The 72,089-nt window shown below is 38.9% G+C and overlaps 4 protein-coding genes, 1 long non-coding RNA gene, 1 other non-coding gene and 1 pseudogene across 6 annotated transcripts in view; 4 read left to right on the plus strand and 3 right to left on the minus strand.

Moving 5' to 3' along the window:
- Window positions 1–12,436: 12,436 nt before the first annotated feature.
- Window positions 12,437–18,524, plus strand: LOC149846464 (transcription factor HBP-1b(c38)-like). The gene is made up of 7 exons (XM_089998007.1): window positions 12,437–12,484; window positions 12,579–12,638; window positions 13,856–13,933; window positions 14,081–14,138; window positions 15,653–15,924; window positions 16,051–16,293; window positions 17,985–18,524. The coding sequence occupies exons 1-7, from the start codon at window positions 12,437–12,439 to the stop codon at window positions 18,129–18,131; spliced, it is 906 nt and encodes a 301-aa protein (XP_089854133.1). The 3' UTR covers window positions 18,132–18,524.
- A 2,694-nt stretch (window positions 18,525–21,218) lies between these two features.
- LOC149846465 (uncharacterized) lies at window positions 21,219–22,461 on the minus strand. Its single transcript, XR_016430284.1, has 4 exons — window positions 22,212–22,461; window positions 22,027–22,092; window positions 21,672–21,765; window positions 21,219–21,549 (listed from the first exon to the last, which is right to left on the minus strand). It is a non-coding gene; the product is annotated as an uncharacterized LOC149846465 (long non-coding RNA).
- Window positions 21,882–21,986, plus strand: LOC149846466 (U6 spliceosomal RNA). Its single transcript, XR_016430655.1, has one exon. It is a non-coding gene; the product is annotated as a U6 spliceosomal RNA (small nuclear RNA).
- Window positions 22,462–32,744: 10,283 nt separating the features above from the next.
- On the plus strand, window positions 32,745–33,220 carry LOC149846467 (uncharacterized; annotated as a pseudogene).
- A 5,533-nt stretch (window positions 33,221–38,753) lies between these two features.
- CXE17 (carboxyesterase 17) lies at window positions 38,754–39,956 on the minus strand. Its single transcript, XM_089998009.1, has one exon. The coding sequence runs from the start codon at window positions 39,885–39,887 to the stop codon at window positions 38,853–38,855; it is 1,035 nt and encodes a 344-aa protein (XP_089854135.1). The 5' UTR covers window positions 39,888–39,956; the 3' UTR covers window positions 38,754–38,852.
- Window positions 39,957–53,050: 13,094 nt separating this feature from the next.
- LOC149846469 (uncharacterized) lies at window positions 53,051–59,741 on the minus strand. The gene is made up of 7 exons (XM_089998010.1): window positions 59,150–59,741; window positions 57,302–57,543; window positions 57,025–57,147; window positions 56,759–56,875; window positions 56,465–56,641; window positions 56,214–56,355; window positions 53,051–53,439 (listed from the first exon to the last, which is right to left on the minus strand). Exons 1-7 carry the CDS (start codon window positions 59,613–59,615, stop codon window positions 53,270–53,272), a joined length of 1,437 nt encoding a protein of 478 aa, XP_089854136.1. The 5' UTR covers window positions 59,616–59,741; the 3' UTR covers window positions 53,051–53,269.
- Window positions 59,742–62,541: 2,800 nt separating this feature from the next.
- The window catches only part of LOC149846470 (Cytochrome c oxidase biogenesis protein Cmc1-like protein), an 11,219-nt gene continuing 1,671 nt past the window's right edge, over window positions 62,542–72,089 (plus strand). The window contains exons 1-2 of the mRNA XM_089998011.1: window positions 62,542–62,653; window positions 64,017–64,164. Coding sequence (XP_089854137.1) covers window positions 62,599–62,653; window positions 64,017–64,164 — 203 coding nt within the window. The 5' untranslated portion in view covers window positions 62,542–62,598. The remainder of the gene's footprint in view (window positions 62,654–64,016; window positions 64,165–72,089) is intronic.

The following is a 72,089-nucleotide window of genomic DNA, read 5'->3' on the forward strand; positions in this document are numbered from 1 at the left end:
CAACCCGTCTGCCAACCCGCCAACCTGACTACCTGCCAACCCGATCCGTCAACCCGCCAACCTGACCCGCGAACCTGAAAACCCGTTTACCTGACCCAACCCATTTATTAAATGGGTTGGCGGATCGTGTCGGGTTACCCGTTTATTAAACGGGTCGGGTTCGTGTTTGCCACAGCTGACTCGTTTAATAAACGGGTCGGGTTCGGGTTGAGGTATGCTGACACGCCAACCCGCCAACCCGACCTGCCAACCCGCCAACCCGACCCGATTGCCACCCCTACCCTGCAACCCCTTTCCCTCAGGGTATGTTTGATGGCTTGTTCAGGATTGGACGAAATGAACAAAAAAGATTGAACAAGTTCTGTAACAAATGTTCCAAGTCCAATGTTTGTTTGGACCATACTCAGATGCTATGTTCCAAATGTCCGTTGTTTGATGACGATGTGAAGACAACTTGGACAGTCATGAATAATGTGTTGAATTACTTTGTTTTGGATCGTATGACCCGATCCGTCAACCATTTTACACATTTTAACTCATTTATTATGTTTTTTTGCCCCAATATGGATCCAATTACGAAATTATATCTAAAATCATGATTTTTTGCCATGAATATGGATTTAGAATTGGACTTTTGCCCCAAATATGAATTTTTGCCCCAAATATGGATCTTGAATGACATTTTTTCCATGAATAAGGATTTGAAATTGAATTTTTGTTATGAATATGGATATTTGCCCCGAATATGAATCTCGAATTGGATTTTTGGCCCCAATATGGATTTTTGCCTCGAATATGGATCTAGAATTGGATATTTGCCCTAAATATGTATTTTTGCCTCGAATATGGATCTTAAATTGGATTTTTGGCCCCAATATGGATTTTTGCCTCGAATATGGATCTAGAATTGGATATTTGTCCTGAATATGTATTTTTGCCTCAAATATGAATCTCAAATTGGATTTGTGCCCCAAATATGGATTTCTAATTGGATTTTGCCTCAAGTATGTATATTTTTACCCAAGCCACATTCGAATATTCGTAATAACTTGCTTTACTCAAAAATGTTTTATATCAAAAAATAGAACACTAGAATTTGCATGGATTTTAAGTAATACGTCTGGTTATATGGCAGCAACAAAATCATATACAAAAACTCCATAAGTAAATACTATTAGAATTACAAAGGCAATTTCAATTTGAGAACAAAAATAGAAACCAATAATAAATGCCTGATTTTGTGTAACAGCAGTATGAAACCTTCATCAGGTAGCACCCACGGATCCAATTGCCTATAAAAAGTTTTAGGCCTTCACAAAGATTATACAGAAGTCATATGTTCATCTATGTAGAACACAAATCACCAAATGCAAATGTCAGTGAAATTTGATTCTTTTGGCTAAGGCAATGAACTGTATTGATGTAAATCAGGCCACAAGTTCTCAAAAACCCATTCACTAGTCATTTCCCTCGAACCACCATATTGTACAACACTGTTTGATCTTCTGGTACCATTGAAACCGCAAAATCCATCAGTTTTCACATTGTTGGGGTTTTCAACACATGTCTGTGATTGTTGTTGTTGATTGTCATTTTCATGATGGGATTCAACCCCAGAACCACTGATACTCATATTCATCTCCTTGTGATGCCCTTCACTCAGCAGCATCGCCATCCTCTGCTGTTGCAACTTCCAGTGCAGATACGCATTGACGGTACTCAATGACTCGATAGAAGAAGCCATAGTATTGTGCATGTTCTGTTGAGAGCCCATCCCACTAAACCCACAAAAACCAGCACCAGAAAGAGGGCAACCAATTACCCCATAAGAGGTAGCAAAGAAGCAAGTTCATAGACATTCTGATATATTCTGATATTTTCATGATGTATAGAAGCACTGGCAAGATCTGGAACATCAAAGTGAGCTAGTTGTAGGCTCTACATTAAATGCATGGGCCAGAGGCTGACTTGTTTACAATGGTGGAGAATAGGTAGCTTAAAACTGCTGGTCATAAAGGTACCTATATGGATGATCAATGGGCCTCACTTTTGCTGTCCTTTACTCTTACTATACATATTTGTCCTTTTATATTTAAAACAATGTTTGCAGGACAACTATTCTCCTGTAAGATGTTAGTTAAATGCAACATTTTGGAAGCCTAACAACATTAATTTTGAAGTATAAACTCTACATTAAGGAAATATTGAAATTCAGGTTATTTTAGGTCCTTTTTCATGCAAAGGAGGATTCAATATCTTTCAGCATGAGCTCCAGTCATGCACTGTACAAATTTGCTTTAAAGCAGTTGCCATGAAAAAGAAATGACCATGTTTGTGTTCCTTTACTAAAAGTGTTTGAGATATTTTGTTGTTGTGTCTATTTGAATGTTAGATTCCTTGATTTCACAAGTTGGGAGTCATAAAATTCTCGGATATGCAAGCTAGGCTTTTTAAGGATAAAATGCGAAGAGAGTAATAGGGCAGTAACTTCAGAAATTTGCTTAAAAGGTTTTGTCAAAATGTTGGAAATTTAGTGCATGGACAAATGAATGAAGAAATGAATCATAGCTTTTTTTGAAAAAGAAGTGAATCATAGCTATTCAATAAGATAAATTGGAATTTTGGTAGTACTCGAACAACCTCAAATTACACTATTAAGTTGTATGCACTGGATCTTTGTCAACTACTATGTAATTAAATAACCTACTTCCAGATGATCTATGTAATCTAGTAGCAGCTGACCAAGAAATTCTCTCGCCATATAGTATGAGCACAGTTCTATATAATCAAGTAAACAGCTGACCAGTTAAGTTCATGAAAGCAACTTTTGCAGAACACTGTTTTAATGTTTTTATTTATAAAACCAAAGTTGTAAGTCAGCATTATGTTTGGATGACCGGTCATACTTGTTAGTTTTCTAATTCCTGCAAAATCAGAACCACAACAAAATCAGAACCAAATTGCTGAATTTGCGAAGTACCAATGGTTAAAAAGGTCTAATATTTACTAAGATCTACTTAATACAAGAAAATTTAGTGAACTCTGTGTATTGTCTATGCGTATATGAGCACTTGTGCACATGTTTGTGGGTGTGCACATGTATGTATCCATGGATGCCAAATTAAGACTTCTACTATTCTAACAATATTGCTGTATTGATGCTTTTCTTGGACATATCATTCTTAAAACCTGAGATTTTCATGTGTAAAGGCCCTACGTTATTTAGCATTTGCTTTTGGTTTTTCCATGCTGCGAAAAATTGAACAATGAAAATAGATGGAAGGTGCTGACCGAATTGATCGGGATATGAAATTTCAAGTTTTTGAAAGCTGACAGATCAAAATCAGTTTCTCAATTTGTACGATTCAAAGCCTTTGAACAATTTGCTTCTAACCTAGAAAAAAGCTTCCATCTGCCCATTTAATGGGGACAAACTTGCATTTCCTGACGAACTGGTATGCATAAGGTGCTTTGTCACATCCTCGCACAGTAAGGGAGTGCGGAGTCTGCAACTGTTGTCTGGTTGCAACTTCAAATGGATGGTGGCCGGAGGACTCACTTTTTTGAAGGTTGTAGCAGAATTGAGCCGCATCAAGTAAATGAACCTAATCCCTTTGGTTGGCACTGACAAAGTGCCGCAGGTATTTCTCTAGCATACTGTTTTTTTTTCTCTGTTTGTCCATCGGTTTGGGGGTGAAAACTTGTGCTGAAATGCAAGTTTGTCCCCATTAAGCGAAACACTTCTCGTCAAAACTTGCCAGTGAAACATGCATCAAGATTGCTGATGATGCTCTTAGGAATTCTTCAATACTTAATTACGTTTCGCACGAACAACTTCACAGTATTTGCAGTTGAGCAGGTGGCGGGGGCAGGCACGAAGACAACATACTTCGAGAACCTATCCACAACCACGTAGATCGAACTACAGCCATGTGCTTTCTGCAAGCTCACAATGAAATCCATGGTTATGCACTCCCACGAACGACTTGGCACAGGTAGGGGCTTCAGTAGTCCATCGGGTCTCTGATTGATGGGCTTGTCTTGTTGGCAAATCAAGCAAGTTCGCACATAAGCATCTACATCATCGTGCATCTACAGCCAGTAGAATGCGTGTTCTAACAACGCTAAGGTCCTCTGTTGCCCTGGGTGACCCACCCAGGTAGTATCGTGGCACTCGTGCATCAAGCACCTCCTCAAGGTATCTTACCGCAGAATATATAGACGGCCGCCCGCTGCGCAGAGCAAATCGTTCTCTAGCCAAAATCTCTATGTCTTTCCTTCCTTCACCAATGTGATCAATTATTGAGCCATCACGTCATTTTTTAAAGTTTCTCGCACCTATTCGAGAAGATCACTCATTGGTTGGCTTACGCTGCCATCCCAAGCGAGCAAAGCTGCGAGTTTTGCCTTCCGACTTAAGGCGTCGGCCACAACATTGGTCCTGCCTGGGTTATATTCGAGAGCTATATCGAATTCCACCAAGAAATTCTGCCAGCGTGCTTGCCTTGGACTCAACTTCTTCTGAGTCTTAAAGTAGCTTGTCGCAACGTTGTCAGTGTGCACAATGAACTGCGACCCCAAAAGATAGTGCCTCCATGTGTGAAGACAGTGTACGACTGCCAACATCTCGCGCTCGTGCATAGTGTATCGACGCTCAATGTCGTTCAACTTTCTGTTTTCAAATGCAATAGGATGTCCTTCTTGGAGCAACACCCCACCAATAGAGAAGTTAGACGCATCGGTCTGCACTTCAAACGGTTGCCGACAGTCGGGCAACTTCAGCACTGGCTCCTCTGTCAGGGCATACTTCAACCCATCAAAACCCTTCTAGCAGGCATTAGACCATAGCCATGGTCTGTCTTTCTTCAACAAATCTGTGAGCGCTGTAGTGTTCTGCGAGTATCCCTTGATGAAGCGGTGGTAATAATTTGTAAGCCTCAAGAAGGAGTGTAACTATGAAACCTTAGAGGGTGACTCCCATACTTGAATAGCCTCAATCTTCCTGTGGTCCATTTTGAGAGTGCCTCCTCCCATAATATGCCCAAGAAAATGGACTTCCTTTTGGCCGAATAGGCACTTTTCCCGCTTGACATACAGCGCGTGGTCCTTCAGAGTCTGAAACACAATCTTAAGGTATTGAACATGCTGCTCCATCGAGTCATTGTACACCACTATATCGTCCAGGTACACGATGACAAACTTGTGAAGGTGCGGGTAGAAGATCTTATTCATTAAGATTAAAAAGGTAGCGGGCGCGTTCGTCAAGCCAAAGTGCATAACAAGGAATTTGAATGCCCCATATCGCATTACACAGGTAGTCTTTGGCTCATAGCCTTCTGCAACTCTGACTTGCCAGTAGCCAGATCTCAAATCCAACTTAGAGAAGACCTTTGTCTTTCTAAGTTGATCAAACAAGTCTGCGATTAAAGGAAGCGGGTACTTGTTCTTCACTGTCATTTTGTTCAGTGCCCTATAGTCGACGCACAACTGCTTCAACCCATCATGCTTTGCTTGAAACAACATGGGCGCTCCAAAAGGAGCTTTGGATGGTTGGATGATCCCTGCTTCGAGCATATCATCCAATTGTTTGTGTAATTCCTGCAATTCAGGAATTGTCATGTGATAAGGAGCCATTGCGCATGGTCGTGCACCTGGTACTAGTTCAATCTGATGGTCTACCTCACACCTCGGAGGTAGCTTCTTCGGCATCTCAATGGACATAACATCGCCAAACTCCTTTAATACTGGTGCTAAAGCCTCTGGGACATCCATGGCTTCTTCTGCCTCATCTGTAGTGCGGATTGTGACAAGAAAAATCTTGTCACCGCTTTTCATGCCTCTCTTCAACTAGAGTGCAGATGCCAAGCGCTCACAGAGCTTCTCTGCTATCGTAGTAACTATGCAAGGTTGATTCTCACTCTCAAAGCTGACAACGTTGAGGTGGGGCATCGGCACTACCTTGTTGCTTCTCAAGAATACCTGGTGATGACTTTAAAAGCATCCATAGGTGCGACTGATAACGTGATCCTTCCCGACCAGTTATGGATCCGCACTGGTGCATCACGAGCGATGTCGTAAATGACCTTAGCCTCCTAATTAACTGCTTTCATGCAGCTCTCTTTCCGTTCTCACTATAATCCCAATCGTTCTACTTCTTCACGCGGGATGAAGTTATGCATGGCGCCAGTGTCTACCAATGCCTCGGTAAGCCTTTCGTTGAGCAAAAGTTTCAAGTATATCAACTCTTTCCATATTGTCGATTCCGCAATAGTTATGACCTTTACTACATTCATCATCTATATTGTGCCAACTGTTGGCGCCTTTGCAGATTGATCTTCTTCCTCACCCTGAATAGCATTAGCAGCTCAAGGTGCGTGGTTATCTCTATTCTCTTAACTGTGGTTTCTGTTGGGACATATATTCTGTCAATGATCCCCGTGGCAGATACGACAGTCACGACAACGATAATTGTCGCCCTGAAAGTTATTTCAATTTTGGTAATTGTTTTGGCCATCTTGTCGACCATGATTCTGCTAGTTCTCCCGGCCAACATTTTGTCCTTGGTCATTCTTTCGGTTATCCCTTCGATTGTTGCGATCATTTCTCTGTTGTCTCCCATGAAATGCATGGTCATTCCTATCAAGCTTAGCAAGTTTTTCTGCAACCACCAGCGCCTCAGCTAGCATTGTAGGGTTGTGCCGAATGAGTTCTTGGTTTGCCCATCCTTGCAGCCTGTTGCCAAAATAGAACAACCGATCCTAATCATTCATTCTTTCAACTTCCAACATTATTGAAGAGAATGCCTTGACATAGTTATGCACTGACCATGTCTGTTTCAATGCCAACAACCTTTTGCGAGCCATTTTCTCTTGATTTTTAAGTAGAAAATAGTCTCGCAATCCCTTTTAGAGATCCTCCCTTGAGACTATAGCAACCAATCCCTGTCGAACATCACCCAAGCGACGTCTCTACCAGAGAGTCGCTTCATCCACAAAGTACATTGTTGTGATCCGCAGCATATCGGCGTCCTCCTCTATCCTCACAGCTTCTAAAAATGGATCCATCTCGTAGATAAAATTCTCGAGATTCTTTGAGTCCCCCGTGCCGTTATACTTTATGGGCTCAGGTAGCCTGTAACGTGGTCTATCCACGTATGTCGCAATGCCGCCAGTCGGGGCAATCCTCAACTGCCGCTCCAATTGTTCATTCTTTCATCAGACAACATCCAATTCAGCAGGCATGATATTGAACTGACCCAACAGATCATCAAATCTGGTGAAAAAGTATTTCACCGAGTAGTTAAGTTTAGTGACAAGACTTTTCATCGAGTCTTCTACTCCCTCTATTGTTGTCTTGATCTCTGCATTGAGATCATTAAAAGTGACACAAGTTTTATTAACCACATTCTCCATGTTGGTCACTGTCCCAGTCAGTTCTGCAACATCGCGCGAGATGGTTGACACTTGATCATCGACCATGAAATCTTCTTCAGAAGGAACCATACTACCTGAAGGGGTCATGTCATTCTTCTTTGGTGTCATTGTCACTCTTAATGTCGACAAGGCTCTCATACCAACTTATCACGGGCTTAGAAGTGAAGGCCCCCACGATGTAGCTTCGGGCGACGTAGCTTTGAAAATTTGCAAACATCGAAAGCAGGCCTTTTAAGCACACAAGCAATGTATAACACACGCGAACGAGCGGAAGCAAGAGTACGCGCATGCACAAACACAAAAAGAGCAAAGAGACAAGGATGCAAAAAACTTTTTTATAGATACTTGAAAGTAAAGTACATCAAGAGAAAAATAGAAGGTCTGAATACATGGGGTTCTTAAGTCGTAAGGCCTTGTGGGGCCACTCTAGAGTGCCAAAGAGGTATATACATCAGAGCAAAAAGGTGAAAAACGTGACGGTCCACAACATATAGTGTGTTTATTTATTTATTTATTTATTGATGAAAATCCAAGTTTAGATGCTAGAGCTCGATAGAAATTTATTCCATAACACAACTTCAAGCAGCAGCTACTCCTGTTCCCCACTAAAGAGCCGGCTTGTCTTAAGGCAAAAAGCAGCACACTTGTGATGAGTTGAGATCAAAGAAATTGTTAAGTGTGATAGCCAATCGCATAACGGGGCCCACAACTTTAAAGTACAGGCCCCATATGAAATGCTGTCATGTGATTGGCTGTGACCCATAGTCATGGCACTTAGCCGCGCTCTGGATCCCTGCTCCACTTGTGATATCCTTCAACTGGAATGCTTTTAAGCCAATCCACCTATCAGATGTGTTCTTTCTTTCTAAATAAACGTTAAAAAAATAGAGAGGCTATGATTTTAGAGATGTTTGTGCAAGTTTGGGTAATAGCACATCAAATGTGCCTTCTTGATTTGGCTGCGTCATTTAAATCCCATACCTTAATTTATTTGATGTTTTGCCTAAAATCGTGAGTAGTAGTATCAAATCCCAATGTTGGTGAGGGTAGATCCTACAAATGTTGTCAAAATCGGCCTGAATTGACCCGGTTCAGATGGAAACCGTCCAAAGTCTGTTCAAAAGAGGCTGCCTCAAGGTTGATTCAAATTTATTTTTTAATATGTTTTATATTTTAATAAATAAACGTCATCTAATGGTAAAAAAGGGCCGGTTCAAGATCAAATCGATTCAATTCGATTTCTTTTAAGAAACCGATTCACCTAGTGAACCCATTTTACCAACATTGGATCGTATCACCTACCAATTAACCATCAACACCTAGTCAAAAGACTCATTTACAAAGTCTAAATGGGCCTAAGCAGTGTATCCACGTCTCCACAAGTCAAGGCAAGGCCTAAGCCATGCCGAGCTTACTCTGAACAACCCGGTTTCGGGCGCCCGATTCATCTGAATCCTTGACCAAATGATTCAAAGCCGATACCGATACTGACAACATTGGTCACCTCCCTCGATCTCCGACAAAACATCAGCAAGGTAAACAAAATCTTGATATTTTGGAAAATCTGGTTTTCTCATAAAAGTATCGAGAAAATGACATCATATAAAAATATAAATACATACAAAATCTATATAAATACGAAGCCAAAAAAAAAAAGAAACGCGTAAAGAATCTTGCAAATATTTTCAAGGTGAGCGATATTTCAAATATAGATCTTGAAAATAACGCTATTTTTACATAATATCGGCGATCTTTGTGACGTAGGAAACCAACTATCGTACGGATGACCAAATACGAAACCCAGATTTTGTGATCATCCCGAGGATTCTCTTGTCCGACCATTAATGATGAGCGAATAAAACGGAATCATTTTTGCCCTCCTTTCGGCTTTTCCACGCTTCCCCGTATTTATCGGGCACCGAGAACCGGGTCCAAACTGATCCAATCATGCTTTAACTTCCAACAGAGACTTACGATTTGACAGCCATCCTCAGACCCTGACGCTTGCAGTGTCACGTTCCGTCGGAGTCGACGCTTCGGTGATACCCGGCACGTGAATCTGGATCTACATGTCCGGATCCGGTTCAAAATTGGTATAACCATACCCGGTCAGGGAAAATGTTGAATTTAGGGTATCAGATAACATTTCCTCGGGAAGCAGGGATGGCAGTGGACCGAGGGATAACGGGGCCTCGCCCCGTTTGGACCTGGGATGCCCCGCCCCATCCCCGTTACAATCTCTACCTTGCCCCGCCCCACCCCGTCCCCAATCCTTCAAGGGATGACTATAGACCGAGAGGTAACGGGGCCCACCCTGCCTCACCCCCGTTTGGAAGGGGGGGGGGGGGGGGGGGAAGGTTAAAATAGATCTCCGTGCGAGGATGAAGGTTTGGATTTTGAGACGGGGCGGGGGTGGAGACCTTGTCCTACGCCCGGGTCCACTGCCATCCCTATCGGGAAGAGAAAAGTTTGCATTATACTGAACTTTCTGTCCTTTTTAGGAAAATATCGAGAAAACTCAGCACATTTATAATTTAAAAATACTAATAATTCGAGGATATAAACTATGATAGATCGCAGTATTTTTAAAATATGGGGGTGAAAATAGCGGGATTTTCTCGTGTTGGAAAGGAAATCTAGTGAACATTTATATCGTGATTTTTTCAAAAATCTCGACGATGTTCATGGACGCATGCTTAATAACGTCAAGCACCTGTGGATCCGGGCTGGAACTTGGATTTGGAAACTTTAGCACTGCAAACGGGTCCGACATCGATATCCACCTCGAGCCTAAACCATAGGGATGGCAGTGGACCGGGGGAAAGCGGGGCCCCGCCCCGCCTCGCCCCGTTTGGACCGGGGATGAAGGGTATGAAACGGGGATGGAGGCGGGGGTGGAGGATAAAATCCATCCCCGCCGCGGAGGCGGGGCGGGGGTGGACGTGCACTTTTCCCCGCCCCGCCCCGTCCCCGCCACGATCCCCGCCTAATCCCCACCTAATCCCCGCCCCAACCCCGCCCCGACCACTTTTCCCCGCAATATCCCCGCCCCGCCCCGCCTCATCCCCGTTTGGACCGGGGATGAAGGGTATGAAACGGGGATGGAGGCGGGGGTGGAGGATAAAATCCATCCCCGCCGCGGAGGCGGGGCGGGGGTGGAGGATAAAATTTTGAGGCGGGGCGGGGGTGGAAACCTTGTCCCCCGCCCCGCCCCGCCCCACTGCCATCCCTACTAAACCACATCCAGTATGCATTTTGGATAAGATATTCGAGAATAGAACCAAATTAACTTTCTAACGGTTATCATTTTTTATTATGACAAGAACCTTCACATAAGTGAGGAAGACCTCAGGCGGGACCCACGACCACCTGGCTTAGGTGGCCCACCTCTGCTAGCACAGGTGTCTGACACCTCGGTGCTTTGTCACAGGGATTCTTCAACTTGCTCTCATGTCGCGTTTCTTTATACATTATTTTTAATTAAAATCGTAAAAAAAATAAAGTGTCTCGTGTGTTTTTTCGTGTCCCTGTGAGTAGCCTTGGAGGGAGTCTCTTTTTTTTCGTCTTTTATTTTTAAAAATCGAGGGACGTGGTAAAAAGGTATTTGCTGGGAGTGGGAAGGGAGCTTCGGGAAGCTAAACACAGAGGCAGGTGTTGTTTCAGATTCCGAGAGAGGTCGCAGGGTCGAATCGTCAGATTCTCTCTCGTTTGCGAATTTCGAAAAGCAGAGAGAGGGGGGCTGGGGTGGTGTGGTGCATTTGATGATGGTGATGATGACGACAATGGTGGTGAGTGTGTAGTCATGCAGAGCTTCGCGACTCATCCGGGCTCCTTCGTAATGTACTCTCTCTCTCTCTCTCTCTGTGTGTGTGTGTGTGTGTGAAGAAGAAGAAGAAAAAACTGGTCGATTTTGCTTGGTTGGTATTTTTGAAGTGACCATTTTGGTCTGGTTGTGATAGGATTAAAGTGAGAAAAAAAAGGAAGAACAGAGAAGATTTCTATGGGTTTTTGGTTTCAGAAAAAGAGTGGGAATTAGGCTCTCTTGGTTACGTTCGGTTGGGATTGAAGGAGAGGGAATCTCTTTCTTGGTGTTTGACTTCGTACTTCCTCTTTAATGCGTAGCGAAAAAGATGCGATTTTTCTTTCTGTTCTTGTTTCCCCACATGGAAATTCCGGGGTTTTTTATTCGGTTGTTTGAATTTCTCTCTGTTGTGGCCGTTTTTGGTGGAGCAGTGATGCGGAAGGCAGCCGAATGCATTCCAGAGATTCCGACGGTGGGGAGATTCAGCAGACAGCCGCGTTCCACCTTGGGGATGCCATGAACCTCACACGCGGTACGCCCATCTTCTTCTTCATTCCTTGTTTTCTAGATTTAGGTAGCTACTCTGTTACATGATCTTCAGGATTTTGGTGTTCGTTCGTTCATTTGTCTGCTTTGTTTACTCTGAAGGCGCTTTCTTTAATGCAAAATCCGGCGGGCATGCGGTTAAGTCCAGCATTTTTCAGGTTGGTGTTTTGAGAAATGTACGTCGATTCCATTCGATTACGATTACGATTTCGTTTTCAAATTCATAATTTTTTTTTCTTTGTTGGCTTTTTCGTTTTGTTGGTTTGGTGATCAGCATCTTAATCAGTCGGATATCAGTTCGGCAGGGAACGGAGTAGCGTCTGGGCGGCACTTTCCTTCCCATAACGGGCCACAAATGAATGCTGCTGCTGCAGCTATGCTAGTGAATGGCCTTTCGGAGAATTGGGGAGTGTCCTGTGCGGCATACGCCAGCCCGCGAACGGATACTTCAACTGATGTTTTGACCGACGATAACAATCAATCGGTGAATTGCTCATTTTCTTCCACTTTTTTATATCCTTATTCGCTATTAGCATGCAAATTTGAATCCATGCTTAAAACGGGCTTAATATGGTATTTATGTTTGGTTCCTATGGTGGTGGGGATATTTTTGCCCTGTTTTTAGTCTGATGGTGGTCTAAATCAAGCCGTTGCAATGTTAGATTCATCAGATAAATCAAAGGAGAGAAAAGGGGATAAGAAGGTTTGGATCAAATAGCTGCATTGTAGATTGATCTTTTGATTTCGATATAAGTAGCCTTTTCTTTGTTAAAACTGTGTTTGAAATTTTCATCCAGACACTCCATAGGCTTGCCCAAAATCGAGAGGCCGCACGGAAAAGCCGCTTGAGGAAGAAAGTAAGATGGTTCTGTCATCCATCCTAATCTGAGCAGTCTTTTGGGAATTCATATGCATTTCCGTTGTAATGATTTCCATGTTTTCCAGTACTTGTTGCAAAGATTGAGTATTCGTTTTAGGTTTCCTGAATGGTGAACAGCAGGAAGTATGAGGAATTTCTGGGTCTGTGTGATTGATTGCACAAGTATGTTTTGGTGTTGTTGGATGTGATGACCTAATGGTCAGTCTGCAGGATCTTATCTGAGGATCTTTTTGTTTAGATGTATCACTTTCTAATGAATTGGTTTTATTTATTTACTTATTTATTTATTTATTTTGCATGAGGATAGTGAGTGGTGGTCTGTTGTGTGTGTGTGGTTGAGTGTCTGATAAGGTTTAAATGAAAAGCTTAAGAGGAGCCTGCATGGTTGTGGTTCAGAGTCTCGCCTGTTATATTTTATGATTCTCTAAAGAGCTCGAATGTAGTATTAAGAAACCAAGTCTAGGTCATACAAAACCTAGCCATATATCTAAAATTAACTGCACAAATCCCTAGTCTAAGTGTTTGTCAATAGGTCAGACTTCATTATTTAAGTTGATGCATTAAAACAATGAATTAGCTTTGTAATAAAAAATTAAACAGCAGTACAAATTTTCTATGATATGTATGTTCCATAGATTAAGAACCCACTCTCTCTGTTTGAAGCATTGAAACTTGTTCATTTTCTTCAAAATGGGAAATGGTTCTCAGTATAGATGATGCGTGTGTGTGTTTATGCATGCCTCACATGTGCATGTGTGAAAAGGATCTTAATCTGTCTTACGGGTCTCTAGGTGCCTTGGAGACGCTGTAACATTCCTATCTGTTTGCAGCAATCTTCCTCTCAGTTACAACAACTCATTTTTAAGCAGTGGTCTATTTTTTCTCCAAAACGGGTTACTGCTGGAAAAATTTATGCATTGCATCATTTAGAATTTTCCATTAGCGAACCACAATTTCATTCTAGTGTTGCAATTACCTCAGAGGTGTGGGCTTAATAGTTTCACAGCCAAGTTGCCGAGTCATCTGGAAATTCAATTCTCTTTTTTGCTATTGAGGAAGAACCACTTTTCCTTTCTATTCTTATTTTATCTAGCATGTAAATATCTACAGCAATGTGAATATATCACTGCTTAATATGAGCAAACAAGTTCTTCTCATCCTGACCCGTTCTATTATTTTCTTGTTGCAAAATAGGCATATGTCCAGCAATTGGAGAACAGCCGGTTGAAGTTGACTCAGCTCGAGCAGGAGCTTCAACGTGCACACCAGCAGGTTTGCTGCCTATTTTTAAATTTTTCTGCTGTTGTTTTTGGTGTTACTTTGAAGTGCTTTTGAATATTACATGGAACTATGATATATGTGCATATATCCATTTCCCAGTGTCAATCCTAGTAAAATTCATGTCCTTCTTCCCTTCAGGGAATTTTCATTTCAGGCGGATGTGCAGGAGATCAAAGTCATACTATGGGTGGAAATGGTATGCTAAGAATTACAAGTCATCTGGTCATATATGTACATAGTATGCTTGATGGCTTCATTTTTTAATACTTCACATGCTTTCCAATTTGTTTCTTTGAAAAGAAACTCTCTTTTGTACCATTCCATCCGTTGTGCTTGTAATTTTCAGTTTTAATTAAATATTAGGAGGGGAAATACAGGGTTGCTTAATTCATATTTCTTTTTTTCATTTGTTTTGCTTAGACATATTCCACATTAGGCTACTGTTATATTAGTCTTCTTGATTTGTTAGTCTGTGGTTTACTAATGTGTTGGAATCATGATGTTTATGCGATCAGTTATGAAAAATATTTATTATTCACATTTAAAACCTTATGTCACATATAAAAAGCATGATCTTTGAAGTTGGAAAGCAACAGGTTTCTTCATAATTAAAATGTTATAGGTGAGTTTCTCCTATAAAACCTTGTTTTGCAAGATAAAATTTGCTTTTAGAATATTGATGGCCGCACTAACATTGGATTCAGTAGGCCATCTTGTGTGCTTGCAATGTTTGAAATTGTCTTATCCAAGCATAAAATGATGATTTCTAGACTCAGGCGTTGTAGGTATCCTAGATGTGATTTGAAGACTCAAACAACCAACTTCTTGTTTCAGCTTGGTAATGTGAGACTGATGTTAAATCTTGTTAGAGCAACCTTGTGGCTGGAACCTTTTTAGATGGCCTGCAAGCCATGAGTCTCTTTTGATGACATGTAATGAAATCATCTACTTGTTCTCCTAAATGATATCCTGAATTGACTAGTAGTCAACTTTCCCTAATCTTTTAGTTTGCCAACTCCAATGCTGACCTTTTTTGTGAGAGGTCTGTGCAGAAGGTTTTTTTTAACTGTGGGTTACTTTTTGAAGAGTTTATGTGTTGATAGCATGATTGCTAGACTGCCAAACTAGTGCAAGAAGCAGCAGAATCTGAGGGTCCTAATGATCACATTACAACAAGATAGGAGTGGAAGTATAAACTTTATGGAATTAATAATGAAATCAAGACGAATACATTCAGGAAGTGCTGAGGGAGACACACGAGATGAGTGTGAGACAGCAATAATTGTAGCATTTACAGATATTGCTAAAATTGTGTGGAAGTGGAAACAAACTTTGTTTTGACTGTGGTGATTTGCATGAGCAAGTCATGCAACATGTAGCATGATTTGTACGAGCAGCTGGTGCAAAGTGTATCTTTGTTATCATTTTCAGAAACTTTTATTTCAGACAAACAGATCGTATTGCTAATACACCATAGAGTTGGCTTCTCAAACAAGGTTTTTGAGCTTGATTTTGGAGCCACATAACATCGTTTACTGCAGGCTGATAAGGAATTGTGCCTGTGCTTGTTATGTTTACTTAGCATCTTAGTGAACTTGCTCCCTTAAAAATGTTGTCATGCAAATAGGACGGGATGGCAGAGGCCAATGCTGTTTGGAAATGTTGGGATATTTTAGTATGATAAGGTGGCTACAATGAATCCTTTTGCAGGTGCACTCGCATTTGACATGGAATATGCTCGATGGCTTGATGAACATCAACAGCAAATCAATGACTTGAGGGCAGCTTTGAACTCTCACATTGGTGATAATGAGTTGCACCTTCTTGTCAATGCAATTATGACACATTATGATGAGATTTTCAGGCTTAAAGGTGTTGGTGCAAAAGCTGATGTTTTCCACATGCTTTCGGGAATGTGGAAGACCCCTGCCGAGAGGTGTTTCATGTGGTTAGGTGGTTTTCGATCTTCAGAGCTTTTGAAGGTGAATATTTATTGGACCTTCTGCTCTTTGTTAGGGTATATGTACATTTATTTTGTTCCTTCTTGGTAGTTCAATTCGAAGTTACCCCGTTCTAATTGATGATTTAATTGCTCAATCGAATTGCAGATCCTTGTTAGACATCTTGAACCTCTGACAGAACAGCAGTTAGTGGGCATATGTAATTTGCAACAATCCTCCCAGCAGGCTGAGGATGCACTCTCTCAAGGGATGGAAGCTTTGCAGCAATCTCTTGTAGAAACTCTGGCAACTCGAGTCCCACCTGGATCCTCAGACAATGTTGCCAACTACATGGGTCATATGGCAACTGCAATGGGGAAGTTAGGTACACTAGAGAGCTTCCTTCTCCAGGTACAAAACCACATTTAAGTATTCATGCATGAATGTTGTCACACTGTAACACCTTGATCTGAAACCTCTAGAGTACAGGTCCGGTTGGTATTACTTTCCACAGGAAAAACATGCAGAGTTCACACAAAAGCATTGCTATTTTTTTTAATAAACTCAAATTCTTTGATAAGTTTAAATCATTTGTAACATAAAAGAAATAAATATTACATCAATGTTCAATGACAAAAAATTAAACGGACAAATGTCTCTGTTGCACGATCAAACTAGTCGGTTACGTCTTGCCTCTGCTAGTGTACTTAAAACCTACAGTTGTAATTATTTAGAGGGTGTGCTTACAACTCACTAAAAAATATTTATAAGTAATAAAAGACTTTGACTTACAATTATAATGAACTTTAAGCCCTTGTTCGAGTTTAGTTTTCAATATACTACACAAGTTTTGTATATTTTAATTTTTTTTAATTCTCTCAATCTAACATTTACTCATAGTTGACTATAACACTATGTCGGTTATACTGGTCATAGTCATATATGGGTGTAACAACCCGTGTAAAACACCCAAATTCTACATTGTTGGTCAAACTATGAACCATACGCTCTCAGTGATCTTCAAATCATCAGACACTACAGTGAAACAAAAAAAAGACCCCACTCATAGCTAGTCGGAAGATCAAACTTAGACTCGGTATGGTTCATGCTACATCCTAACCATAAATGACTTTTCATCTATGGTTGTCTAGAGTCCTAGATAATGTGTAAATTTAAAATTCTATCATATCTTAAGTTCATTACCATGAACCTTACTCTCAAGCTTGGGTTTCACTCGTTCTACCACGAATGCCATCGTGAAATCATCACAATGAATCTCATTCTTAATCTAAAAATCTTCTTAAGGCTCACACCTTATATCATATTAAGCATGTAACGAGGTAGTATCTCTACATCGTTAAATCACCGATGGCTCACTATTCATGATGGCTTAATTTTGGTCGCGAACTAGGTAGCGCTTTCTACATGTTGCCACTTTCGTGATTTAAAGGGTTAAACATGCTAATCTCAATTAAAGTTCAGAGAAAACATAACTAAACTCAAAGAACTCAAGGTTAATCTGTATGTCATTTAAAGGGCAGCATAACATAAATATGTTGTCAAAAAAGACATTTTTTTTTCTAACATGCATGTCATGTCACATCGGGCATACACATATATTTATCTCATTACAACTAACTCATGCATGGTCATTTTATGTGTATCATGCTAACACTCAAGTTATAAATTTTTAAATATGCTGACCTACGAGAGACAATGATAACATGCAATACAAACATTATTTATTTACAACTAAAGTTATTTATAATATCCCTTACCTAATGGTAGAGAACACCTTCTCTCAAGAGTCTAATCTCTCGAGGGGGGTGAATAGCCACCGTGAAGACTCTTATAGGGTCCTCAAGGCGGGTAAGGATAACCCTCACCCTCCCGTTAAATGGTGGAGGTGTGGCTTATCCTCATCCCCCTACAACGAGGGGAAAGCGGTTCCTCATTTTGAGGAACCGTTTTCCCAATCTCGTGTTCCCCTTTTTATAAAAAAAATCTTACCTTCCCCAACCCGACACAGTCAGCTGGGTTTTACACACACAAACACACACCACATACAGATGCTGATTGTTGAATGTTTGATATGGTACCAGGCAGACCATCTGCGGCAACAGACTTTGCAGCAGATGCACCGGATATTAACAACTCGTCAAGCTGCGCGAGCACTGCTTTCCATAAGTGAGTATTTCTCGCATCTGCGTGCACTTAGCTCATTGTGGTTGGCACGTCCTAGAGAGTAAAACGCCAGTCTTGATGTGCCTGTCATACAAAGGCATGAAGGAGCACCAGAAGCTCAACCACATCAGTGAGCAGGCCATCAAGCGGTTAGGGCTGGGTGGGTGGATGGAGCTACAAGAAAATTTGTGGTAGGAAATATCATGGCTGTTGGTCCAAAGGTCTTGTGTCACTGTACAGAGTAGCTCATGTTGTACCGTCAATGCTGGCCTTTTGTACATTAGAAGGAAATAGCCTTTAATCCTAATGTCATATATTTGTCAGCATTACTGTTATGAGCAGAAATCTAACTTAATTCTTTTGATCAACCAAAACATATAGTTATCAGTTATATTATGTTAATCAAATGGGAACTTTTGCCGTATATCAAAGCAAAGGAATTAGAGGAGTTATTTCAATTGTAATCAAGTTTACTATGATTTTCTTCCTATATGTTTTGAAGCACCATGTCAATTAAGGCCAGGCCATTGTATCAGTTGGCAGCTACAGAGGTGTTTTAGTAAATCTACAAATGGGAATGACATTTTTTTATGGTTATATATATTTCACTGAGGCGTTTGTTACAGTCCCACCCAAGGAAAGCTTATTTCCTGTAAAAGTGTAACTTCGGAGGGAGTGCAATTACCCATAAAGGGAGTTATGAACCGGTTTTGAGAGAAAAACCACTTTATTGCATTTACTACATGGGTGTCAACGGGTCGGGTTTACCCAGACCTGACCCGGACCAAACCCTATAAGGTTCGGGTATGGTGACAAATAAGTAGACCCGAAGGTCCGATTAATACATGGACTCGGGTATAGTTTGTGAAATTTTATACCAGACTCGGGCCCGACCCGAGTTTCGATTAAGACCAGCAATTTTTCAATGTAAAAATGATAAAAAAATATTTTTTTACCGGGTCTGGTTCATGTAGTTCTTATTGGGTCCGGGTACGGTTTCTCTTATAGTAGATCCGATTAGACCTGGGTCCGGACCTGATACTATACCCAAAAATCTGGTCCAAGTCTGATTTCACAAACCTGACTCACCACATATTTCTGAGAGTGCATGTCAGGTCAGAGAGTGCTCTGATGCTAATCCGTTGGAGCTGTTCATCCATGCGATGAACAGCAGCCCAAATGACGAACTCTGCTTCTTCTAGATGGATCGCATTTTTTTCAGAGTGGTTGATGCTTTGGATGAATGGCATCCAAGGATTGAAAAATAAACGGCTTAAAATAGTTCCCATGTATGATATTTGAGATGCCATTCATCAATGAGATGAACTGCGATTACCATCAGAGCATCTAATACGCTCTCTATTTCTCATGGACATGTTTGTTTCACTTTTTCTAGCAAAGAGGCTCCATTTTTTACTAAATAAAGGAAGTGCCAGATGTATATGCTTATTTGAATGCTGATGCTGGAACTAAATTAAGGTATACTTCAAAAATTGGTAGCGGCAGAAAAATTGAACTTGTCAAAGTCTACTGAATTTTTTTGAGGATAAATGACTAGTAGCATTCTTGTCTTTTTTCATTGTTCCTGGATATCTAGTTGTACCAAAAGTTGGAAAATGTAAAGACTAGTTGTTTTGGATGTGCATGTTCTGAACTTTTTTCTTCCAATCATATTTTTTGTAACTAGTGAAACCATGGTATGTAGGTGTGATGCCTGCCATATTCATGGGATGATCTCAGTGGGGAATTGGGAACATCCATTGGCGTTAACAAGTGACGACAATGAAAGTAAGCATGTTTAACCAACTTAAGAATTGTCTACCGGTTAGCTTGTTAATCTGATTATTTCCAGGTTGCAGGTTGCAGGTTGGACATCCCTAAGGCTGCAAGATGTGTTTGATGACTCCTTGGAGCTAAACTATAGTATGTGAAACTGTAAAAGCTCCTGTTTTAATGCATCTCAAGTATAACTTCTCGGAGTTGAGTTCAATGCTTAATTGGTCAAGACCGCGGGCAAAGACAGAATAAGAGCTGATGAGCCTCACGGTTGGCCCAGGTCCATTCTTGTGCACAACACAATCAAGGCTCTGTTTGGGAGCTGGGAGTCGTAGGGAGTTATGCATGTGGAAAAGTGAAGGCTATCAAATTCCGAAATTGTCAGCTTCCTTATGTGGAACTCGAGTCCAACTTCCCCATCCCACAAAGTTGTCACCAAGGCTCGATTTGGGAACTGGTGATGAAGGTATTTGCAAGGATCAGGGGAAAGCAAAAACTGAACTTCAAGGAAAATGGATTTCAAAGGAGTTGCTGATTCTCTCTATTGTTTTAAAGTGAAACTAATTTCTTAAAGGATTCAGGCTTTCATATCTCCATCTATGATCCAAATGGGGCGAAGAGAAGAGAGACCTGTTTTCCGGGTCCACTGCCATCCCTAGTTACTAGGGATGCACAAACACATGTACCAAAAAACATGCACCGCTGCACCTAACCCACCCACCACCTGTTCAGTTAATTGCAGGTTTGGTGGGTCCCAACAACAGGCGACGGGTGGTCTGGTTTATTTTTGTACGATATGATTGCACTCGACACACCTGCACCAGGATTCAAACAAGGAGATGTGTACGAGGTGAAATCCCTTATTTTGTGCAATTACATCACACCTGATCTCTGATCTAAGTGAGTCAGGTAATGGTTAAGGATGTCAATGAATCAGTTCCACCAAATTCAATTCCGTTTAGTTGCATTTGGTAAGCCAAAACCATATACTATTACATCAGGACGCGGATATGATTTTTTATTTTTTGCAACTGAATCTGACAAATATCAGAATTTGATGGATATTCCAATCGGTTTACATGTAGGAAAGTGGATCTGGTATGAGCTTTTTACCATTCAATTCTGAATCTGAATGCAAAATCCATCTAGATGTTCTGATTAGCAGAATATGGTATTGGCCACATCGGGCCCGAATCCGAGCCGTCTACATCGCTAGCCTAACTGTGGGTCGTCACCTTGGTGGGACCCGCAGAAACACCTCATTCTCTGTGCGTTTAGGCAGAAACCACAAAATTTCTGCTGTAAATGCGCGTTTCGTCCCACACGCGTGTGCCCTTTTTTTGGATTTTTTTTTCGATTTCTTTGAGGCAGGTTCCAACGAAAATAATTTCATTGATTGAACCAAAGAGGATAACAAATATGTAATGTAAGCAAAGTAGTAATCTTTCCATCCCAAGTAGGTGTGCTCTGAGTATTCTTAACCGCTAAGGCTTCCCTTCCAGCTATATGTGTTAGGCATTGGACCCAAACTTCCCATATTTGTTTCTGCTATTTAGAGGCCTCCTCTCTATGGAATTTATGCCAAGTCGATCTGCTTTCAGTCCAATCTTTATTTCTTTCATTTATTTTTTTTAATCTTGAATCAGTAATTCACTGATTGTTTGCTTTGTTTGGCTGGTTTCTTCCTTCTCTCCTGCTTAGACCGACCTGCATGTAATGAAATTCCAAAAGCCTATAAACATATCTTCGCATTTTAATTCAAGATGGTGCGCATCTATCATCTCATATACTAGTTTAGAGTGAGAAAGAAGTTGAAAAGGTGACAAAACCTGTCGTGGCGGGTTCATTTCTAGATTGAGACAAACGGGGAATAAAAACGCCTGTTCCTTTGCTCCACTTCTTCTCTGACCCCAACAACAAATCCTGGAATCATTTTTTTTGTTATAGAGAGAGAGAGAGAGCCAAAAGAAGATCAACATTACCACAGATCAACAAAAGGTTGAACCCATGAACCGAGCAAGATAGAAAACAAAAATAAAATATAGAATCGTAGACATCTGATAAAATTGGAACGATACAGAGAAAATTAGCATGGCCCCTGCGCAAGGATGACACATACAAATCCAGAAATGGCCCAAATTTTTTTAGGTCTCATAGCTATACGAGAGAGAGAGAGAGACTTACTATGTTGGTTATTGGGTTTTGCAAGCAGGCAGGGGGCAGAGGCTTGTGATGGTACTCATCAAGTTGCTGGAGATTCATGAAATGAAAATTACAATGGAATCAATAAAAGCAGGGAAAAAAAACTGGCATAAGAAGTTACAACAGATGAAATGGTGAAAATATACATATTGGTTTTTCAGATTTACATTGAAAGAACATGGCTGGCTTATGTAGTAGCTGAAAGGGGACTCAAGTACAACTGTTGATGTTCTATCATTCTCATCGATCATGAGCAGTGCAATCTCCCTTTCCAGATCGGCAAAGAAAATGTCATCGTCTGCCTTGGTATGAAACTCCATCTCCATGCAGTCACCCCCAACCAGAGAGAGAGAGAGAGAGATGGTGGCAGTGAGGGAGAGAGAGGAGGGTTGGAGCTTAATTTATGGTGTTCAAGGCAATTACAGATCTTGAGTTTGATATGGTAATATAACTAATGAGAATTTAAAGCCTGGCGTTACTTTCGGCCCACACACGGTTCTTTATTTTTGCCGGAACCACTCATACCGACAAAAACACCGCAAGCACCATGATGATGATGTAATCAATAGCGTTATGAGAGTCCCATATAAGAAATGAATAGCATCTAATCTCTCTTTCCCATCGTCATGCAAATCTTGATGTGACCAAATAATTTCCTCATAAATGCTGTTCATGGAGTTTGTGTATTAGGAAATGAACATATTTATCACGATCATCAATATAACTATATTAGCTTGTCTCTGAATCTGGACATGGATGAAAAATTATGCTAAGGTGGCCCAGATGCATAAGGCTGCATTTGGTCTGATAATCGGCCTTTCACATCTGGTTTCTACCCAGTCTTGCCTTGTTGTAAACAAGATGAAAAATATGATCCATTATTATAGCTATCATTACAAATTTTACAATTAACAAGTTTGGAAATATGAAAGGATAAGGCATGTCATCCACTTGGTTGCTTTCAGAGGGAAGAACCACACAAAGATCTCCCTTATTGGATGTCTACACTGGATTCTGGCTAATGGGGGGACCCATGTGATAGCTGTATGGTAAGGTGGAATCAAGCTGTTAGATAAATGAGTTTCTTGCATATCAATTTTTGTTCAAACATAATATACTATTGAATGTATGATCATTTTCTCCTTTATTTGGCATCTTTGTCAAGCTTGTCCTGCTTCGAATAAAAGCCAAACTCTCTTTTTTGTTTTTTTATTCTGTTCGTAAGGAACTCACGTGCAGACGTCATAGTGTGTTATTTTTAACCTCAAGTGATAGTTTCTATCCTTGAAAATGCAATGATGCAGTAGGGATGCCAGCTTTATTTTTAGGATAAAACCTTTTTAACATATCAAGTATTCAACAGGGAGCGAATATTATTTAATAGGACTCATAAATGTAAAGTTGAAGCAATGGTCAGTAAGCACTTAGCTACCAGATGCCAAAAACTTGGTTGAAAATTAGCTTTCTTAACATGACATTGTAACGAGTTAAAATATGACTTTATGCACTGTTTAGATGGCATAAAACTTGGTTGTACCAACCTTAAGTTTTAATCAAAGCCTAAGTTAGTGGAAAACATGGCCTCGCTCAATCCCCTAACCCCACCCTCTCCCAATTTTTCCATTTCAAAGCCTGGTTTGTCAAGGGTGGAGGTTGAAGGGCGCCCACTCTTCCCACCCCCTACGTCTTTTTCCTCTTTCCTATTCAATGGTAGGACGGTGGTTAAAATTGTACTAGATGCCCGTGTTCCAACATAAACGGTACCATCCTAGCTGTTTTTCGACCAGTGGTAGTTTAGGAGGCGTTTGGCTCGCGCACGGGCCTAAATAAAGACATCATGTCCTGTCCTATCCTGTCCATATGTGGCTTTGTCCAAGGCTGGACAAGGATACCTTTTTTGTTTGTTTTTTTCAAGTGTACAGGGCGCCCTGCCCTGTCCCGCATAGCGTCCCTTTGTGTGTTTGTTCTTATGATAATACCACAAAATAAAATAGTAAGTCAGGTCCAAAGAGGCTCTCTATCCAGGGAATCCTGGGCATTGTTAATCCTTAAGATGAACGGCACCCAGAACCCATCCAAAACTTCAGTTCATTGAATAAATTGCGACCATTCATGTTGCACCTGTCAAGGGGAAGTTACAAAACCCTTCAACTATCTTTACCCTTGAGGCATGCTTCCTATTAGTACTACCACCGCCAGTTGATCTCTGAAGGTAAGCAGCATACAGCTTAATGCAATATGCTAATGCAATGCAAAGCAGCAACGTAACAACTTCAGTTCATTGAATAATGTGTTCGTATCATTAGTCTAGCCTTTTCCAATATAATGGCTAATTAACAACTTACTGGCTCGTCTGTTGGTGACTGAGCTAATCCAAATTGCTGAAATGACACAAATTGATGCGCAAAATGCAGAAGCAAAGTAATTAGTCTGGAACAATTTCTGTTGTACCTGTTTTCTATGATAGTTGCAGAAAAATGATTAAGCACCTACATTTGTACTCCTTGCTATTTGGTGTTTATGAGACAAAAAATCACTCTCAGCTGCAAATGGAACCCAAAAAGAAATGAGATTGCTGAATTTTCATAGTCAGCCTTATTCAGTTGAAGATGAATCTGGTTTTCTATCAGGAGCCTGCCTCTTTCGAGAAACATGATGATCATCAAGCACTAACGTCTTCGTGAGAATGCGGACTCTGTTTGAGATCTAGACGTCGGAGGTCGGCAGAGCAGAGCTAATGAATTTCTTGCATCAAAATCATTTGGAGGAAGAGAATTATATGAAATGATGGGCATGCATGGAATTTGCTGCACCAGTTCATTATTTGAGCTCTCATCTGAATTAGGGCTTTATTTGGGAGCTGGTAGCTAGGATAAGAGTTTTATGCATTTTTGTGAAAACTTGGTAGAACTACCCTCATGGTGGCTGTTTAGAAGCTGGCAGATGGGGGTGGCAGTTTACCCATTTAGGAATGGAAGTGAAACTGGTTCCCCAAGTGCAATCACATTGCTCACTTTAGTGTGCCGCTGCACCTGATCAGCCCTGTCTTTTGTTGGGCCCTAGGCTGTGTCCGGGAGATTAAGAGCAATCAGGTAATGTGTAGCGTCACATTGAAACACTACAAGAAAACAGGTCATTGCCAGTGATATTTATATGATTTATAGTTGCCAATAATATAAATGATAATAAATATCTAATGTCATCATGGGTGTCGGCTTTTTATAGTCGTTTTCATTACTTTTTTCAACGATATTTATATATCATCGTTTTAGTAAAAATAAATTCGATGATTTGATATCATCTATATAAAACGGTCGCCTCTAAAACATCGTCGGTAATAGAAATTAAAGGCAGCAATAATTATCGTTGATTGTACTAATTAAAACCGATGATAAATATCATCACTTGTATTATTTTAAACCAATGATACATACTGCTGGCTTTGATAGTTAAAAGCGACGATAAATATCGTCACCTTTTATTGTTCAACATGGACGATAAATATCATCAATTATATATTAAAAGTCAATGATATTTATCATCGTATATATATCAAAAAATCATATATGTTCAAATAACCGACAATAATTATCATCGGATATAGTAATTAAATTTGATGATAAATATCGTCGAGTATATTTAATATTAACGATGATATTTATCATCAGTTTCTTATTAAAATCAACAATAATTATCATTGTATTATATTGACAAATCATATATGTTCATATAGCTGACGATAAATATCGTCAGCTATATTTAATATCAATGATGATAATTATTGTTAGCATTAATTATAAACTTTTTTAAAAAACTAAATGATATTTATCATCAACATTGACCAGAGTTTTTTTTTGCGAATTTAAATCCTAAAAATTTATATATATGTACAAATATAAAATGATCAATTATCATAGCGACCAACCAAGTACAAAATGATACAAATGTTTCAAGTAATCAACAAAGATAACAATTATTTATTTGACATTATCAAAGACATTTTGATTTAAGTAGCATATCTCATAATGAGATTAGCAAGGGCTCTTGTTAATGGAGTAATTTTTCCATTTAAAGTGATCCAAGAAAGAGAGACACATGCTTTTTTAACCAATCTCTTAATGTTGGATTCTTATCCCACACCTGAATGCATTTGAAATCCATAAGGCAAGCTATGAAGATGATAAGGCTTTAATAAGTGTTTAATATAATATCATAGGTTATTACATGGATGGCATGCATAAGCTATCTCAAAGGAACAAACAGCTGCAAGAAGATGAGCAATCCATGTATAACCTACCCATAGAAAATTTCATCAACAACCTTGGCAGCTTTGAGGATGAAAAACAAAGCATCCATGTCTCCTTTGGATAACCCACTTAGTTGTGTCAAAGGACACAACCATCACAAATGAGTGTCCATAAGTACATGCAATTAAATTTAATTACAAGTATAGTATCCTGTTGAAGCAAACTCTAGAAGCAAGAAATAAGGAGCAGATTTTGAGATGACAAGGTGCTGGTCATTTTCAAGACACAAATTCATTTTCTTTGATTAATCACTATTTAATACTAAAGACAACCAAATAGAAATAATGAAGAAAAAGCATTGCAGCCACAAGCATGGATATGAGTGTTCTTGCTTTTTATTTTTTCTCCTTGAGAATCCTCCTATAATTTAAACCCCCTTCCCTGCAATTTATATTTCAATATCGAATAAAAGAAAATTAGGTGGTAACATGAGTCGGTTGCAAAATAGTACCTTGTGACATACAACATTTTAGAGGCTATTTTATATGACAAAAATAAGATATAGAACATAACAAAGAAGTTAGAGACAACTTTCGATTTTAAAAATTATGACTTCGAATCTTTCCTCTATCCATGAAAAGGCAATTTTAGCTTTCTTAATGTACATTAGCATGACAAATTAGTTATTATGCAACAACCTAAAATTTGTCTACTTTCCTGCACTGAGTGTAGTGCTTAAAAATTTTACAGCAGTAACATCAAGAATGATCAATAAACAATGATAGTGTGCTATCACAAACAACATAAGTTAAAAAGGAAACTAGAAATTTTATTGTGGCTTCTAGCAGCAATTACAAGAGTGCAAGAAGTTTGGTACAACTCTTTCTGTGTGTTTATGCAAATAATAACTCAGTTTATGAAACTCATTATTGCACAGAAAATCCCTAATTTCTTTTTGAAATATCCATACAAGGAAGTAACCATCAGATTATCTATAAGTCACTTCAGAAACAATAATAACCAACAAATATTATTCTTTTACCAAGTAAATTACACACACAGATTGTCAACTCAGAAGAATGTATAGTCATAGGCAATGGTGAAAGCATAAAAAAAGTTCTTTTCAGAAAGGGCAATAAAGCAAAGAAAATGACAATAATGAAAGTTGCAAATGATCTTAGATGTTCAAAAACAAAATAGGAAATTAGCAACACTTTGGAGACCTCAAATACCTAACTCTTCATAGACAAATACTGAAAATTGGTTTTAGCATGGATAGTTCCTACTCGGCTGCATGTACAAAATATCATAAGTGACTTCCAACTTTTCAAAGTTTGACATAGTAATTTTATTTAAAGTTTCAAAATTTGTATCTTTCTACTTCATAACTGAGTTCTCCTTCCACCCCCACCCTTTTCACTTATGCTCTACAGACATAATTAATCCTCAAAAAAAAAAAATATCACAATGCACATAATATCAATCACTAACTCCTACACAACCAAGTCATTCTCTGAATCAGAAACAACACGGGTCCTCCAATAAACTATGATCAAAGGATTTTTTCTCCAATAAAAATGCAAATCATATATAGGATTGAAATGGGTCAATTGCCTTCATTAGTAACCTATTGTCCGTTAAAATTTTGCTTTCCATACTTCGTAAGAAGATGCTTTTATTACTACAGAAATGAGTTAATTTTGTGTCGGCAACAACACAGAATTAGCAAACTAACACGATTTAATAAATTCACTCGGTACAACAGGTGCCAAACATGCATACCTATGCAACAAAATCAATGCTACCTAACTCATAATAGAAGCAAGGTACTCGGTATAAGAGCAATACCCCACAAATATAAAAATATCATTGTTGCTTTAACTAAGTTGTCATCATCTCCCCACAGAGAAATGCACATAAGTAACCTTTAAGCACTCAGGAATGGAGATTTTACCTGAATAGAATGAGCAAATGATACCATTTGATAAGTATAGATTCAAATGTAATAAAACTATTTACATACGACCAAGTTTAGAACTCTCTCTTTTCATAATGCATTATCATATTCTGGCAACAAAAAGAATTGTAATATGAGAAATTAGATACTTTATTAGAGTTAAAATATAAGAAAGTGGATCCTTCATTGAAAGAAACCATTGATGTACAAAATAATAATTACTTGAAGAGGAATGTAGTACCTAGTAAACATGGAATAGATGTGCAGCACATGAAGCACTCACTACATTACTCCGACGAACTTTGTCATCAAAGATTAAAGTGACCATGATGAATAACCAATAGACTAATTCAAAGTAGTAACCCATATAAATAAAGTTTGCATGAATTTTAAGACTATAAATAAATTGGCCAAGATATACATTTACGAGAAATAAAATCAAAAGCACAACCAAAATCATATGATCTATCAACAGAATAATAGGAAAGAACATGCCATGTATCGTCCTGTTACATGGACCATATCCAAAAAATGGTGTTAATTAACAACATAAACAAATTATGTAACAACATCCGAGCTTGAACATGTCGATTTTAGCACCATGTAATTTGTTTGTAGTCAACTTAAAAATTACAGTATGTATGTTGATATCCATATTCAGGACAATTTTGTTTGTGCCTAACTCTTCTCTGGTGGTCACCAAGTCTTCTTTGGTGGTCACAAATTCTTCCTGAGTCGATTAAAGCACATGCCTAAGGGTGTTCTTCAGTGTATTGGTAGAAGAGGATGCTTTGGTAGGTATGACACAAGTCCTCATGCCTTTGACATAGCCAGATCGTGTACCAAGGACCACATTGAATATCACAAAATCTTTTTATATTGGAGTCCTATGATGTCAACTATGTCATCTCATGCTACAACACAAACATATACTTGAATTAGTTATAGTCAAAACACATAGTTATATATACAAGACTATGAAATGATTCAATCACTTACATAATTGTTGGTTGTAATATCACTTAGAAAGTCACCATAATGATTTGTGTGGGTTAATCTATAAATCTCAATCAACCTCATTTTCTCTCTTAAAGCATTACTCTAAATATGAGAGAGCAAAATTCAGTTATGATTTATAGTCATATAAAAATCGACAGATCTCTCTAACATGAACAAATTTCTATCATACACCTATGAAATCAAATGAATATGCATTCTCTCTTTAATGTCACATATATGATTTTGCCCCACTAGTATGACTGACCTACAATCCAGCTCTATTGGATTTGTTTCTTGCACACTTGACCCGACTAAAATCAAGATCAATTGTTGTAATATATATATATATATATATATATATATATATATATATATATATATATATATATATATATATATATATATATATATATATCCTCCAACAAGTAGTTTACCATCTATTTTGAATCGTTGAATAATATGTTGCACATCTCCTCCCAACACGCAATAGAAATATGCTTTGAAATATTGGCTATGGCTATGGCTTCGTCCTTAGTCGCATATCCTTTAAAGATATTATTGTAATCATGACAAATCTCTATATAGGCTCAAGAAAATAGGCATATATTTCATTGTCAAGTACCCTAGGTCCTGCAATAAGCAGGGACAACATCATGAATGGTGATTTCATACACTTTCAAGGGGCAAATTATATAGAATTAACACTACACACCGCATGTTATACGACCTGCTCATAATTTTGAATGAGCTGAAGTCATCACTTGCCAACCTAAGTCATACATTATGAAGATCTGTCACAAAAGAGCTATATTTTTTGTTGAACTCTTTCTAAATTATTGAATCAGGTGAATGCCTTAAGTGAATCTCATCATCTACATGTCCTTCTTTATGCCACTTCAGTGCCTTTGCAGTATCTTTTAACATAAACAACTATGTCAACCTAGGCTTAATCAGAAAGTATCACAAAACCTTTTGCGGTAACCTTTTATATTTATCATCATGATGTTCTTTATAGTACCATCTTGAAGTTCGTCACTTTAGGCATTCATTGACATTAACATTTTTCTTCCAAAAAAAAACACAATCATTCTTGCAAACATGCATTTTCTCATAGTTAAAACTCAGGTCTTTTTTGTACTTATTTACTTCGTAAAATGACTTTGGCAAGTCGACCCACTCAAGAAACGCATTCCTTAATAAGTCAATCAACATATCAAATGACTTGTTGCTTCAATTGTCAAGTGTCTTTAAATGAAGTAGACTAATAATGAAAGAGAGTTTTGAGAACTTTTTACATCCTAGATAAAGTTCACACTGAGACAAGTTACACAATTTGTCAAATAATTTATCTTTGTTATCATTGGTTGTTGCACCTGGTGTAGTAGAAGACTGGTTCAGATTAGAAGACACATGTGTCCTCATATAAACGTCATTCATATCATCATCAATGTTCATAGCGCTACTAATCACATCATCATTTTTTACATGCTTATACTCATCCCTCGGCTTCACTGTGATAGATTTAATTTGTGTACTTTTGATAAAACTCATATTGCATCAAATGAATGTCTACCATATTTACTTTCAAGTATAATCTTTTCTTACACTTCATGCATGGACACTTGATCCTACCATGATTATCCATGTGATTACAGGCTAAGTTACAAAATGTTTGAACTCTATCTATATATTTGAGCCCATGTCTATCTCTACCAAAAATTCAACTCTTATTCATCCTACAACCTTTAGTACACAAGCATCAAACAAATAAATTAAGTTACTAGTTTGAAGCAATATATTAGATAAAATATTCACCACTTATAAAAGAGATTGAAGAATGAGTTAAAAACTACATCACAAATCTTAATTACTATATATAAGTACATGACAAAAAGAATAAGAGAAGGATAAACCATATCACAGATCAATCTAGTGCTTTTGTTTTTATCTCCCAATCAGCAGGTCAAGTGCCTTCATTTTCATTTCCTGCTTTTTGTCTTCATGTTAATAAGTAACAATTTACTATTTTTTGCGGGTTAGGACACTCACTAGGGTTTACCATTTAGGAGATGAGACCCATTAAGTGACCTCAGGTTCCTCGTCATAAAAAGAAGATTATTTTTCTTGTTCTCTTTCTAGACCGCTTCTTCTATTTCTAAGAGATAGATTAGAGGGAGTCAACTCTTTTGGTGAGATAATTTCTTAGTATTTTCTATTTTATTTTTTCTTGTTATTTTTATCTCTATTAATTCAACTTCCATTATTTTTAAATAATCTAATTTTGTAACCTTAATTGGTAGAGTATCCTTTAATTCAACTTCCATTATTTTTACATAATCAAATTTTGTAACCGTAGTTGGAGAGTATCCTTGCAATCTCAGTTCCTGAGGTTGCACTAATGAATACGCATAAATAGATTTCAACTAAAAAAGAAGTTTTACACTATCAACACAACGATCATAGGTATGGTAGGCTGAGCCAGCATGACTAGGTCTTCATGCCGAGTGCGGCTTCTTCGAGTTATAAATTCAAAAAAAGTAAAAAGAATAGATGCGAGAATTATGCATTAGATAAGAAAAGGCAATGACAAAGAGAATACCTAATCCAAAATGGTTTACTATAAGAGACTGAACGTGGTATGTGTTCTCTACTTCTATCGAGACAAGTCTAAATCAGTTTCATTCATCCCCTATATCATTTCTATCTTCATACTCTTTCTTGGGTTTTCAATGATGCCAGTTGTTTTCATAAAACTAGACTTGAAAGTTGTGATCTACATCATTTATTTAGTGAAAATTGAAACTTAAATCTTAAATCATCAAAATCTAACTTGTGTGCAGGATTTTTGATGATTAAAAAATTATCTATTGACAAAATATAAAATTTTGTGATTTAAAAAATCATTCTTTTTTGTCAAAACAATATGATCTAATGGTTGATTCTTATTAAATCAACCATACTGAATCCATCTATAAGGTTAAATTTTATCAAAACAACCTGCATTGGAAGGTTTAAAAGTGGTATGAAGATGGGGGATGATATAGGGGGGATGCTGAATCCAACTAAGGGGATACGTACTATTCAAAATTTATTGAAACACATTTTGAAAATAACATGGTTTTATAGAAATATTATTGTAACCAGATACAATCTTAAACTATGAGCTATATTTTAATATCATATAATGTGATATCTTAATATTAACACAATACAATAACTTTTTTATATTATCATTTTTTATACATCTTCATATTAATATTTTTTTTTGAGAAGACATCTTCATATTAATAAGACTTCACATTGTTCTCAATATTGTCTAGTTTTTTCTCAAAACACCCATCTACCCAGAAAAGATAGATAAGTTGGGTAATCTAATAAGGAGCACAATTTAAAAATCCCTACTTATCCCAAATTTCCGAATAAGTGGGTTTTTTCAAAATTCAGAAATACCCCCTCACAATAAAAGGGCTTAAAGAGAAAGAAAGAGGAAGAAGAAGATGAACACAGACATCACGATGCTTGTCAAACCGAAGTATCTGGTGGTTGATCACCTTCTCATTACTTTCTCCTTCTCACCAACCATTGCCAACTTCAACACCCTCAATTACTTTAACCTTCTCACTATCACCGACGTCTCTATTACCGTCGGATACCTCTCCGGTAATCCTCAAATTCCTTTTTCTCATTTTTTTGTTTCTTCAGTTTGTTGGTATTCTTCTGTTGGTTTTTGGGATTCTTGGGTTTTGATTCTTTTTGGGGTTTCGGGGGATTAGGGATCAAGCCCAATATCAGGTGCCCTTTGATGGTCGCCGGTGGCTTAATCGAGCTAATGGGTGGATTCATGTACACCTACTAGAACTCTGCAAGACAGCTGATGGGTTTCTTTCGCAATGACAAAGAGGTAGCTCAGTACAAGAAGTATTGGAACTTGGATTCCTTGGGTTGTGGGAGGGCTTTTATGGTGCTCTTTTGATGCTTAGTCGTTGAACAATTAGATAGATTTTCTTATTTCTCAATTTTATACTTTCTTTTCTCTCAATCAGATCATGATTGCATTTGTTGGTATATCTTGATTAAAAGAAATTGTGTTTCACTCCTTTATAATAATACTTAAGTTTGGAAATATGCATTTTGGCTATCATGTATATCAGGATTGATTTTTAGATGGATGTCTGGATTTCGATTTTCTGAGAGATTTATTTTTTGATTAGATAGGCACACCCATTAAGGGGTATATACAGAATTTATTTATCAGTTTTGCCTTTTTTTTCTCTATTTGTTTTGTTTTGGTCTTATACGGCCCCACGATGAATTTCTTTGGACTTTGTTGTTCCTTTCTTACTGAATCTTGTTCTAGAATTCAGGGTTTTATATGGTTGAAAAAGTCACCTTGAAAGTGGCATTGGCTTACATTTGGATGTTTGAGTGATAGGTTCCCCATTGTTGAAGTTATGAACTTTATGCCTTCTTCTTTTCTATCTTTAAGTTACATTGAAAATTGAAAAAAAAAATGACAGTCTGCCTTTTCGATAATCTCACTGAAATAAAAAATTAAAGCAACAATTATAATGTAGAAGTTTTTTCTTATATATGAAATTGAAAAGCACACTTTGGATTGAGTTGTTTTTTACATAAAAGATGGGCATTGTCATGAAATATGGTGCATTATGTGAAATTGATTTTTTAAATGTTATTAGAAGTTGTCTAAAGGTATCAAAATCTAAACACTCATTTAGTAATTAAGTTATAGAGGTTGTAGTTGTGGAGAGTTTGATCCACAAAGCACTCTATCTAGCAGCTTCTCCATTCCTTCCTACCCAAAGCTGCAACTTAGTTCCCCCCACCTTATTTATTCCTCCCTTACAACTTCAAATCTTCATTGCCATTTTTCTTTTCATATGGTTTTCCAACTTGTATCATGTCAACCTTTCTCATGGATATTGTGATAGGTTTCTATGCAACATGTTGAAACCAATCTTAGATGACACTTTTTTATTAGTAATAATATTTTAAGTAGTGGCATCTATAAGCATCCTTTAATGTGTCTATTTCTAGTGTTATTTTTCTATCTATTTCTAGTGTTATTTTTCTTTGTTATTTCATACATCTATTTTGTCATATACATCTCCAATATATGTAATCTCTCATCCTATTATCACTTAGTTACTCAATGCTCAACGTGATATAAGAATCTTGGTGTTAATCAAACCTGCCATCTTCTTGTACATCCAAGCATCAAACCTTTTTTTTTTTCTTTTTTCCATATTGCATGGTCTTTTTTCCTAACTATCACACATTCTTTCCTTTTACACTTGCATTCCATATATATGGCATTATTGTATTGACTCAACCCATTTGTAAGACATTTCTCCAAATTTCTTTCACGTACATCCCTACTCCCTCTCATGTGTTGTGTGTATTCGAAAATGGTGATGCTATCTAAGTAATTAGGCCCCTAAAACTCTAGATAGGACCCAAAATATTAAGAAAAGAAGAAGAAGATGCACATTCGTCAACTGGGCAACAACTAACCTAGTCAGTGTTTAGGTCAATTAAGTCTACTAATGGGTGGCTTGTGCCTGTCTTGATTGAGCAACTTGTGACCAACATTAATTAAGGGACTTGGTTCTTATTCTCTATGAATTCTCTTGATTAGGGGGTTGATCAAGTATATGTGATTGGATCAAATTAGTCTAGTGCCCAATGTGATCTTGTTACAACCATCAAGTTTCTGATAAGTTCACAAGGGTATGCTAGTTACAATCGTCGTTCAGCTGGTTATGTAGCTTCAAGTTCCAATTGGATATATCTATGAAATAATGTCTTCTTGGTTTAAACTCACTCTATTAAAGAAATGATAGAAATGTAGAAGATAATGGAAAGTCAAATAGGAGGAACACCAGTTGAAATCTATCCTGTCCTAGTTATAGCAAGGATCCTCTAATTGAGATGCCTCTTTACAAAGCATCTCTTGATGAATGTTGAATATTTGTGGGACTTTCTTTGTTTTCTATGTATCAGGAGTTTCCAAATCTGATGAAATACTTTTATAACAGAAACTTTGAAGTGAAATAGTTGAATTCTATCTGTTGTGGAGTATTGCATTGTTAAAGATTATGTGTGTTAAGTTTTCAGCTTTTTATACATTGTTGTGATCTTCAAGCCTTCTAAATTAGTTCTATTGGAAACATATTTTTTGCTAGATGGAGTGGTAAAGCATATTGCTTATGGCAAATCCACCCATTCATGTTTTCTATGAACTTCAGAGATTGTGTATTTAAAGTGAATCGTTGTTTAAGAAAAGAGGGGAAAGAAAGAAGAAAACAAGGTTCATGATCAGTCTATGCGCCCAAATTCTATGCCTTGTTTGTGGATGCCACAAGAAAAGGGGAAAACAAGAAAAAAGAAGAGCTAGAAATGTGTTTTCCTGGGAAAGCGGATGTAGTTTTGTTCAAAGATAGCCTCATTTAGCATGTATGGGACTCTGCCCAGTCAAATCAACAACATGCAAGCCTATAACCTTTGCATTCAAAGGCGGTGGTATGCTAATTATGTGCTAAATATTGTGATGGAAGAAATCCTGTCCAATCCTATTTTTTAAGCTTGGTGAGCGGCCCCTTAATTCATTCATAGCCACAATTAGGGGTGTTACTGGTTTTCTTGGATTTTTTTGGGAATACGACATAAGTGATGACAGCCTTATGGTGTACTGGCTAGAGTTTTCTCTAGGGTTGTGCTTGCGAACTAGTATGTTGAGGCGAACAGTCTTGCTGTGGCAGAACTATGTGAACATGATCACACTTCTTTCTGACATGCTAAATTGGTCATGACTCATGACTATCAGACTCATCTGCTTCAGCATTGTTGAGTTAATTGCTTTCGGGTTTATAACCACCAATTGGAGGAGCTAGCAGTCAGAGTAGGTTGGGTTCTCACTTCTAGTATCATTCCAAATTAAATTCTATTATGATCCTTAGAGGATCTGGACAGTTTTGATGGTTATAAATTTGTAACAATTTAACTCTTTTATTTTTTGGATCGTTACGTTTAAAGACTTTTAACATTTTGAAATAAGAATATTTGTGAATTTTATTTTTTTGTTTATGCAATAATTGTGCGTATGATTTTAAAATGTAAATCTTTACGTAACTCTTCAATTGTCTTAAACCTTAAAGGAATTTCGTCTTTCACATTTTTGAGAATCCTTGAAGTAATAACCTCAATCATTTCTTATATTCTTGGATTCACTTAGTGCCAGTGTCTGATTTAGATAGCAGGTTATAAAAGTTTAATGTTTTCTCCCTTTGTTTTGGTCTTCTGTGTTTCAGCAACAAAAAATTGCTCACATATATCAAACATCAAGAAAGTTATCTTCTGATATCATAATTTTGGTTATCCATGCCGTGATTAGGGCTGATAAACAAGCTAAACTAAATGAACAGAGTATTCATGCTCGGTTCATTCTTGTGGTGAGCCAAGTAGAGCTCGAGCTCATGGCAAACCCGAGTTAAATTAGCTGAATTCTAGCTGGCTCATTAACAAAAAAAATACATTTGTTAAAGTTTAAATAATAAAAAATGGGCTCTTATACCTACTGAGCGTTCAGTTACAAAACAAATACATTGTTTCAAAGCTGTAAGCAATAGAATTTGAATTCTAAACTTATTGCTGATACAGACTTGCCTTTATTTCCAACCTACTTAATTGCTATATCAGTCATTTATCTGATATCCGTCTGAATCTGACTCAATTTAGTTGGATTTGATAAGCCAGAAACGTATTCAATTATAATAGAATGTGGATATGGTTTTGATGTTTTGCAACTAGATCTGAGAGATACAACATGATTCTGTATCAGTAGTTTCTTGCCAACATAAAAAAAAAAGAGAAAATCCCTATAGAAATTTGTTGACCCGTACCGCCGAGGTGGCATCCCATGTGGTAAGCGGAGTCTTGCACCAAGCTGAAGGCCCAGGTTCGAATCCCTCTGCCACATGGGGCTTAAGAGATATCTGGTAGGGGTCTGAGCTTGCCTATCAAAAAGATTTGTTGACCCGTGATTGTCACTAAGCAAACCTGTATCAAGTTCCAAATCCATAGGTCCATTTGGACAAAGGTGGTTGGCGTTGTGAGGTCTTAGTGACCCAATTATGAAGTTATATGAGTTAATTACCTCTTCGTTGGAGGTAAGGAGTTGCAACTTGTGGAACCTTTGATTCAATTGCATAAGAATTTTTAGTGGAGGATTTATGATGTCTTCACTATATGAAGGCATGTCAATTTCAATGCTAGATCTTTCATGCAAAGTCCATTCGAGAGCCATATGTTGGCCGCTAGACGGGCAGTCATGGTTTAAATCTCATTGGCGTCGCTCTCCTGTGCAAGTCGAAGCAAGGCGAATCCCTGAGGGGCGAGGGGTGTGCCCATGGAGTTTTACGCAACCAGAAAGGTGACCAAGTACAGCAGGCTACTCAATGAGACTAAGTCTTCAATCTTGGGGATGGTTTCTCAGTGTCAAAAAACAAAAAAAGGTTCAAAACAGATGGGTACACCTCTCTTGCTGTGAGGCCGAAGCTGGGTGTACTCTCTGGTGAGGAAGGGGGGGCTTGAGGTTCTTACAACAATGATCGTTCAAGTGAGATGGTTTTCCCTTATTATAAGAAAAACAGTTTTAGGACATTAATTTTTAGGATAATTAAAAAAAAAACACTTGTCAGCTATTTTATAAAAAATTAACCGACTTTTCCCTTGTTAGATTCAGCCATTTGCATTTTTCATTTAGGTTTCAACGACACGCATGGTCTTAAAATCATTCAATTGGTTTTACGAAGTCAAATAAGATGACTAAACCGCTCGTTATTGATTGTTTAATACAAAAGCATGATATGTATGAGTTTCATCAAAAGCAACATAAATATTCTACACTTCAGGTGGGGATTCCCTTAAAAAAAAAACACTTTAGGTGGGTAATTGACATGCATTCTGCGTAAAGCACGAGGGCTAATCTCTCTCTCTCTCTCTCTCTCTCGATATATATATATATATATATATATGTGTGTGTGTGTGTGTGTGTGTGTGTGTTCACCATAGCATTTGTGACAAATGGTGTGGACCAACATGGACAAAAGATTTCGCGAAAATACCCAACTCGATCCCATATTCTATGCCCAACATCCGCACATCTCACACTGCCAAGTTGGAACTTGGAAGTATCACTCCTTATTTTAACGAATTTGCCTTCCTCAACATATTCCTTGTGCTGTCATCAGCAAGCGTCATTGATGTTCAGTTGGTTACCACTTTCGAGATGTGGATTCAGGTTTAGGCAAGTCAACTCACCCAAATGGGCTCCTGTCTCTACACCAACTTTTCATGGTCAACCTAGAATCCGCAAGCTTTGACTCAATTGGGTTCAGAGCTGGCCCAGTCAAAGCCCAAGCAAAAGCCTGAGCTCAAATTTCTATATGGAGAAGCACACATAATAAGCTTCTTTGAAAGTGGGAAACTTTGAATCTTTGATAGGTTCAGTTAAACAAATCTCTACATGTACTCATACAAGCCCTCCTTTGAGGTTTAAAAACAGTCACAATATGAGAGTATTGAGTTCATTTGTTGATGAAGGTTGAGATGTGGGATATCATCTCACTAGTTCTTATGTTTGAGAAAGGGGAATTATGAAGCACTTGGAATGCATGACCCACACCATTGTAAACAATGTGGTCCACCCTCTTCCCTGCCCTTATCAAGGCTGCACAGAACTCCAAGTTCCTATCCTTGAGAATATCCATCTCTGATATGCAAACCAGCACTGGAGGCAGGTGCATTTCGTCCAGTGCAGGTGCTTTTTTGTTCAAGGGGTTGCACCAAGGGTGGTCTCGGTTAGTCGTTGCGCTCAGCGGCAATGCTAGCTGCCAGAATGTGTCTGATGCTGCTAAGGTCAAGGCCGAGTTAGGCTGTTGAATTGTGGCTCTCTCTGACTTCACCCGGGCCTCCCCGCCAAAGAATGGTTGTATCAGAATGGTCCCTCTCAGAGACAATGGCTTCATTGTTGTGTGGGAAAGCCTGGCCACGACGTTGTGGGTGATGTTCGCGCCTGCACTATCCCCTGCAATTAACACCCTTGAGAAATCACAATGGTTGCACCACCAAGAGTTGTCGCTCGAGCTCCCGCCAAGAGCTTGTCTCTTGACCCACTCCACAGCACTGAGACCATCTTCATAAGCTGCCGGCAGACGGTTCTCGGGTGCGAGCCTGTAGTTCACCGATATGATCACACAGTTGGCTTGATAAGCAAGCTTGGCTAAGAACTCATGGTAACATTTCCATGCGGCCGAGCCGAGGCAGAAGCCACCACCATGAAAGTATATCACCAAAGGCAGCTTGGTGTGGCGACCAGCTGCTTGTCTTGGAGCATACACTCGAGCCCATTGACCGGTTAAATTGTTGATCATCACATCTCTTGAGACGATATCGGTTTCGGATGCACAACCGCATGGCACCTCTGCAGCGACAGGCGGCCGATCTACCCGGCCATCCATGTAAACCCTGATGAGCCCCTCGATTTCAGCAACTACAATCCCAGTTTGATCCTTACTGCCCGGTTGGTTGAGTCTGGATTCAGCCAAGGAAACAGCCCCCATAGCTCCGCTCCTTGAGTTTCTCAATCACAACTTCCTAAACTGCAGCATTATTGTATCGCTCTACTGTTTTTCACTACAACCCCAATGCCTTGTCCTCTAAACTCTTGACTTCTTATATTGACAAACAAGGATAAGGGCAAGGGCATCCCAACTTGTAATGAGGGGTCATGTACCATCCATTGTCTGACAAGTGGGTACAAATCACATATTCTCCACGTGATGGGTATGTCAGTAGTCAAACATTGAGTGGGACCCACTAGGCACAAAACAGCTTCTACTTCTTTATCATCTTTTTGACTAAGTAGAGATGGCAGTCTCTTCGTAGAAGGTGACAGTAATGGTGTGTGATAGCATTAGCATGTCAATGTTTGAACATGTGAAGATTTGCGGTGGATGTCTTTTGTCGATTCTTTGCTTGTCTTTTTGACCATCACCTAAGCTTGTCCTGAGGAGAAAAGCTGGCGAGAGGTGTGCAGGATAAGATGCCCGGTATCAAATCCTCTTCCCCTTGGATTTGGATGCGTTGAATCCTATAAGAAAACCACTTATTGTGCCAAAATTTAGGATGGAGATGAACATGGTGCCATCTTAATCCCATTCAAGATAGAGAATGGCTGCTAGCTAGCTATAACTTGATAATGATAGGTATGGATCTTTATGCAAACAGACAAACTCCAACTTGGCTAAGGTAAGCCATGTGAGCCCTGATGTCTTCGAACCAAATCTCATTATTGGATATCTTTTGTGAGGCCATTGCAGGTTGTTTATGTAGGGATGCCATAGTGAAAGTTTCAAGATAATTGACTACTCATGGATGAGGTAGCTAGAAATTTCCTTCCATACTCTTCATCTGGCACCTACCATGGAACTTTCAATGGATGTTCAGAGTTTACCTAACAGGAAAGAATCATGATGCGTACCATGATGGTGGCTGTTACCAGAAAGGAAAAAGGGGGAAGAAAAAAAGGAAAAAAAAGTTTGGCATACACTTGGCTGCATTGTCTGAGTCCATCTATAACAACGTATCCTTTTTCCTAAGTTGGTATACTCCTCAATTATCATTAGAGTATTGTTGTTGTTGTAGTGGTTTTTCTTTGATGGAGATAAAAGTGGAGTCATTCCTAAGTCTATCAGATATGTTCACATTAGATATACAGTGATCAGGAGATTAAATTCTATATTCCAATTAAGATATCTTTGTTGCAAATTTTGGGCACCAAATGTTTGAGTTGGAGATTAAGGCCCCAAAAGAAGGATGATGGACTTAAAAGTAGGCATTAAATAAAAATACAAATCTCCTGCGGAAAAAGTTAAAGCAATAGGCATGTCAACTGAGAAGTGACAACCAGAAATTCACATCTAAAGAAAATAGAAAGTCAACCTAATACCGCGTTGTGTTATGAAAAGCATTTCCCATGTATATTTCATATTCTATTTCATCTTCAATGTCTTTTTCTTCAGAGATTGGAATCATCCCTTCAACTGAAAAGCACCAGAATGACATCTTCTTCTTTCTTTTTCTTCCATATCAAGAAATCGGTATGCATGTAAAAGCTTTTATAGAACAAATAAATTAAAAGCATAGATATAATCAGTTTGCTTGTTTATGAAGCTAAATGCATTAATTGTAGCCCTGCAAATGAGGCTCTCTTTCTGTAAATGCTTCTTTAATATTCTTCATAAGAAACATCTCTCCATAGCTTGGAGTAAATAAAGGTAATAAATCGGTGATCTCTGCTCTGTTTATGCGCTCTGTGGTGGCGCTTTATCAGAAAGATGTTTATATCTTTGTTTTTCTCGAACTGAATCTTTTCTTTCAAAGGTTAGGCCCTGTTTGGGAACGGGTGTTGGAGAGGAGATGAGAAGGGGTGATGGGAGTGAAGGACAAAAAAGGTGATGAGAGTGGAGTTGTCAAAAAGAAAATATCCAATTCAGTTAAGCACTAGACAATGTTTGTGGAGCTCCCAGCTTAAGCCGGCCAGGTCTCATTCAAAAAGATACAGCAGCACACGTATTTCTTGCATTCACATTGCACCTAATATTGAGTCATCAAGAGTCCCCTGTTCCTAGGCAGGCTCTTCAACACACACACACACACATATATATATATATATATATATATATAGAGAGAGAGAGAGAGAGAGAGAGAGAGACCGTCCAACAAAAAAAAAGGTTGAAAATCTATAACCAACTACCACCAGACGGTTCTCCTTCTCCAATGCTAGAACATCTCATCAATCGGACCTCTTTATAATTTATTTAGTAAAAAATATATTTTACACTAAGACTTTATAAAAACATGAAGAATCAATGTCTCACAACGCATTTAAAACTTTACAATATAAAGTACTGTGGGCCATTGGTTTTTAACACATTCAAAAACTAGTATAAACATCAAAAATTGACAATCCAAAATATTTTGCTTACAAAATGAATGGTAAAAATCCACTATATAGAGTCCCATCCATGAACAAATTGATCATTAGAGAAAAAATGCCATCAATTATCATGGGTTATATATTTTAGACCTTCCTTTGATTGATGGTCCCCATTTCTTTATATATATATATATATATATATATATATATATATATATATATATATATATATATATAGTGCCCGAGACTCACTTTTTTTTGGCAGCTACCCCAAACTCAATGGCATGTGATCATCATGCCATGTCAAAGCGTGGGGGTGCGAGGGTGAAGCTCCTGTGGTATGAACTAGATCAGTTTTAAGGTTTTCTTGCTTATGAAACTTTTGTGAGTTTGGGTGTTAATATTTATGTACGGTTTTAGGTTTTCTGTGAGACAGCCATCATCTACTTTTGCAATCTTATTTTTTGACATAGTGAAAATCTTTGCTCCTTCACAGCCCGTGAACTCTGTAAGCCATTGACCGAAACACTTAAATAGTGTGTCATTGTATGTGCTTATTTTCTTTTCTCTCTAGCACAGCAAAATAAACAAGAGAGAGAGAGAGAGACTTTTTTTATGATTTTTTTTTAGATAACTTAGTCCGGGTGCTTTTGCAAGAGCACTTCATTATTTTACCTAATCTGGCACTTCAACTTTGCAGAAAGTAAAAAAAGGAGAAATCGAAAAGGAGAGGCTACATGAGGACTCCTAAACCCAGTGACCATAGATTAGTTAGGTCCAAATCCAACAGATAGTGTTGTTAGGCAGACCTTACAAGTCAACGACTCATGTATAAAACTATTGAGTCACCATGTATGCTTTCTTCTTTTATTAGGGTGTCTGTACCTGCCCTTTTCAAACTCACAAGAACCGACCACATAGTGCTCGTGTGGCTCCACCACTACTGACGATGGCGGGTTTCTTAATGGATTCTTCCTTTTGTTTTCACTTTTTTTTCTTTGATTTTGGTAGCAACCGAGAGTCAGAATTGCAAGAAATTGGTTTAAAGTTCAAATCTTCTTCTAGCTTTGAAAAATTTCTTGTAAAGAAGCCCGCCCAAGCTTGGCTCGATAGGTCTGATGTTCAAATCCTTTTTGGAAGGATAAGCACCCTAACTGGTTTTCTTCTGCTCTTCTACTGACGTGATGTAATACTTGGGATTAATTAAATAGGTAAATGACATTTATTGGAGGTTGGAGACTGAACTCTGTGAGAAATATACCTTAACTAGGATTTCTCTCTCTCTCTCTCTCTCTCTCTCTCTCTCTCTCTCTCTCTCTCTCTCTCTCTTTGATTTCTTCATCAAGCTTTATGCCAGAAACCCCTCGGCCAGTGGGTCGATGGGTACGGACTTTATTCGTTGCATCGACCATGCGTTATCCAAGTCTTTTCAAGTGCCCTTTTCGAAAGAAGAAATATTTGCGGCAGTTACAGCTTTGTTCGGGTGGAAAGCCTCTGGTTTTGATGGTTATCATGTGGACTTCTATCGCACCTTTTAGACGTGTGTTAAGGGTGATATTCTGAGTATGTTCGCTGAGTTCCACCGCAACAGTCGGTTACCATCTATCTATAAACTGGCCATTGTATCTCTTATTCCGAAAGACGCTACGTCGGTAAACATAGCGCAGTACCGTCCTATCGCGGTCTTAGGGGGAATCTATCGGATCATCGCCAAGGTATTGGCTACCAGGATGCGATCTGTCGCTAATCAGATCTTTTCAAATGCTCAATTTGCCTTCATTCCCCGTAGACGACTGCAACATTCATTTATTTTGGCCACATAGGTGGTTCACTCTATGAAGTCCAGTGGGAAGTCGTTCTTTACTATTAAACTTGACTTCCACAAAGCGTATGACTCGGTGCACTGGCCTTTCCTCTTTCACATGTTGGAGAACTTTGGATTTGGTCGGCGCTTCTCTAGCTGGGTGCGTGAGTTGGTCACTAATGCACAATCCCAAATTCAGATTAACGGGGCCTGTGGTAAGCAGTTCAAGGTTGGGCGTGGTATTCGGCAAGGATGCCCCTTGTCCTCTCTGCTTTTTAACGTCGTTTCTGAAGGCATTGTAGTCTTGCTCAAAAGGGTCGTGGGGTGTGGGTTTATTAAGCCACTAGGAGTTCAGGAGTTCCAGAGCAATATTCTTACTTATGCCGATGATATGATTGTTTTCGGCGTTGGATCCATCGAACAAATGTTAAGAGTCAGGCTCATCATCCTCTTCTTCCTATCGATGTCGAGCCTCTCGCTAAACAATGATAAGTGTTGCATGTCCATGATCAATGTTCCTCCGCATATGCAGGCCATTGGGCAGAAGATTATTCAGTGTGCCACTTCGGATAAGTTTTTCTCTTACCTTGGTCTGCCGCTTCAGCTCTCACGGATTCCATCAGTTGCTTGGAACGCCACTCTCCAAAAGGTTCAGACTAAAATTTCGACTTGGCAAGCCTCCTACCTTTTGATTGCCGGCAGACTTACTCTCATCAAACATGTTTTAAATGCGATGCCAGAATTTATTATGTCTATGTTCCTTATGCATGTGGGGATTAATAAGAAGCTCTCTAGAGTATTGACCAGGTTTCTGTGGTATGGGCAAGGTAACAATAAAAAGCGTCACCTTGTGGGTTGGAAAACGATAAGGCTACCGCAGAATAGAGGGGGCTTGGGGATTTCGGACTCTAGGTTAAGAAGTATTGTTCTGGTTGTTAAGCAAAGTTGGCTTGCACATCAATCGGGGTCCCCTTGTGCGAATTTCCTTCAGGCTAAATATGGATCAATGGAGTCTTTGTTTGGGGGTCAGCACGCAATTAGGTCGCCCATTTTGCATCTGCGGAGATCGTGGATTCAAGCTTGGTCTGCTGTGTGGGGTGGTGAGGGCGACGACGTCGCTCAGAGCCAGTTCCTTTGTAGAGCGATCACCCCGAATGGCTCCGTCCGCACTAAAGACACATACCTTTCTCTCCTTCCGGCAGGTGTGAATCGGTTCCATATGAGAATTATCTGGGGCAAAGGTCCTCCTCCGAGAGAGCGCTTCCTTGCTTGGCTTATTTTGCATGATCGGGTGCAGATGAATAGCTTCCTCAAGTCTATAGGTTTCTGTATTGTGAGTAAATGTGTTCTCTGCGAGAGGGCCGAGGAATCTGCATTGCACCTATTCTGGGAATGTCAGGTCTTTCAAGATATCTTTAAGGTTACCTGGAATAAACCGGTCGTGTCCGTGCGCCAGGAGTCTTTCGTTGTAGACCTCTTGTGGGGACCCCAGCCAGTTCGTAGATGTAAAAGTTGGCGGATCATTTGGAGAACTTGGTTGCTCTCTTCCTGGTGGGTCGTTTGGATGTCGCGCAACAATGCTATTTTCAGGCAGACCTCGGTTAATTTCAACAAGTTAGTAAATTATATTATGGCGGATGTATACGCATCGTTACGCATATGCCTTACGGATCTTCAACGCCACTTGCCGCTAAGGCCTCCCCCAGATCCGGACTGATTGCCTCGGATTTTATCTGTATTTCATGTCTATTTTTGGCTTATGTGTTCTTTGTCTTGTTTGTCGGTTTCAACGGTTGTTGAACCTGTCGTAATGTTGATATCTTTGATTCGTCTCTCTCTCTCTCTCTCTCTCTCTCTCTCTCTCTCTCTCTCTCTCTCTCTCTCTCAAGAGAATTGTTCCTAGTTCTCTTCCTTCATGTATGCCTCAAACCAAGAAATGTTCCTAGCTATCTCAATCATTCCTACAAGCACATGCCTTTTGTTCAGCTCCATTCACTTTTTTTCAAATTTGCATAATATATGTGTTCCTCCCCTACAATCATCAGAATTGCGATCAGGTGCAATGTGATTGCACACTTTAAGTATGCTGCTGCACTTGATCACGTACCATCTGATGTTGAACTCCACAACAAACAGGCTGTATCCCAAAGATGAGCCAGGATCAGGTGACATCACATGGCACACTTTGAGTGTGCCACTGCACCTGGTGCCCTCCATCTTTGGCTGATAGTCTGTCAGTTGTGGGGCCCAAAAACAGATGGAGGGCATCCATGTACATAGGCACACTCAATGTGTGCCATGTGATGGCACCTGATCCTGGCTCCCCAAAGATGGTAAGTGCTTAGGTGCACCTGATCTTCCCTCCAATTATCACAAGCTAATAACTTTAACTCTTGTGGCAAGACAGTGCGGAATCTGTGGATGCACTGTCATCGTTCATTTAACTTGTTCTAGTGGATGAGCTTCCTCATAGCCCATGAGATTCCCTCTCTCAATTCATTAAAAAAAAAAAATTTATTTTCTCATTCAAGTCTGTCTTCATATGGTTCAGGGCCTATATCGAGTGTATACATTTTAGTTTGCAGTCCCTTAGCTACTTATAAGAGTTTTGAATGCCTTATCTCTTTCTTCCCGCTGGAAGCATGGGGCTGCTGTTGCTTTATTATGGTTGGGCACGTAATGTTGGGTGGTCCTGTAATTCGGATTATTACTTTGCAGGTTGGTGAGCACATTAAGTGATTCGGTTTTCTTCCCCCTCTCCTCAAGTGATCAAGCAATAGAGCCTTGAGCTGATTGAAATGACTGAGAACTAATTAAGGCAGGCAAATGGGCTGGGCCTGGGTTGCCAACTAGACAATGACTTGACCTGGGCTGGGTCGGCTTATATATATGGGTTCTGGCCACTACAAGGTTGGTTTGGGTTCGCGCCGGATCCAAAACTTGAGTTTGCATTTTAAACACGTACCCCAACCCTATAACAAAGTGGGCCAAGTCATGATCAGCTGGGTCTCAACCAGGTGGGTCCATTAGCGGCCGGCCCTATGCCCATCCCTAATTCCTAATAAAACAACTCATCGTATTTCATCTTACAGTCTTCTCGTGAACAAGCTAAAAACCAGGGCATTTTAGTCACTTTGTTTTCCAAACAAAGTCCACTGAATCATCGTATCTTTGAAAACATGGGAAAAGGAATACCTTGGAAGTTGGAACCCCTCAAACATGGTACGACATTTTAAAAAATTCTTTCTTTTCCCCATTATTGTTATTATTATTATTATTATTGTTGTTGATGTTGTTGTTTGATAGGCAAAGCTTTCCACACCTTGGTCTGCATGAAATGGACAAGTTTGCATGCAAAATTTCTTCAACCAGCTACCCTGGTCCTAAATGCCATGCCATTTACAATGTTGTCACAGAACTCTGTATTCCTGAGATGGATTGATGGTTCTCACTTCTCACATAGCAAACAGTTGACATGGTTTCACCTCCACCCATCATTTCTTTCAACTCCATCATCAGAACCCACGTCAAGAATGGGTGCTTCCTGCAAGCATTCCATGTCTTCCACCACATGAGAAGGTTAGGCCATTCACCAGACAGCTACACCATCCCTCTAATGGCCAAGGCCTACGCATCCCTCTCTGCCTTGCAAGAAGGGAAGGCCTTGCACTCCTTATCCATCAAGCTTGGAATCCATTGTAACCTCTTCATCCAGACCTCACTTGTTGACATGTACTCTAAATGCTCCGGCTTTGGTTCTGCACGGAAACTGTTTGATGAAATGCCTCAGAGGGATACCGTCTCTTGGAATGCCTTCTTCACGTGCCTTGCAGGGAGCAGTGATGAAGTTTCTTCCTTCCTCAATCTCATGAGATATTCAGATGTGAAACCCGACCTTGCTACCATTCTCGCCATACTTCCTGCTTTTGGGTATCCTTGTCGATTGTATCAGGGGATGTCTGTTCACTGTTTGGCAATCAAGAGTGGGTTGATTGTGGATGCTGTGTTGGCCACTTCATTCATTGGCATGTATAGCAAGAGTGGTGATCTGGGTTCTGCCTGGATTTTGTTCGAGGAGATGGTTTTCAAAGATCTGATATCATGGAATGCCATGATTGGTGGGTGCTGCCAAAATGGATGTTACCGAGAAGCAGTTGAGCTGTTCTTGCAAATGAGGTTGGAGAATGCAAGTGTCGATTCAACATGTCTTCTAACTATCATGTCTGCTTTATCTCATTTGGGTAGTTTAAGGCAAGGTCAATCTGTTCATGCTTTCAGTCTCAAGCGTGGGTTGGAACATGATGTGTTGTTATATAATTCTATTGTAGATATGTATGTGAAGTGCTCGGACTTGAGATCTGCTGAAACCTTGTTTCAGACGATGCAATTTGTAGATGTTACATCGTGGAACCCGATCATTCATGGATGTCTGTCCAATGGAAATTATGCAAAAGCAGCTGCCTATTTCAGGGAGATTCTGCTCTCAGAAGGTAGAGTTGATGATATAACTCTTTCCTGTATCGTGTCAGCATGTGCTGATCTGAGAGAACCCAGATTTGGAAAGTCAGTTCATGGTTGGGAAATCAAGAGATCTGGGGATCTAAATGTTTCTGTAGGCAATGCTCTTATCACGATGTACTGGAAATGTGAGAAGATCAATGCGGCAGTGAATATATTTAAAGGATTGTCTTATAGGGATATTGTATCATGGAATTCAATGATTGATGGACTTGTAGAGAATGGCCGAGCTTCAGAAGCTTTCAGTTATATGCGTGATATGCAGTTGGCTGGTATCAGTCCTGATTCAATTACTATACTGGCTATACTTCCACTTTGTGCTGAACTTTATCTTCTACAGCAGGGAAGAGTGATTCATGGTCTTGTTATTCGCAGGAAATTCGATGTGGACTCTTCTGTAACAAATAGTTTGATGGACATGTATTCAAAATGTGAAGATGTGAAATCTGGAAAACTGCTGTTTGAAATGATGCCTGAAAGAGATTTAATATCATGGAACACCATGATTGCTGGATACTCACAGAATGGGTATGCAAGAGAGGCATGGTCCTTGTTCCGTAAGTTGTTTGCTTCTGATGTAACCTGCAGCCTGACTACTCTGTTAGCGTTGCTGCCTTCTTGTGACTGTGAGGAAGCACTACAACCAGGAACATCTCTTCACTGTTGGATGCTTAAATTGGGATTTTCAGCCTATGGTTCTGCTCTAAATGCTCTCATGTTCATGTACATAAACTGTGGAGACTTGTCTGCTGCTCGCTTATTGTTTCAGGACGTTCCAACTCCAGACTTAGTTACATGGAACACAATCATTGTGGGATGCACCCAGTTAAGCTTTTATAGAGACGCTTTGGATATTTTTAACCAGATGAGGAGTGCAGGAATGTATCCCAACTCGATCACTCTTGTTAGTTTGCTATCAGGCTGTGGCCATCTGGAATTCCTTGGTCATGGCATGGCCATTCATGGCTTTGCACTTAAAACAGCATTAGACTCTGATCTTCGTGTAAGCAACACATTGATATTAACGTATTGTAGGTGCAAGGTTGTTGAAGCTGCAGAATCAATATTTGCTGGAATTGATTATAGAAATATATGTTCATGGAATTCAATGATCTCTGGTCTTGTGCAGAATGGATGTACCAGGAGAGCCATCAATCTCTTTCATCAAATGGAATTTGAGCCTAATGAGATTACCCTTGTTAATATGATATCTGTTTGCACGCAGTCAGGATCTTTGGCAGTTGGTAAGAGCATAAACGGGTACATCTTCCGGCTGGGGTTGCTTCAAAACATCTATATAAATGCAGCACTTGTGGATATGTACAGCAAATGTGGTAGACTCGATATTTCAGTAAGAACATTCCATAATTCAATGGAGAAATCAGTCGTATCTTGGAATTCCATGATTGCTGCTTATGGATTTCATGGCTTAGGTAAAAAAGCTCTAGAATTGTTCTCAGAGATGTGCATGATGGGCATAAAACCAACCAAGAGCACCTTCATCAGCCTGCTTTCAGCATGCAGTCACTCGGGGCTGGTGGATGAAGGATTAAGGCATTTTAGTAGAATGTCAAATGAATTCAATATAACTCCCAGCACTGAGCATTATGTATGCATGGTCGATCTGTTTGGAAAAGCAGGACGAATTGATCAGGCATGTGAATTTATTAAAGAGATGAAAATAGAAGCTGCAGCCGGTGTGTGGGGCGCACTCTTGAGTGCATGCAAGGATCACAGTAATTTAGATGTAGGAAAGCAGGTAGCTCAGTACCTGTTTGACTTGGATCCGGGAAACATTGGATATTATGTATCACTTTCCAACATGTATGCAGCTGCTGGAAATTGGTCATACGCATCAAAGCTCAGGGAAATGATCAAAAATAGGGGATTGAGAAAACTGGCAGGCTGGAGTCTGGTTGATGCTTGTTCAGGGGAAGAACAGATGAGTGCATTCTCACACTTGTATCCTTCTATTAGTAAGACAAAATTGTTACGAACTTCTGATTCTGTACACTAAACTTTCCTTCATTTCTTCGGCTGATATTAAACGAGCAGTCAAGAGTGAATACTGTACAAGAACAATGTAAAAAGAAGACATACAGTAGAGCCCAAAAGTCTTGTCACATAAAAAATAAGGGTTGTTAACAATGAGGATAATAAATATGGCACCTCTCAATATCCAGAACACTCTCAAGAAGCATCAGGAAGATGAATGAAGAATAGGGGCTGCTGCTGAACCGGTTGCCAATCAGGAACCATGAGATTTGATGCTCTTATTTATAGAGTATGAGATACAGTTATTTCTTTGCAACAATGCTTGTTTTCTTATGCAATAAGGAAACTGAAATACAAAGTTATATTTCCTTATACAAGAGGGAACTAAATAATAAAAGAAACAACAATTATAAGGAAACCACACAAACTAGGATACCTGGTCTCCTATTCAGGGTGGATCTGGGTACTGTATCTGGACCAGATCTGGATCCAATATCCAGACCCAACTGACGTTATCTCTTGACAGAGGAAAGGAGGAGATCAGAGAATAACTGGAATTCTTGCTTATCTTTCAGGTAACCGTTGATGAATTGGCTGCAGATTGAGCTTTGCTGTTCTTATGACACAAGCACTAGCAGGGCTGTACCTGTGTTTTATGGGGCCTGAGGCGGAGGGAAAAAATGGGCCCCCTATTAATAGTAGGAGTTCTGGGGCAGGGCCTCGAAATTTTTTGAGCCCTTATTAAAAATGGGCTCCCTAAAAATAGGCCCCATATTAATAGTAGGAGTCCGGGGGCAGCACCTCGGAATTTTTTGAGCCCCCTATTAATAGTAGGAGTTCGAGGGCAACGCCTCCAATTTTTTTGGAGCCCTTATTGAAAATGGAATCCCTATTAAAAATGGGCCCCTAAAATTTTTTTTGGCCCAGGGGCCCTGAGGCCCAAGTCTCATTGGCCTCTTGACAGGTCCGGCTCTGAGCACTAGAATGGCTATATGATACTGGACATGGTGGATTCTTCAATTTAATGGGGTTTTGTCCCCCAAGAAGAAAACTGCAGACTTTCTTCTAAAATGTGCTTCCTAAGTTTTCAGCATTATATTCCTCAACCATAAGGATACTTTATGCAATTAAGGGACACGCTTAATCAAGAATCCAGGCACACCTTTAGCTTTCTGATCAAACACATTTGCTTCCAAAGGCTAATAATGGGTCTCACCGACCACGAGTATCACCATGACTTCGTAACTTTCTGATCAAACACATTTGCTTAGTAATGGATCTTACCAACCCGAGTATCACCATGCCTTGCCCATGTCTTTACTCTGGACTCACCATACCAACAAGTTTGGGCTCATTGACATATGGATGTGCTCGGTCTTAGAATTATGTAGTGATCTAGCATATTAGTTTAGTCATGGCAACAAATGCATCACAGTTGGCATCTTTTCGCAGGCCTGAGGCAACCCTGAATATTGTGCATCTCAAGATGGACATACAAAACCCCATAGATAGGATTTATCCATCACGCAGATGGATTCCAACTTCATTTTTTATGCTCATTTCCTGTATGGATGGCATGGGAGTGGAGCAATTTGAACTTGAACAACACTGTTTTTGGATGGAGTTGATACTAATCAGCATCATGTGGCTTGCATCTATGTCAAAAATACGGGCAAAATTTTGAAAAATATCGCGATTTTATTCTGTTATTTTTAAATTCAGATACACTCTTGAAAAAATGTGTTGTTTTCAAAGCATCTTCGCTTTTTCTTTTTGAAAATATCACGTTTTTAACCCAACATTAGCCCCATGAGAAACCTTTTTTAATATTTTTATATATATTCTCATGCTTTATTTACAATTCCTGGAAAGAACAAAAGAATTTTAATTTATTATCAGATTTTCCTCACTGAGATTTTGCCTGTAGTGAGATTTGCAGGTTTTTCATCTGGAGATGTCAAACGAGATAAAATCAGGTCGTCCACCTTGGATGCTCTTCATCACAAAATGAACGACACCATGAAAAAAGTTTGGTTTCAGAAGTAGATGGGTTATGGAAAATTGGATGGTTAGTTTTTGTAGAATTTGATAAAAAGGTCAAAAGGGACTGCTTTGTTCCCAGATCCATGTGCTATCAAACGTGGGACAACTGGCCGTGAGACCACTTTGTCCCCGGGTGGATTTCGTCCGGCATTTCAAATGCCCGTCCTTACAACGGTTGACATGTCCAGAAATAGTCGTAGTACTCTACTTTACCAATGGGATCAATTAGTCTCTACTGTAGAGCGTGTTATACAGGATAGCACGTTTCTTGTAAGCTCGCTCTTCAAACTATTCTTAGCTTATCCGACCTAAGAACTATAAACTAAGAATCTTCTGAATCATCGAGTTAGCAAAGCCATCTTACAAACCACATACAGAGATACTTGCATAAGTTCATTAGAGAACTTTAAAAAGTATCATGTAACTTCAAGGGTATTTTCTATTGAAAATGTATGGTATATACACCTTTGATTATAACCAGTATTGAGAAAAAAAGATGCCCGGGAGACAATATCAGAATTTTGGAGAGAGCAGAAACAAAACCTCATCTCTCTTGCCCCCTTCACATCATGAAAAATTGCCTAATTTATAAGAGCTAGCAAAGAACTATACAATAATTAGAGCTTCAAGATATGAGATGGGATTTATTCCCTTAATTTGGTAATATTTTTTCTTGAGTTCACTATGATCTTTGTGCTAGAGAACTCGGCATTCCTGTCTAGATTTTTCGATTCCTTGAGCTGATTATTACTCTCTTCACTTTTCTTGGGTTTTTCAGGGGATGATCCAAATAACTGAACTGTCAAACTTCCACCTGTAACAAACAAGTTTCCAACATGAAATCAATCAGAAATCAAGCAAATGAGTTATGATAAGAGGATATTTGCTCCCAGAATTTTAAAACAATTGCTTGCCAATATATCATAGAAAAGCGAGCACCTAGAAGGATCCCAAGCACCAAGGAGAAAAGCCAAGACGCATAGAAAATTTGGAACTAGCAACTCCTTATTGTTAAATGACACATAGTGGGCAACTGTTTTCCATAGTTATAAAAGTATGGATAAACAAACTAAGAAGAGTCGAACCAACAACAACAACAACTACAACTACGCCTTCATCCCAAAACAATTGGGGTCGGCGATATGAACCAAAAAAGAAAATCATTCTGGGTCTTCCACATGAATCCTTCTCCTCCAATCATTTCTATCCAATGCCATGTCCTCGGTGAGGTTCAAAGCATTCATATCCTTTCCTATCATCTCCATCCATGTCTTCCTAGGCCTACCCCGACCTCTTTTAACTAATATATTTTCCCATTTCTCCATCCTTCTAACTAGAGCATCATTAGGCCTTCGCCGAATATGCCCAAACCACCGTAAACGATTCTCTCTCATCTTATTTTCAATGGGTGCAACACCTACCTTCTTACGTATCTCCTCGTTCTGAATCTTATCTTTTATTGTATTTCCACACATCCATCTAAGCATACGCATCTCAACTACACTCATTTTTTTAATATGATGTCTCTTGGCAGCCCAACATTCCGTACCATATAGTAAAGTGGCCTAATAGTCGTCCTATAAAACTTTCCCTTCAACCGCAATGGCATTCTACGATCGCACAACACTCCACTTGCACTTTTTCATTTCATCCACCCAACCTTTATCCTATGATTTACATCTCCATCAATTTCTCCATACTTTTGAATGATAGATCCCAAATATTTGAAACAATCATCCACCGGTATTTCTTGCTCACCAAGCTTCACTACACTCCCATCACTACTTCGTTGCTTACTAAACCGACATTCCATATATTTTGTCTTACTTTTACTCAACTTAAAACCTCTTGCTTCCAATGTCTGTCTCCATAATTCTAACTTAGCATTAAATTATTCAAGAAGAGTCGAACCAGAATGCTAAAAATTATCAAAGAAAAAAAAACAAAAATAATGCGGCAAGAGTTGATAAACTTGCATAGCAATGACTAATGATGGTAGCATGCAGTAAAATACATAATTAATAGAGACCATATTTTTGCATATTTTCATGAGCAAGAACTCAATTGAAATTGTAAGCTACCATGCAATACGTCAAAATTGATGTTAATGTCACCCCTCTTGGCATTTATTTTTTCGTATTATATATTGATGACATGATTACAAGTATTGAAGATATCTGTGTTTTTTTCAATACTATGACGAGCATCTTCATGAATAATTTAAAATGGCCTTGGCATTTTCTAAATATTTCCTACGTGTTGAAGTTGATTATTCTTAACATGGATCCTTACTATTCAAGTCAAACTCACAGCTGATGCTATTGCTCACAAACACTATGTGCGCTGTCATTTCTCAAGTTGTTTATCCTATGAGTCAGTTCCAATAGAGTACATGGCTTAAAGATTAGTTGATACATTTAGCTCCCAGGACTAAAAGAAGTTTTCTTGTATGAATCCCCTCCACAAATGGTCGTTGAAGTGGATTCATACCACTGGATATTGTGAAGGAACACTCCATCGCTGGTGTTCCTTAGGCCATTCTCTTACTTGAATAAAGCAATATTACAAGTGCATGTTTGGAAACAACATATGAGAATTCTCACCAGGCCCAAAATTTTTCTTGTTTGGCTGAAGTGAGAAAGACAAATATATGCAAGTCAACTTCCCTAGATTTTCCCAAAAACGAGAACCAGAACCATTTTCAAGGGAATATTAACAAACACCCCCCTAGGTGGTAACGAGAATTTCAAGAATTCTAAAGAAACATGGGTCCCCTAATCACATCGTTTGAGGGTTCCTATGTTTTCCATATTCTAAAATCCACTCCATGGAGATTTCCTACTTACTACCATCCTCTCTTCAGCTACTACTCTGAATCATCATGACTAATTTTGCTCCAATTCCCCCCTGAAAAACCTTACTGCTCAAACCATGAGTTTTGAGGGGATGGTGCAAATGTGTAAGCAAACTAGAGGTTTAATCCTTTCATGCTTAGATACAAGTGGATTATGTGTTTATGGGGATCTTTCTCTCTACCCCACATCCCCCATGTACTTGTAGACATATTAGTGACTCAACCCTAATTAAATGCTAATAAGAGATACATAATGCATCTATTTTGCATGACACAATCCTTGCACAGCATCTACACAATTAAAGGGAATGGATGTTTTATGCAGCTCAAGCATCACTATACCTACATATTAATTCTTATGCTGAAAAAGACTCCTAAGGCTTGAACAATACAAATCAAACAACAATATGGTTACTGAAAGGTCAAGCACCTACTCAACATGGAAAAATCCTTCAAAAGCATTCATACGAAAACAAGAAGAGGGTAAAAGAAGATTCCATTCAAAGAGTTTGATACAGTACACAAGAGAGAGAACAAAAGTCTGGTTAAAGATATTTGCAACAGCACACAAGATCAAACCAAAAGGGTGAGATTTTTTGTAAATGTAAAAATATAAAGGCCAAGATTCAACATAAAAAGCAGAAAGATGACCAGCTACATAATGGCAACAATGTGGATATTTTCTTTAATTATCTTAAAATCGGGCACCATAATTCTCTTAAAAAGTATCTTACCCAATACAAGCACAGAACCAAACCACCCCATGGCACCCCACCTCTCATGAAGCATGAACCATGCAAAAGCAGCCCCCCAAAGAGGTTCCAAACCATATATAATAGCAGCCTCTGTTGCTGAAACATCTCTCATGGCGCTCAACTGCATGTTTATTCATAGTTGACAATATATTATAACGCAACCAACAGCAAGTTGAACAACAATCACTTCCCCAGAAATGTTGATAATTATTAGCATAATATGAACATACCTCAGCCCATAAGCACAAGCCGGTAGAGAAAATACCAGTGTATAATGCTGGCACCCATGGAAACTCAAGTAAACCATCCCACATTGCAGCCCAAGATATTGAGTTCATCTGATGAGTGTCAAACAACCCACTTTTCACGAAATACCAGATTGCTGATGATAAAGCTACAACGCAGACCTGAAGGTCATTATCATTTTTATTCAATATTAATAATGGGGTGGAGAAAAATATGAAAGCATTACCAGAAGGAATATGATGACATAAGAATAAAAAAGAGCATGAGAGACATCCTACTTCATATCCAAGAAGAGCCAAAAACTTTTCCTTTTTTGTTGTTCTTGAATAGTGTTCAGTTCTAAGCATGTGGATCCCGAAAGTAACAGCACTCAAAAAGTTCAAGAAATCCCCAACCTAGAACATATTGATCATAAGGAGGTAAGTCCAGGCACATGTATTCAAATATCAAGAAGCAATTCTCTGTTACAAGCTTTCGTTTTGATCAATTTAAAATCACAAAACAATGGAACCTGAAGAAACCATTCAAAGTATTTAGAGCTTACAGTAGGTGGAGAACCACTAGATTCAATCAGCCCAATTCCAACAAGTGAAGCAATGGCACCAAACCATGTAAGCAAAGGAATCCTTGCTCCTAAAATACCATCGATCAAGGGCACAACAATCACCTGGCCATGTTATGAAAAACTTCAGGTCTCAATCTTGTACTAGACTAGTCCTAGAATGAATGGATTAGTACTCAAAGGAGGTTGCAGAACTTATTTAGTTTTTTCTTGGTATCATGTAATTATGTCATAAAGGAACTGAAGGTAAAGAAATTACTGTGAATGAAGAGATAAATGATGCACGTCCCGCATCAGATGTAAGAAGTCCAAGGGCTTGAGTTAGATAACCCAAACTAATCCAGAAGCCCAACTCCAATCCTGCAGTCCGGGTCTCAGCATCCCTGTGGTCCCGCATTATGAAGGGCAGAAATGGCACAACTGCTACAGCAAATCGTACAAATGTAAATAAAGCCGGATCCATGATAGCCTCTACCTCTTTGACCACCGGAATATTGCTTGCTAAAAACAAAGAGAGAAGCAAGTGAAGCAGCATTAGTAATATATCATGGCAAAAATAAGATGATATACACAGTTTAACAAAGCTCATAAATAGATCCCCTAAAGCAAACACCAACTCATTATAAAACTGGGATAACATATAACAATCATGACAGAACCATCGGTTCCATGGTTGAGATATAAGAATGAATAAGCAATAAAAGCCAAAAAACCGCAAGCACAAACTCTGAAATAGCAAAATTTCACATGTATGACTTATGCACAGTTAGGTATATGAAAATTCCGTATGTTTCAAAGTGTCGAACCATAGGCAGCAAGTCTGCAAAATAATAAGATCTAAAGGATGCCACATCACCCTTGGACAGTTGACAAGTACTCACCCACCAATTTTTCCTAACGACATATGTAAATGCTAACTATCATCAAAGGTGAGGATATTGAGTAGAAAGCACCATTTTTTTCGTAGATCAGACCCCGCAGATATGATTTACACAAGGTGTTAATGCAGTGAACATGTTAACATCCACAATAAGCCTAGATCTTGAAGGATATATATATATATATATATATATATATATATATATATATATAGAGAGAGAGAGAGAGAGAGAGTCAACGGCATGGGCATAGACATGGCCATCTTCCTTCCCACTTCCACAAAACTAAGTGCCCACATGTTCGAAAAAGTCAATTCATAATTTTACCTTATACTTACAAATTATGCAGATGACAAGTGAAGCTCAACTTGTAACTTAATGCATCACACACCAGAAAAATGGACTGTCAGGTGCATATATCATAGCCCACCTGCCCATACCAAAGACATCTACATACACTTTGCTTGAAGATGTGCATTATCCAAATAGGGCACTGCCCACAAATCATCAGTAACACTCCATAAAACTAAATGACCACATGAAAAAAAGAAATTCAATTGGTAATATTTTCATTTTATCTCACAAAATATATAGATAGCAGGGGCACCTTAACTTTATTAACTTCACGTATCATGCCAATGAACTTAAACTCAAGTGTCAGATGCATATATCATCACCTACTTATGCATACCAAAGCCATCTACATACATTTCTCTTGAAGATGTTCATTATCCATGAATGAGCACCTGTCCCACAAATGATCACTATAATGATTGCTAATCGTTTCATGCCCTAGCTCCAAGGATTGAAGGATCAGCTGCAAGGCACAATATGGTATGCAACATTTCAATTAATAAATGAACTTGCTTATGTGGGGTAAGTAATTGCAATTAGGGAAAGAGCAATCATGCCTTCTCATATAGCATAATATCAATTGTAGTCAAAATGTAATGTTAACGATTTGGATACCAGCCCATGGACAAATGTAGAATTCCTCTTGGCTAACTTCAAAAGAAGAAGCGGTGAGAGGGCTCTGTTGAACGATCCCGGCTATTTATTTCTCATACTCTGTCTTCCCCGTGAAGTTTTTTGACAATTTTTCAGTTTCAATCTACATCTAGAAACAACTGCAGAAACTAAAAGCCGAATCTATAACAAACTAGAATTAAATACACAAATTCAGCAAAGTGACCAAAAAGCACCATGGAGTTATTCAAAAGCAAGGATACCATAGATTATGGTGAGAATGTTGAGCAATATGATGCTCCTCACTTTCTTGGAAGCAAAGAAAATCCTCTTCCAGACGGGCTGCTTCGCGATCGATGAATTAGACCAATTCAAGAGAAATCTAGGAAATACATCCGCATTTCTTGCTACATTCTCATTGCTATCTTCCTCCCCGACTATGAAGAAGCTACTATCTGCAAACCTGCTTACCTGCCCAGGCTTCAAAACCGTCTTCGAGATGAGATTCTCAGAAGATTTCACAGAAACAAGAGATGGGTTCGGACGTGAATCCTTGCTTCTGCCATGTGGGGACTCGTCCAACGAGAACCTCACAAAATGGGCACCTCTACTATTGGATCTGGTGAAAGAATTGTCCGAGAAAACGCAGATTTTCGAAGGTTTGATGAAGAAAGAGACACCAATGACGTTGTTGGTCGTCGTTCTCCACGGGGAAGATGGAGAAGCCATGAAAAAGAAGGCTGAAGGAATCGTTCAGAGAGGGAAACAATTTGATGGGTCACTACGAATTCGAAGAGACGTGGGAGGGAAGGCGAAAGGGATGAAGACGGAGCTCTTTGATGGCGTTTTCTCCATTGCTGCAGATCAAAAAGCCTACCATAAAAGAAGGGTTGAATACTTTCGAAAGAAAAACAAAAGAAGGGTTCAAACTTCAAACAGACAGAGATGTAGTCTCATCCTCTCAGGATCTCATCCTTGGCAACCTGTCAGATTGCATTGTGACGAGAGAGAGAGAGCATATAATATCTGTGGGTTAGCTTTGATGTGAGAACGTGGGCTCGTCACCAACCGGGGCTCCGCTTGTTTGGTAGGAGCTATTGATGCACGTCACCATGTGTTGGGACGTTGCATGTTCAAAACCCAAGGGTATGTTGTGTAACTGGTAGGGGTCTGCTTAACCCCAGCTTGCCTTAAAAAAACAAAAAAGAGAATGTGGGTTCGTCTTAGGTTCTGCGGACCCAAACCCAAATCGTACCTACACTATTAAGAATGTTAACAGATCAGGTTCAACTTGAGTCAGATGTAGTCACATGCAACTTAATCTGACTCGAATTCCAATGGGAAAAGTTTTCACTAAATCTATATCCAAATTAAAGTGAGATTCAGGTTCGATGGAAGTCGCTTTCCCTTGAAAGAGACGCTCAGAATGGAAAACTGCTTCCTCACAAGGAATGGGGTAAACACACTGTGATGGAAAAGATATTCTTTGGTATTTAATAAGTGGGTCCTGCTGCATACTTGTCGTTTTTGCCCAACTTGTGAAAGAGGCCCTCTTTCCTATGAAAAGGGTCTCTTTCATGGGAAAGAGCATGAGACAAACACCAGGATGGATTCAGGATCAATCGTATACCCTACACAAACCCATTGGCATCCCTAATGAAAAGGTCTCGTAGTTGGGAGAGGGGTCCTCTAGGGCCCCAGGCCAAATCTTTTTTTGTGGTCCAGTGCAAATGGGCCTTCTCTCCCTGGACCCAGAATGCGGACCATGCTGGTCCCGAATTCTTACCCCCTTGGAGCTAGCAATTGTGACCACAACATAGACTGTTTGCACTTTGGACCTAGAGGTTAGGATGCAAATGGGTTGAATTCAGGATAGATCTTTTGCAATTTTTGGCTGTTTTGAATCCTATTCTGGATCTGATTCATGTATTTAACTGTTCTGGATCCGACCCATTTGATTCCTGACTAAAGGCACAGAGTGAGCCCCTTTTTGTACAGCTATGGGTCCAGTCAGGATGCTAACGAATCTGATTAGATTTGGATAAATGGATAGTTACCCAGATTCAGTAAGGCACTCCAGGGTCCAGATCCAATTAGCTAGATAGGTCACATCTAATTTTGGGTTTTCATATCGAATTCAAGTTCGTTTAAATCTGAAACCGGCTAGACCAATCGGCCCGCTTTATTAAAATCCCGATGCCATAAAAAAATGCATGTTTACACATGTAAAAAACGCAAATAACAGAGTCCAAATGTAAAAAATTCTCTCCTCTCTCATTTTTCTCACATTTTCTATTCTGTTTTTTATGCTATACAAACAAGTAAAATTTCATTTTAGAAAAGTTATCCTACCAAAACTTTTCATATTTTTTTTTCCTATGAGAATTTTTTATGCTTCCAAACATGCCCTTAATGTCACCACTTTTTCTGACTTGTGATATTTAGGATTGTTAGGTACCTGACTTTGGGGTACCAAACTGTGATGGACCAAGATTGGGCAGCTCATGCAGCCCCAAAATCCAATAAGACTGGGACCCAGTTCAGCCCAAATAGTAGGCCAGGCCAATTTTGCTTTTGAATGGGACCGACCCACGCTTGCTGGGTTTCCCATGCATATGGGGTCAAAGTCTTGGGACTGAGCTTGATAAGAATCGGATTGGGCTCAATAGATCAGGCCTTTTTTGCCTGGCCTCCTATGCTTCAATGGGAATCAGGTCGGGTTTGGAAGTTTATGAACCAGATCCAAAAATGAAACTAGGAATTTTGCATCTAAAACATTTTAAAAATAAGGTTTTTCTCAATTAACCTGTGTCAACTCCCACCATCCGAACCTGGACCCTGGATCTATCTAAGCCAGATCGGACTAAACCTGGATTCAGATCCAGCATTGCCACCTAAAATTTGGACTCTGTTATGGATCCCTTATGATCCAGTCCAGGTCCACACCATTGACAAGTAGACTTGCTTGCACTGGCGTAGCTGGCACAGCCGGTTGTAAATAGTCAGGTTTGGTGAGGCCTCCGATCCGAGTCCGACAATTTATTTATGAAACGGATCATTAAATTAATATCCAAAAGGGTATTTGGATCGACCTTGGATCAGATCACTCTCATAACAGATCCACATTCAGATTCAGAACTAATCCTATCCATTTATACGTTTTACATTGTAAACCATTTGAATTTGATCTTCTTACCAGACCCAGTATACCATGTATGTATTTTATATCTGGATTCAATTCCTACATCATCTGGTCATATTCAGATTCAGGCCGACTGCACAAAATTCGGATTCGGATCCAAAGCTATGTCACAGGGACACACTATTTAGACTCGTGTTCTTGTGACACTATTGAACATGCAGATTCAGACACTGGCTTGTACGGCTGTTATATTTGTAATTTTTTAATAATATTGTAACGATATTTCAATAAAAGGGCTTTTTAAATATTAAAATATTAAAAAATCAGTTTTTCAATTATTAAAAATTTGAAAATTTCGGTGCCCCATTTTTAATTCGACCTTTCGAGTCCAATCCGCATCCCGTGTCATCGAGTCTACGAATCTTTACGACATATATCCAGAGTTATCCGACCCATATCCGATCCGTTGGTCTCCTCCATTTCTTCCCCCTCCCCTACAGGCAGCGTGTCCGTGTGCTGAATGATCAAAGGGTAAGGTTGTTTCAGCACTCCCAGAAACTACGCTCTTCCATGGGGAATCTACAAGAAGCCAGAGAGAATCGAGTGAAGAAGAAAGTGGAGGAAGGTAAAACTATTCGAAGCGCATTCCTTCTTGGGTTCTTCCCTTTTTTCGATCTTGGTGGTTTTGATTTTTGTTCATCCTTTTCTGTTCCTTTTTTCTCTCTTTTTTTTTAGTTTAGGTTCCACTGTGGATCGATTGAATGCTGTTTTCTTCATTTCATTAAGCATGAGTATCTGCATCAACACGAGAGTGTAAGAAACCTAATGATGGTAACTTGGAATGAGCAGAAAATGATGGCCACATTTGATAATGGATTTCCCAATTGCAGGATTAGATCGAATGCATCAGGATAGGAGGCTCAGAGATGCATCCACTTATCCAGAAGGGCAGGATAAAGTTGGAAAGTTGTTTCCACTTCAATTTCCCTAGATGTCCTACTTTTCTGGATAAGTGGGTGTATCCAAACATCCTCTTAATAAGGGGGAGATTGAAAAATGATTTATTTATTTATTTATTTACCATTGAAGGCGTCTGAAACTTGATTTTAAGTACCGGAAAGATTAGGTCCCTTGGGAAATCGTTGCACCTACAGAGAAGTGTACCTTGGAAAGAATTTCATGGAAACTTCTTCCGTATGCTTGTATATGCTATGAGGAAAGAATGATTTTCATGGTTTCACGATGGAATAGGAGTTCCATGCGTGCCCGAATAAGGTTAAATAGGTATGCAATTCGTCATAAGGTTCCCAGGAAGCACCGTCATTGGAAATCAGCGGCTGAATAAATAGTGATTTGAATGGGAACGGGAGATAGCCATAGATCTCTAAGTCCCAGGATTTTGATGCTAACAAAGGAACTCTCATGATGGTGATTTCAGCTGAGAATTCTGCGCATCAAAGGCACTCATATGTGCATTTCGATCAAACAGCATCCTCGGACAAATTTTTTTGGAAATTTGTATATCCTACAGAAACTGCGGATTATTTGTTAGAAGATATAAGTGGCGCATCTGGACGCTCCACCATGGTGAAAAGAGCAGTCTATTTATTTATCAATCTAAACATTTGTTTGCACATCACCTGGATCCATTGAGAAATATACTGTATCTTATATGTAATATGAATATATATAACTATTAAATTATCCTAAACAAAACCTAAAACTAAAAACATTGGATCTACTATGGAGCCTAAAAATCTCAAAACAATAGGTTTGATATCAAGTGACTTATGTCTAGATAGATAGATAGGTAGGTAAGTGATGTGCTTCTGTCTATCTTTTTTGCTTTCCTTCCAGTTTTAGCTAGTATATTGTGGCTAAATGATGAGAGTATAAGGCTCTTTTACATCTCAGCATGGTCTTTGATACTCTCTTAAGTACATTTCTTCTTTGCCATGGAGACTATATAAGTAACCATTGAAATCCAGCTTTACGAAGCAAAATGAAGCAAAAAGCACTCAAAGAATGTCATCATTACACATCAAAGTATGCAGAATGTGCTACAGGAAAGACAATATCTGTTGTTTGGCGTTGTCGGCAGCAAGCAAAGGAGTTGAATGAATGTCTTCATCAATAGTGAGCACTAATTATTTCCTTTTTATTTGTTGCTTCTGTTTCTTTTATGAAATTTTCCTCCTCATTGGTCCACTTCACTTTGTTTTTCTGTATACGATGTTGCTGAGCGACTGAAAGTTTCCTGTTACATGTTCGATAAAATGTCTGTTCAAGTTAAAATAGCCTTCAGCTGAATAGCATCTATAAACTTATATTCTGTGTCATTCAGGACAAAAAAAAATGTGTACTTCTAATTGTGGACATGAATTTTATTATGTATGTAGTATGTAGCGTGCATCTGGTGCAATTGTCCTGATGTCATGTGTCAATTTCTTGTTTTATTGATACTTTGGTGGGTCAAATGTATATCTAAACTCACAAAGTTGTGTTGATTTTTTGGTTTATCTTGCAACTTCATATTCTCCTTTTATGCTTCCAAAGGCCCTTTTAGCATTTTTGAATCTCGAGAGACACAAGCATTTTAAGTGATTCATCACAATTTTCTTCTACAGAAGGTTCTATCTGTTTATGTGGTTCACTGTTGAATGGCTTTTCTGTTGATGCTGGTTGAAAATGAAGGTTATTTGTTGAGGAATTTTAATTTGATAGTGCTGCTGCTTGTTGGATCTGATGATCTGATATAAATCTGTCCTGAACTCTAGTTGATGTGTATGAGTAGCTGGATCATGTGAGTTGATCTTCAGATTTGGATTTAAACTGAATCAAAGAAGGAGATGAAGAATAGCAAACTCTCACAAAAGACACATAACGTGGTTCGGTCTACAAAGACATACGTCCCTAACATGTTGTAGTCTCTCTCTCTCTCTCTCTCTCTCTCTCTCTCTCTCTCTCTCTCTCTCTCATACGAGTGGAGGAGGTTCCATTTCTTAATGTATATTTACAATCACTCTCAAGACCCTCTCCTCTCCTTCCTTTTATCATTTCCTTGATTACAGCAGTATTTTTGGCATGTACAACTTCATTAGGATCTGTCATATCTTGATTTGAATTTCCTTTCATCACAAGACTTATCTCTTTGTTGACTTCTCTAGATTCTTCTTGTGGATTTGGATTTGGATTTGGACCCTTCATGACTGATCTGATATCTGATGGGTCTCTTTAACAGCCTTCCACAAGCTCAACGACTTGAGAAGGATGTTGAGCTTGTCCTTGAGAAGAAGAAAGCGAGTAGCTGATAGTGGTTTGGTCATGATGTCTGCTTTATGATCCATAGTGGATACATACTTCACTTTCTAGTGTTTCTTGGTGACCAAATCTCACACAAAATGAAGGTCTATCTCTATATGTTTGCTCTGATTATGAAACACTGAATTGGCAGTCCTGTAGGTGGCACCAATATTATCACACCATAGTATGGGAAGATCTGATGATGAAATTCTTAGTTCCTGTAATAGAAATGATGTCCATATAGTCTTTGAAGCAGTGAAAGAAAGTGTTCTATATTTTGCTTTGGTACTAGATCTTGCAACACTGTTTTGCTTTCGAGCACTCCAAGAAATAAGAGAGGATCCACGATATATAGCATAATCTCCAGTGGATTTTCTATCATCCACACAACCTGCCCAATTAGCATAAAAAAAGATAAAAGCACGCCTCAAGGTGCAAAAAGTGTGCCTCGCCATGAGGCATGCACCTTTTTTGTTTGGGTCAAATGGGTGTCAAAGCTCCCATTTGACCCAAAAGAGGGGAGGCCCAACTGATTAGATGACTCCCCCCTCTCATCTCTCGTTCTCCCTCTCGCCCTCCCTCTCTCGTATCTTGCCCTTCCACTCGCTGTCCCTCTCTCTCTGCCAAAAGAAGGAAGAAGAATGCCATCCCTCTCTCGGTAAGTGTCCCTCTCGTTGTCTCCCTCTTGCTCTTCCTTTCTCTATCTCTCTCCCTCTCTTTGTCTCTCCCTCTCTCGTTGTCTCCCTCTCTCTCTCTGTCACTCCCTCTCTCGTTGTCTCCCACTCTCTCTCTCTGTTCTCCCTCTCATTGTCTCCTCTCTATGTTTCTCCCTCTCCTCTCTCGCTGTCACCCTCTCTCTCTCTCTGTTTCTCCCTCTCTCGTATACCCTATTCTTGTCTATTTTTTTTCTTCCAATAACAAAGGGGATTGTGATTTTGTGCATGTGTAATCTGTGAGATATGTTACTCTGTTGCAATTGTAGATAAATTTGATTTTTCGCTAAGTTCTTGGTAGGTTTTATTAATCTGGTTTCTAGTCTTTCTTAATGGGACTAGTTTTTCGTTAAGTGTTTGGTGGGCTATATTGTTGGGTTGATAGTCTTGCTTAGTGAATCTGTCTTGCCAAACCTCAATGTGATTGCTGCATTGATGAGTGAACATGCTCAAATGTGTCATCATTCTTGTTTTGCATGAATACAACAACAACAAAAACTACTACTACGCCTTCATCCCAAAACAATTGGGGGCGGCGATATGAACCAAAAAAGAAAATCATTATGGGTCTTCCACATGAATCCTTCTCCTCCAATCATTTCTATCCAATGCCATGTCCTCGGTGAGGTTCAAAGCATTCATATCATTTCCTATCATCTTCATCCAAGTCTTCCTAGGCCTACCCTGACCTCTTGTAACTAATATATTTTCTCATTTCTCCATCCTTCTAACTAGAGCATCATTAGGCCTTCGCCGAATATGTCCAAACCATCGTAAACGATTCTCTCTCATCTTATTTTCAATGGGTGCAACGCCTACCTTCTTACGTATCTCCTCGTTCCGAATCTTATCTTTTATTGTATTTCCACACATCCATCTAAGCATACGCATCTCAGCTACACTCATTTTTTGAATATGATGTATCTTGGCAGCCCAACATTCCATACCATATAGTAAAGCGGGCCCAATAGTCGTTCTATAAAACTTTCCCTTCAACCGCAATGGCATTCTATGATCGCACAACACTCCAGTTGCACTTTTCCATTTCATCCACCCAAGCTTTATCCTATGATTTACATCTCCATTAATTTCTCCATACTTTTGAATGATAGATCCCAAATATTTGAAACAATCATCCACCGGTATTTCTTGCTCATCAAGCTTCACTACACTCCCATCACTACTTTGTTGCTTACTAAACCGACATTCCATATATTTTGTCTTACTCTTACTCAACTTAAAACCTCTTGCTTCCAATGTCTGTCTCCATAATTTTAACTTAGCATTAACCCCAGCTCTAGACTCATCAATCAAAACAATATCATCAACAAACAACATATACCACGACACATTTTCTTGAATTGATCTCGTAAGCTCATCCATCACTATAGCAAATAGGAAAGGGCTTAAAGCAGATCCTTGATGTAACCCAACCGTTATAGGAAAATTGGTTGTCACCCCTCCACAAGTGCGGACATTGGTTACTACTCCTTCATACATATCCTTAATTATACTAATGTACTTGAGAGAAACACCTTTCTTCATTATTGTCCACCAGAGAACGTCCCTAGGTACTCTATCGTATGCCTTCTCCAAATCAATAAAAACCATATGCAAATCTTTGTTCCTCTCTCTATTTCTCTCAATAAGTTGTCTAAGAAGATGTATAGCTTCCATAGTTGATCTTTCAAGCATAAAACCAAATTGATTCTCCGATATCATGACAACCTTTCTCAACCTAGACTCAACCACCCTCTCCCAAAGTTTCATAGTATGACTTATGAGTTTTATACCACGATAGTTTGTGCAATCTTGTATATCACCCTTATTCTTATATAGAGGCACCAAAGTACTCTTCCTCCACTCAATAGGCATCTTATTTGTCCGCCAAATCTTGTTAAAAAGATTTGTCAACCATTCTAAACCTTTCTCTCCCAAGCATTTCCAAGCCTCGATAGGTATACCATCTGGGCCAACTGCCCTTCTTGATTTCATTTTCTTCAAAGCCTCTGCAATTTCTTTCTTTTGAATCTTGCGCATGAAGTCACGATTCATCTCATGAAAAGGAATGGACAAGTCTCCAAGATCCTGAGCATGACTTCCATTAAATAGCTTATCAAAATAATCTTTTCATCTCTCCTTAATCTCCTCATTTTTTACTAAAACCCTTTGTGTTTCATCTTTGATACTACCCAGATCCCTCGATTTTCCATCTCTCATCTTTGCAAGCCTATAAATATCCTTCTCGCCCTCTTTGGTATCCAACTTGTCATAAACCTTCTTAATATACCTTATCCCTCGCGTTTTGAACTACTTTTTTAGCTTTCTTCTTTGATATCATATACTTCTCCAAATTCTCATTATCACGACTCTTACTTAGATTTCTATAACACTCTCTTTTAACCTTAATAGCTAATTTGACATCCTCGTTCCACCATGATGTATCCTTACCTAGTGGTGCACCGCCATTAGACTGACCCAATACCTCCTTAGCCACCTTTCTCATGCCACCCGCTATTTTATTCAATATTGATTTTGAATCTATCTCGAGACACCAATCAGTTTTTTTAACTACCTGCTCTACAAACATTCCTTGTTTAGCTCTTTTCAGTGCCCACCACTTAATTTTAGGATCTATCCTATGTCTATCCCTTTTGCGGCATTGTCTAATTTTAAGATCTACAATTAAGACTCTATGTTGTGTAACTACACTTTCTTCCGATATAACGTTACAATCGATGCAACAACCCTTATCTCTCTTTCTAAGTAGGAAAAAATCTATATGACTCGTATTAACCCCACTTTTAAATGTTACTAGGTGAGACTCCCTTTTCCTAAACCAAGTGTTTGCTAAGATCATATCATAGGACAAACCAAAATCTAAAATTCTTTCTCCACTTTCGTTTCTTTCTCCTATACCATAGCCTCCATGGATACTCTCAAATCCATCCCTACTAATGCCTACATGTCCATTAAGGTCACCGCCGATGAAAAGCTTTTCTCCATAAGATATCCCTTGTACTACTCCATCTAAATCTTTCCAAAATTGACGCTTAATGGAATCATCTAAACCTACTTGAGGTGCATAAACACTAATAATATTAATAATATCCGTACCTAATACTAATTTAATAAGTAAAATCCTATCACCCTTCCTACGGACCTCAACTACATTATCTATAAAGTTACGACTCATAACAATCCCTACTTCATTCCTATTCTTATTTATTCTTGTATACCAAATCTTATATCCCAAAGGTTCTATCACTTTTTCTTTTTCACCTACCCATTTGGTCTCTTGTAGAAATAAAATATCAATTTTTCTCATACACATAACATCTACTAACTCTACCAACTTACCAGATATAGACCCTATGTTCCAAGTGGCTAACCTAATTTTATGGTTTTGCATGAATACTATTGAAAATTTAAACTTGGTATATGCTGCAATTATAGGCCCCAAATGTTTGTGAAACGTATAGAACATGATGATCTTGATCTTTTGTTGGGTTATTTAATTACTAAAAGTTTTTAATGCTAATATGCATTTTTTGATGATGACATAATGTTAAGAAATTTGATTGTTAGTGATTTTGTTACTTGATTTTTTATTGAATGCTTATATTTTATTACTTAGATACTTACATAGATCAAGTTGTTGCATTAATGTTATGTTTACATGTTAATCTCATATTTGTCGATATTTATTTGGGATTTTTTATTTCTTATTTGTTGTTGTTTCATCAATAAAGCATTTTTTTATTTATTTGTATTGTTAGATATTTTTTAAAGGATTTTTTTAAGTTTTAAAAAATAAAAAATCTGAGGCTTACGTTTTACGCCTCGCTTCAGTTTTTGGTAGAGTGCTACGCTACGCCTCAACACCTTTCACAACATTGAGATATGGAGATGAAACTGTTTAGACAGACGAAATAAAAGACCATTTTGAATTGTATGCTTCAAATATCTTAAAAACCTTTTTACAACACTCAAATACATTGTAATAGATTGGTGCATAAATTGACAGACCTTGTTAACAACATAAGATATATCTGGTCTCCATATCTCAATGTCTAGTCATGGTTAAATATTGAAGAGCACCCACTGTTTGTCGATATTGAGTCAGGTTAGTCAAGAGGTCCCTATCATGTACACCAGGGACTTTTTGAAGAAGGTCAACAATGTACTTTTGTTGACAAAGTTGACTAGTCTCCCAAGATCTTTTAAAGTAAACTCATGACCAAAGATGAGTGATCAACTGCTGAACATATGAGGTTAAGTTGCCCCTTATGAGTATATCATCAACATATATAAAGATGTATTCAATGCTTGCCCAAACATTGAACAAATAATGATGTATTTGTTTTGGAACTGACAAATGGTATCAAGCTCGAGGGGCTTGCTTTAGCTTATACAGAGCATGTTGAAGGTTACATGGTTCGAATACTTGACATCGAAAAAAAAGGGGGTTGACTCTATTTAAATTTTCTTAGAAAAATAGCCATGCAAAAAGGCATTGTGAACATCAAGTTGCTTGATTTCCCATTAACAAGAGACGTCTCTTGTGAGAACGGTGCAGATAGTGATATGTTTGAGAACTAGATTGAAAGTTTCAAAGTAATCAAGTCCAGCTTGTTGAGTATAACGCTTGGCCACTAAGCGAGCTTTATAACGCTCGAGATTACCATCCACATGATGTTTAATCTTGAAAATCTACTTACAGCTGACAACATTCTAATTTGGGCCAGGAGCAACTAAAGTCCAGGTCCCATTTTGGATAAGAGCATTGAATTCACTATCCATGGTCTCCCGCCATCTAACATCTTTCTGGGCTTGGGAGAAGCTAGTGGGTTCATAATCCTATTTTAATTCTGTGAGCAGACAGAGCTTCAGGTAATGGGTATTTGGTAAAGTAAATTTTAGGTTTTAAAATTTGGGTTTGAGACGGTGTGACCATTTGGTGAGTGCGAGGAAGAGTGGGGAATAGGCTCATTGGTGTTGTGGGGTTCTGGGCTGGACAAACTGGGTGAGGCAGGTGAGTAAGGGAACTAGACGGGCCAGAGCTAGTAGGTGGTGAGGACATTGAGGTCGGATCTATCAATTGAGTAGGATCTGGGTTAGGTGGAACTAGATTTTGGTTAGGTAAGGAGCACCCTACTGAGCGAGTTGGCGGTATAAGAAGTATAAAAGGTTGAGAGGATGAGATGGGAGCATGGACTTGGATTTGACTCGGTGAGGTCTTCAATGGAAAATGTTCTTCATTGAACCACCACATTTCTTGAGATGACGAGTTTCCCATTTTCTAGATTTGAGCATAAATAACCCTTATGCTGAGTACTGTAGCCAAGGAAAACACATTTCATGCGTTGAAACTAAAGCTTATGATTGTTGAACTCTCGCATGCACAGGAAACAAGCACTGGTTTTCTTTTGAAAACAAGTTCATATGGGGTCTTCCTTTTATTCATTGAGGTGGGCATTCGATTGATCAAATAAGCAGCCGTTAAAAATGCATAATCCCAGTATTTAGTGGGAACAACAGCTTGAGAAAGTCGGGTTAATTTTGTCTCAATGATATGCCTGTGTTTTCGTTTGGCTGTTCTGCTCAAGAATATGGGAACATAAGACCCTATGATGAATACCATTGACTTTTAGAAATTTAGAGAGGGATCTATACTCTCCGCCCCATCCATCTTATGTGTAGAGAGTTCTATATACGTGAAATCTTAGATCATCTATTTGGATCTTGGTGTGGATCTTTAGCTAACTGTTCTGAATCTTCTGATGATTCCCACTCATAGCCATTCTGAGCCCTAAATATGAGTTATGACTTGTAAGAAGTGTATCTCCATTCACAGTATCAATTGGGGATCGAGCATGGTTTTAAAACCCAATGACTCGTCACTTGGCTCGTCCTTGAGTGACTAGTGACTCGTGACTCGGCCGGATCAAGTCGGTGACTCGTCTGGGTCATGTTAACTTTATATTTTATATGAAATATATAAATGTGTATAGACTATCTATATTTTATAGTATTTTGCCAATA

Source organism: Nuphar pumila, chromosome 2 (genome assembly GCF_984573655.1).
Source record: "Nuphar pumila chromosome 2, dmNupPumi1.hap1.1, whole genome shotgun sequence".
In the NCBI taxonomy this organism is placed as follows: Eukaryota; Viridiplantae; Streptophyta; class Magnoliopsida; order Nymphaeales; family Nymphaeaceae; genus Nuphar; species Nuphar pumila.

Coding starts and splice junctions, on each gene's coding strand:
- LOC149846464 (XM_089998007.1), top strand. CDS start 12,437: ATGTTAGATTCATCAGATAAATCAAAGGAGAGAAAAGGGGATAAGAAG. Junction 13,934..14,080: donor TTCAACGTGCACACCAGCAG/GTTTGCTGCCTA, acceptor TCTTCCCTTCAG/GGAATTTTCATTTCAGGCGG. Junction 15,925..16,050: donor GATCTTCAGAGCTTTTGAAG/GTGAATATTTAT, acceptor ATCGAATTGCAG/ATCCTTGTTAGACATCTTGA.
- CXE17 (XM_089998009.1), bottom strand. CDS start 39,887: ATGGGGGCTGTTTCCTTGGCTGAATCCAGACTCAACCAACCGGGCAGT.
- LOC149846469 (XM_089998010.1), bottom strand. CDS start 59,615: ATGGCTTCTCCATCTTCCCCGTGGAGAACGACGACCAACAACGTCATT. Junction 57,148..57,301: donor CATTTATCTCTTCATTCACA/GTAATTTCTTTA, acceptor TAACATGGCCAG/GTGATTGTTGTGCCCTTGAT. Junction 56,876..57,024: donor CTAGTGGTTCTCCACCTACT/GTAAGCTCTAAA, acceptor AATATGTTCTAG/GTTGGGGATTTCTTGAACTT.